The sequence below is a fragment of the Aotus nancymaae genome, unplaced genomic scaffold (genome assembly GCF_030222135.1).
Source record: "Aotus nancymaae isolate 86718 unplaced genomic scaffold, 86718_ANA_hifiasm-v0.15.2.pri h1tg000033l, whole genome shotgun sequence".
In the NCBI taxonomy this organism is placed as follows: domain Eukaryota; kingdom Metazoa; phylum Chordata; class Mammalia; order Primates; family Aotidae; genus Aotus; species Aotus nancymaae.
Window position 1 is genome coordinate 15634677 of NW_026988447.1, and position 62584 is coordinate 15697260.

A 62584-nucleotide genomic window follows, 5' to 3' on the forward strand; every position below is an offset into this window, starting at 1 on the left:
TAATATTTCCTCAAATATTTTGCCAGCCACCCCGAGTGAATCCCAACAGAACTCCAACTAAGAGTTGGCGTGGTGAAGCATGTGATCAGGAGAACTTGAAATGGGTACCAGTACAGTTGCCAGTCCCATGGCAAGAGGTAGCCCTGAAGCAATATGACCCACCTTGGAGGACATGATGAAATCACAGGACTGTTGAGGAGTTGGCCAGGATAGGACTTATAAGGCCAGTGCACAGCCCATACAACAGCCCTGTATGGCTTGTATGGAAGCCTGATGGACATGGAGAATGGCAGTGGATTACTGGGAAATAAATAAGGTGTTCCCCCCAGAGTGTATGCAGCTGTTCCTCCTCCCAGTGTGGAGTAGGAACTCCTCATCGGCAGGGAGTGTTTGCATCATCTCCCTACCGATCGATGAGGGTAGGAGAGGCACTTGGCATATGCCATTTTGCTATCGATTTAGCCAGTGCCTTCTTAAGCATTCCTATTGCCCCAGAGAGTCAAGGCCAATTTGCATTCACCTGGGAAGGAGAATAACGGACCTTTGCCACCTGCCCCAGGGATATTTAACTTCTGAGTCTTTCTCCAGTTTCCAAACTATAGCCCACACTCTGCTTTCTCAATTGGGTTGGTGCAGACAACGTCCAGGGTCTAGGCTTGTCAGTCAATCATTTGAGTGTCATCTTGTTGGATAAGGCAAGTCATTCCATCTGCCATTATGGATAGGCTGCAGTTCTACCCATGTCATACCACACCAAAGCAGCTGCAAACCTTCCTAGGCCTTCTATGGTATGGGCGTTCTTTTATTCCCCATTTGGCCCAACTTCTTAGGTCCCCATACCACTTAGTCAAAAAAGGACCCCACTGGGATGGGTCCACAAGGGAGGATGAGGCCTTTGAATAAGCTAAATTTGCAGTAAAACACAAGGATGGGGGAAGGGATCTTGTGCAGGTACAGCCTTGTGAATTGGACATAGCTGGTTACCCTGAGGGGTTTAGGTGGGGCCTGTGGCAAGGGCAAGGACATGAACATGTGCCTTTAGGATTCTGGTCCCAGTTATGGCAGGGGGCTGAAGGTGGATGATAGTGTCATGGAGCAATGACTCTGCGCTGCATATTGTGCCTTGCAACAGGTGGAGGACATTGCAGAGGGGGTCCCAGTGCTGGTGTATGCCCAGTACCTCATGGCAGGTTGGCTAAAGGATACCTTCCAGAGACAGAGGTCTGAGAACACTCAGATGCAGACTGTGGTCAGATGGCATGTATGCCTCCAACAGAGGAGCACATTGACTGGTAGCCCCTTTTGTGCACGGAGCTCCATTCGGTGCTTGGCCCTGCACCTATGTGAGAGCTGAAGCATGGTCTTTGACAGAGGCTGCTGCCAGACCTCCATGGATTCCCTCCCTCATTCAGGAGGGACAGGGCCCCATTCCTGACATGGCTTTGCACCAGCCTGGGATTGGATGCAACCTGCTATTGCCCTTGCCTCAGGACCTACCCACCAGGGAGCACATCATTATGTGCCTCTGGAAATGGCAAATGAGCCCACGATGGTTCACTTTTCCCACTCCATGGGGGAAGGGCCTGGAACAGGATACATGGGTCGCACCTATTTTGCACCCTATTCCCTCTTGTACTTCTGGGATGGTGAGTCCTGGTCCTTCCTTGTGCAAGGGGACAATTACCCTCTTATTGTAAAACATTGGGTGCCCCTGGTGTCTCGCTCTGCCCTCCCACCACACGTTGCAGAGGGGAGCCAATCCATTGATATTGTAAACCAGGCACCAGGCCATTGCCAAGGGCGGTGCTCTCTCAACAACATGACTTCCTGTGTCTTGTTAAATGGTTATGACTGGACCTTTTTTTATACCCACTAAACATCTCATCTTCTGCCCAAAGATGGTATGCAGCAAACCTCTTCACAGAACAAACAGACTGTTGGGTCTGGTGGAGAGCTGGCCCCTCTCCTCCATAGTGGGACTGCTATGGGCATCCAGGATCAACTCCCAAGCATTTGGAAGGACATATATATATATATGTATAGTTTGTATTGTAGCATGGCATCTGCCTGCAATGCTCCTCCACATACCTGGCCCCAGGGAAATTGCAGAAAAATAGGTGATAAGAACACAAGGGTCATTCAAGGGCATTTTTGGGTGGAGTGTACAGTAAATGCACCTGACAGCAGTGACTTGAGCATACCCTGAGAGTGACCCTGTATGGCAGATGCACCTGAATGTGTGTTCAGAAATTAATTCCTTATCTATGAAAAACATCTGACCACTGATCCCAGCCCATGAAACACTGGCCTTACAGGGGATTCAGGCCCTGAGTTTGGGGTTAAATGAAAATTGCCAGATGGAAGTTGTTAAGGGGAGGGTGCAAAGTGAAAATCCTGTATAAACTGCATGCTTTTTGCAGGTGGATGTGGTTCTTCTGCACAGACCTCCCCAGTGGACTCTCCCTTGTATGTAAGCCCCCAATGAAACTACCTGATTTGTTTGCTGGCCCTGGATGCCTTCTGGCTTCTTAAAACTGGTGCCATTCACATTGAGACCTATACGGATTTGGCACAACAAGACCTAGATTTCTCAGGGTGACCTCAGCCCATCTAGCATAGAAGGAAATGCCACTATAACATAAGAATGGACTCAGTCTCCCCAGGCTGATGTCTTGACTCAGGAGGGAAAGAGTTTAAGTCTCTGTGTCTTCATAAACAGCAAGTGTGGACTGGCTTCAAATTATACTACCTTTTGGGTGAATATCTAGGGTGTCAAAAGAAGAATCGCTTGCTTTGCTTCATTTTGTTTGCCATTCCTTCTGAAATGCCTCTACTCTCACAACATTATATAAGCTCAGAAATAGAACATTTCTTTCTTAAGTTCCTCTCTTCTTTCCCACCTTGATTCCTAACTGATAAGTTTCATAAGGTCTCTGCTTACCCTACACAAGGAGCCACTGCTCTGAGAGCGTCCAGCACTGTCCTGCCTAAATCTCTTCTCATCCATATCCTCATTTATCCTTTGATGCTAATGGAGCAATCAGAATTGGAGAAATATTTTATGTTAAGGATATCTAGTGTGGCATTCACTGATACCAGCAAAACCCAGAAATAACATAAATGTTTCTCATTGGAAGAGTGGGTAATTAATTATGGTGTTTCCATAACATAGAACACTAAGTAAACTTTAAATAAGCATCCGTAATGGCACAGAGAAATGCTAATATAATGTTATGTGGGGAAAAAATCAGATACAAACTGATGAACCAGTTATGTAACTGTATGTATAAATGTGTATGCATGGAGAAATTACTAGAAAAAAATAAGGTTAACAACAGTCAACTTTCAATAGTGAGATTTTGTGGGAGTTGGTTTCTCATTCACACTTTCTGTAGTTTTCCAAATTTTCTACCTGCAACATAGTATTTTATAATTATACAAAAAGCAGCACACTGAGAAGGTGTGTGTATATCAGTCACAGCTTATGATAAGAAAATAAACGTCTCAATAGGTCAGTGGTTCTCAAACTCTAGTTTACATCAGAATCACCTGGAGGGCTTGTTAATCTGGATTGCTTGGTACCATCCCTAGGGTATCTTATTCAGTAAGTCTGGGATCGGGCCCAAGAGGGTGCATTTCTAACAGGTTCTTAGATGATGATGATGATGATGATGATGATGATAATGCTTGTCCAGGACCAGTCTTTGAGAACCACTACTCTAGGTATTTTATGCATAAAAGTTGACTTTTAAGCAATGCAGGAAGAGGATAAAATGTGAGCAAAATTACTGGCGGTGCTACAGGAAGGTAATTTAGGGGCGGTAATTTATGTGCCACTAGTTTTCAGGTTACACCACTATAGCCATGATCCAGAGATTATGAAGTTGGCATATACTAACATCCCAGGGTCAGAAAACTGCAGGAACCCTCTGCTGGCTTCTTAGCTGCCTCTTGACCCTGAAGTTGTGACTGACAGTAGAGTATGGAGTCTGCTGCAAAAATTCATATCCAGTGTAGCCCTTATGTAAGGGTTATTGCCGAGTTTAAAATGAGGAAACTGATACCAGCACAAGAAGATCCAATGCCAATTTATTCAGCTCCCAGGCGAGGTTCTGCGGTCCGACAGGAGGGGCTGGAGAAGTCGCATGGACTCCTCTCAGACGTGGGGGTTTTATAGGGAGTGGAGGCATTTGATTGGTTGTGGGAGAGCAGGGCGTGGGTGGGGGCAAGCTTGCTATTGGCAGGTAGGCAGGGTTTGAATGCTATTGGGTATATTTACAAGACTCGACTGCTATTGGGTAGCTAAGACTCGAATGCTATTGGGTAGATTTACAAGACTTCTTTTGCATTTTGGCTGAGTTCTTTAAGAGAGAGCTAGGTGCAGTTTGAGGGGGGTGGGCATGTCCGAGCTCCTGGAGAGGGAGGGGGGTGTGTCCGAGCTCCCGGAGAGGCGACCAGCCTTGCACCTTATCTCTGCCATATCTCTTTCTGCCAGAGGAAAGAGAGCCTATTCTCTGCCTTCCTGGAATCAAGGAAGCCTAAGAAATAGGAACTCCAGGTTTCCAGCCCCTGAGATAAGAAGAAAAGTATAGGTGCGATTGCTAATGAACCCTGATTGACAAGAAACCATATCTAGTAGAGAGGAAGAGAGACAGAAATAGAGAAAGGGAAGAGAATGGAAAGGAAAGGGAAGAAAAGAAAAATGAGGGAAATGAGAACAGAGCTAAGTGGGAAACAGGAGAGAAAGAGGAAAGAAGTGCATATCACATTTGGGTGAAGAATTCTGTGAAATCATCAGTTTCAGTGGGAACTGACAGGGGTTAGGGCTGTGTGGGAAACAAGCCAATGGTCATATCAGGCTAACAGCACAGAATTCATTCAGTTCTACAGGCAAAAAGGTGCACTAGAATCGGATCCAAAATATGTTAACAGAGAGGTCAACATTAACTTGAACCGGAACAAGACAAACATTCTGACCTGAAATTTGTGACTGGAGTAACCAAGTTTTGTGATTCCTCCTGTTAATTTCCATCCTAGGCCTAAAGCGCTACAGTTTATGTGGGGAGATAAAAAGTGCTCTTAAAACTGTAAAATGCTACACAAATGTAGAGAATCGTCATCTTTCTTTTTTATTTTAAGGTGGCTATCTACCTTAAGAACAGCTACTGAATTATCTGAAAAGCAGGGTCAGGGCTTCTTCCTAAAAGCCTCTGAGAAGCTGAAGAAGGCAAAGGAAGGCAGGGAGGTCTTGGCTTCCCTTGGCCCCCTCCCCATTCTTTCAGCTGTCTCCGTGGAGAGTGTTGCTTTGCTGCACAGTCACCCTCAGTAAGAGCTGTGCCAGACCACAGGCTGATTGGAATTGCTCTGTAACTCTACACTGATGGGCAGTAAACACTGTGACTTTCTCTTTTTTCATCAGATTAGCCATTGAAGTATTGGATCCTCAAAGGGATGAGCAGGAAGCTTCCCATTAGGATTCTCAGGGCAGCTTAGGGCTGAGGAACCATGTTCTGAGAAGCATTGAGGTATGGGAATGCCTGGAAAATCAGGGGAGATACGAAGAACAAAAGAAAAGAGGAAGTCTGGAACATTCTCAAAGAAAGCAAGACAGGAAGTTCTCAAAGCAAAACGATGGAGCAGATGGAACATTTCCTGACGTGATTGAGCAAGGAGACAGACACAGGCTTGGGGAGGACGGCAGTGGGATTCTCAGGTGCATTCCCCCAGGCGTTTCTCCATGGTGCCCATGCCCATATTCTGTTCTCTCAAGCATCTGTGATTCACACTAACCCCCACTTTTGAAGCCAGAGGTGTGCTGAAGCTAACGAGGCCATGGTAATGGCTGAAGAGGACTGTGATGCTCAGAGCCAATCGCCCAGGACTCAGGGCAGTCTGCAGCCTCTCCTGTGGCAGCCTGCACCCGTTTGGTATCATGGAGACGTCAACATCTTACAGCCTTTCTCTGGGCAAGGCAGCACCTCAACCTGCCAGGGACTGCCCAGAAATCCACCCTTCTCCCTTTCACACCCTGCTTTGCTGTCATGATTTGCTTTACTTTGCTTTGTTTACTGAATGGCCCTTGCTGGCCTCCAGCAGCAAAGCAAAGCTGCTCTCCTCCACTCCCCCTGCTCCTCCCACCCCTCACCCCACACAAACAAGGACCGTGTCTGCATGTCTGCCCTCTGCCAAGTCAAGGATGCTGACGAGGCCTTAGGGTCAGCCTTGTCTTATCTCCCCTGCTTTCCCCAGCTGATGGACGAGGCCTAGGTGCCTGCTGGCTTGAGTGGCACATTCTGTTTTTTCTCCAACTCTTGTGCACGGCTGTGGGCTCTGGACTGCCTTTCCTCAAAAGAGAATGATCACAAGTGCAATTGGGTATGAACTTTGGGAAGGAAAAGCAAAAGCAAACTTTTCAGACCTCTGTGTGTCCAACCACCACATTCCTCACTATCCTTCTCCTCAGGGAATACTGGACTGCTCTCCTGCTTTGCTGGATGCCTGGGGATGTCTCAGGTGCACGTGGCAATTGATCATCAACCTGAGAGCTGTCTTCAGGCCATGGGGCTTTACACGAAAGCATCTGTCGCCGCCTAACTTGCAATCCTGACCACTCACTCAAGGCAACGAGTGACTTTTGATGTCCTGAAGAAATGTGCCCTTTCCTGCCAGCCTTTGAAGCAGTCACTCTCCCATCTTGTGTATTGTTTTCACGGCCAGACAGCATTGTTTATCACACATGATTGATCGGATAAAAATATAAGCAAAACATTCTGTTGGCTTTGCCTTGTCCTGTCATCTGGCAGAAACAGATATTTCCTGAAGCAAGTGGGAACCTTTTCTTTCCAGAAGCGGTGATGTTGCTCCCTATCTCACCGGGACACCGGAGGGTTTTCCTGGGCTGGTGTTTTTAGGCAACAGCATTCACAGCGTGTCTTACAGATTTTGAAAAGGCTATGGGGTAATATACCATCTATCTAGACATTTAAGAGGCATTTTAAAATGCCAAATGTCTGTTCTTTGTCTGGTCAGGTGAGCTTCTTTCTATGCTTTATTTCCAGAGGGTTCCTGTGGAAGCCACCAGCACACAGAGAGAAGGGAAAATGTGGTTATTCTGCATCCATTTTACTGCAAGGAGATCGGGGCTGACGTGGCTGGCCAGTTCACAACCTGTCTCTAATGTATTCGCATTGAAGAAACTGATCATGGACAGCTAAGTGAAATGCGATTGCAATATATGATGTGCTCCCAGGAAAAACTGAGGGTAGACGAGAGGGGCTCAAGCAGCAAACAGCTCCAGGGAAATCTAACATCTAGAAAGAACTTTTCTGCTGAAGGAGGCTCTGACTTCTCATTTGCAGTGGGTTAAGCTGTTTCCAGGATGCCATTTTCTGTCTCTGATAATGTGTGTGTGCTGTTATATTATCCCAACATTTGGCAAATGGTTTCCAAGTCCAAACATTTGGTATTATTTTACGCTAGGTGAACGTGGAGCTCCAGGCAGGCTCAGGCTTGAATCAGAAAGCTGGCTATGAGTGTGCTATAATTTGTCTGGATCATTTTATTCCACAGCCAGACTGTCCTTGAAATGCTTAATTCATAAAGAGGAAGAGCTGCTATTTGTTTTAGTAGCCCACAGTCCAGGAGATAAATTGGGACTGAAAAAAGCCATATGTCTCTCTTGCCAAAGACCCGGATCGCCTAGCTTCGTTTCTCCCAGGTTGCCCCAGTTTTGGCCTGATAACCTCAGTCATATAAAAGTTGATAGGCATTGACTAATATCAAGAGATAAAAACTAGCCATAGATATGTAACTAAGGAAAAGTTGTTCTTAAAACTAAGTCTGGTTACTATGGATAACTAGACTAATAGCCTAATTAGAGAACTGAAGCATGTAAATAGGGTACCACCAGGAATAGTATCAATATTTTAATCAGGCATGTAATTAATCAGCAACTATTGATTACATTGAGCCATTATTTTTTTTAAAATGTAAATTGAGTGTTTTCAGCACCATACCAGGTGCTGGGAATACATAAGTGAATAAGACACTAGCCTGTTCTCAAGGAGGCCACAGACCAATTGGAGAATCCTAGAAGTAAATCAACAATCACAGTACACAAAGACAAGGGCCATGATGGAAAGTCCAGGCAACTGGGGGAGTACAAAGAAGGGATCCGAACTCAGTCGTGGGGAGAGGAATGACAGTCAGAGAACACTTCCCAGGCCAGACCATATCTACCGAGTACTGAAGGGTGGGTGACAACAAGTTGGTAGCTAAGCGCCAGGTATCGATCAAAGTCACGACCCACTCTGATGCAAAGAACTAACTGGAAGCAGAAGATGAACACAGGACATGGGGTTTGGTGCTATTGGGATTCAGAATTCAGCAAGAGTCATCGAAAATTTCCAGAGGATTTGATGAGGATCCCAGAGGACTGAAAAGTTTCAACCAGGTAGACAGAAGGGAAGACGGCCCTCTACGTAGGAAACAAAATTTACAGGTATGAGAAATGGGATGCTTAGAGGTCAATACATGTTCATTGAAGGGTACATGGTTCTGTAGGAAAAACAAAATCATCTATGACATGCTTCTACCCCCAAGAGCAAGAGTCATAAACTTTTCCATAACATGTCAGGTAGTAAACATTTTTTTTTCTTTTTTTTTTTTTATTGAATTTTAGGTTTTGGGGTACATGTGAAAAACATGCAAGATTGTTGCATAGGTGCATATGTGGCAATATGATTTGCTGCCTCCCTCCCCTTCACCTATATCTGGCATTTCTCCCCATGCTATCCCTCCCCAACTCCCCACCCCCCCGCTGTCCCCCCTCCCCCCAACAGACCCCCGTGTATAGTGCTCCCCTCCCTGTGTCCATGTATTCTCCTTGTTCAACACCCACCTGTGAGTGAGAACATGTGGTGTTTGATTTTGTGTTCTTGTGTCAGTTTGCTGAGAATGATGGTTTCCAGGTTCATCCATGTCCCTACAAAGGACGTGAACTCCTCGTTTTTAATGGCTGCATAATATTCCATGGTGTATATGTGCCACATTTTTCCTGTCCAGTCTATCATCGATGGGCATTTGGGCTGGTTCCAGGTCTTTGCTATTGTAAACTCTGCTGCAATGAACATTCGTGTGCATGTGTCCTTATAGTAGAACGATTTATAATCCTTTGGATATATGCCCAGTAATGGGATTGCTGGGTCAAATGGAATTTCTATTTCTAGGTCCTTGAGGAATCGCCACACTGTTTTCCACAGTGGTTGAACTAATTTACACTCCCACCAGCAGTGTAAAAGTGTTCCTATTTCTCCACATCCTCTCCAGCATCTGTTTTCTCCAGATTTTTTAATGATCGCCATTCTAACTGGCGTGAGATGGTATCTCAATGTAGTTTTGATTTGCATTTCTCTAATGACCAGTGATGATGAGCATTTTTTCATATGCTTGTTGGCCTCATGTATGTCTTCTTTTGTAAAGTATCTGTTCATATCCTTCGCCCATTTTTGAATGGGCTTGTTTGTTTTTTTCTTGTAAATCTTTTTTAGCTCGTTGTAAATTCTGGATATCAGCCCTTTGTCAGACGGGTAGGCTGCAAAAAATTTTTCCCATTCTGTTGGTTGCCGATTCACTCTATTGACTGTTTCTTTTGCCATGCAGAAGCTGTGGAGTTTGATTAGGTCCCATTTGTCTATTTTGGCTTTTGTTGCCAATGCTTTTGGTGTTTTGGTCATAAAGTCCTTGCCTACGCCTATGTCCTGAATGGTTTTGCCTAGGTTTCCTTCTAGTGTTTTTATGGTGTTACGTCTTATGTTTAAGGCTTTAATCCATCTGGAGTTAATTTTAGTGTAAGGTGTCAGGAAGGGGTTGAGTTTCTGCTTTCTGCATATGGCTAGCCAGTTTTCCCAACACCATTTATTAAACAGGGAATCCTTTTCCCATTGCTTGTTTTTTTCAGGTTTGTCAAAGATTGGGTGGTTGTAGATATGTTGTGTCGCCTCCGACGCCTCTGTTCTGTTCCATTGGTCTATATCTCTGCTTTGGTACCAGTACCATGCTGTTTTGATTACTGTAGCCTTGTAGTAGAGTTTGATGCCCGGTAGTGTGATGCCTCCCACTTTGTTCTTTTTGCTTAGAATTGACTTGGCTATGCGGGCTCTCTTTTGGTTCCATATGAAGTTTAAGGTGGTTTTTTCCAGTTCTGTGAGGAAGGTCATTGGTAGCTTGATGGGGATAGCGTTGAATCTGTAAATTACTTTGGGCAGTATGGCCATTTTCACGATATTAATTCTTCCTAACCATGAACATGGAATGTTTCTCCATCTGTTTGTGTCCTCTCTTATTTCGTTGAGCAGTGGTTTGTAGTTCTCCTAGAAGAGGTCCTTTACGTTCCCTGTTAGTTGTATTCCTAGGTATTTTATTCTCTTTGTAGCAATTGTGAATGGCAGTTCCTTCTTGATTTGGCTCTCTTTAAGTCTGTTATTGGTGTATAGGAATGCTTGTGATTTTTGCACATTGATTTTGTATCCTGAGACTTTGCTGAAGTTGCTTATCAGTTTCAGGAGATTTTGGGCTGAGACGATGGGGTCTTCTAGATATACAATCATGTCATCTGCAAATAGAGACAATTTGACTTCCTCCTTTCCTAATTGAATACCCTTTATTTCTTTTTCTTGCCTGATTGCTCTGGCTAGAACTTCCAGTACTATATTGAATAGGAGTGGTGAGAGAGGGCATCCTTGTCTAGTGCCAGATTTCAAAGGGAATGCTTCCAGTTTTTGCCCATTCAGTATGATATTGGCTGTTGGTTTGTCATAAATAGCTTTTATTATTTTGAGATACGTTCCGTCGATACCTAGTTTATTGAGAGTTTTTAGCATAAAGGGCTGTTGAATTTTGTCGAAGGCCTTCTCCGCATCAATTGAGATAATCATGTGGTTTTTGTTTTTGGTTCTGTTTATGTGGTGAATTACATTTATAGACTTGCGTATATTGAACCATCCTTGCATCCCCAGGATGAATCCTACTTGATCATGGTGGATAAGCTTTTTGATGTGCTGTTGTAATCGGCTTGCCAGTATTTTATTGAAGATATTTGCATCTATGTTCATCATGGATATTGGCCTGAAAAATATGGAACGCTTCACGAATTTGCGTGTCATCCTTGCGCAGGGGCCATGCTAATCTTCTCTGTATCGTTCCAATTTTAGTATATGTGCTGCCGAAGCAAGCACAGTAGTAAACATTTTAGGCTTTGTGGATCATACGGAATCAGTCCACAGGCCATAGTTTGCCAACCTCTGCTCCACAGACTCATACTCTTATTGGGAACACAACATAAAGATACAAAAAATTTATAAAGCCAAATGATCTTGCCTGGAGTCTTGGAAGATCAGTCTAGTAACAAGGCCTGGGTCAGGCTGTGGAGGCCTTTGAACGTCAGACTCAATGTTTGAATGTCAGCTGGTAAGCAGTGCAGTGACTTTGATAGTTTTGAGCACCCTCTTTCTTCACTAAACTAACCAGAACCCCCCCTGGTGCTGCTCACATACCTACACATCCTCTGCAGGTCTGACTTCTCTCCTGGAGGCTCCCTTACTCTCTTCTGCCAGAAAGGAGACCCAGGGACAAACAGTGGCATCATCTATATCCCTGCTGGAGTTGAGGTCACCAAATTCCCCTGATCAGTCCCTCTCTCACAGCTTAGCATCTAGACTTCATGGTCAAGGCCTCTTCCCCGCTCACTTGGTCTGGCAGCAGGTCCGGTTCACACCTTGCATGTGTTCCTTCATGTTTTAGCTCCCAGAGGTAGATGGCAAAATAACCACACCCCTTCTTCTTCCTATACCCATGCCCCCGAAACATGACTCTGAAGTCATGAAGAGGTAGGGTCTGTTTCCCTACTCTTTGGGTCCAGGCTGGCCTTGTGACCTGCTTTGACCACTAGAATATGGTGGTGATAGTTTGCCAGTTCCAAGCCTAGGCTTTAAGAGTCCTTGCCCACATTCACTCTCTTTTGAGACCCCTATCTCTGCTGTGTGAACAGCCTGGGCTAGCCTGCCGGAGGAGAAGCCATGCGGACCAGAGAGGCATAGCCCATTGTCCCAGCCAAGGCCTAAGACATGAGAGAGCCCAGTCAAGATTAGCACAGCCACCCACCCACCCAACACACCAACACAACTGACTGTGGGTGCCTGACAGAGCAAGCTGTGCCCAAACTAAATCAGTGACTTACAGAATCTTGAGCTAAACAAATCGTTGTCTTTTTTAAACTACTAAGTTTAGAGATTTCATAGCAGTATCTAATACACTACCCTTGTCTCACTAAGATCTCAACAATATCTACATTTGAACAGCAATCAGCTAACTGCATTTTATTCTAGAACTTCCTGGACTTCACATATTTGAGGACTCAGAGATTCACCGACTCACCTGTGGTTGCTACGAGTTGCCTACAGAACTAAGAATGAAAAGCAGAACAAGGCTGACTGTACTTCTAACCACAAAGACACTCTCCTTCTCAAATGAAAAGGCTCTAATTAAAAGGCAGGAAAGATCACATATCTCTGGAGTTCACTGTGAAAATTGTTCAAGAAAACCTCAAAGTCGCTTTGCTTCTGACTATTCATACATCGGAAGACTAATTAACTATGACAAGCTGACCAGTGGAAACCATTTTCATAAGGATGGCATGATGATGGATGGGTCCATGCTGTTATAATGTCATTGCTAAAAAAGACGTGATGAGTCCAAGTTCCAATTACTGAGATATACATACAATACAGAGGTCTTTTTCGGGCCACAGAACCCCATTGCAACAGGCTGACGTGTCACCTTTTCTGTATTTAAGAGCCATATTCATGGGCCGGTGACATACTGAGCTCTGCATGCTAGGCCTTCTCTGTGTCTGGCAGCTGGAACGAGACCCAACTACATCTTGTTGCTTCAGGGCCTTGGATACCAAATGAAGCATTCACACAATAGAAACGCCCAACCCAGAGCAATGTTTTCCCATATCCAACTTGGGAAATGTGTGCGTGTGTGTGTGTGTGCGCGCACGCGTGCGTGTGCGTATCATGTGTAATGCTACACATCCAAAGGAAAACTTCATGTCAAGACTAGCCTTACCTCATTACTAAATAAATAACCTTTATGTTTTTGTTGGGATGTCATTGACCAGAGATTGGCCTGAGTTGTGGCTATGTGCTTTAGAGCAGAATTTGGAAAATGAGTCTCAAAACATCTTAAATCTAGGGTCGGCAAAAGTTTTATTAAAGAGCTTCGGACTTGGAGGCCAAGAGGCCATAGCAAGGACATTATGTAGCTATTTATATAACCCTTTAAAACATAACCACTCAAAAATATAAAAACCATTCTTAGCTTACTGGCTGTAAAAAAGTAGGCAGCTGGCTGGATTGGGCCCATGGTCTATAGTTTGCCAACCATTGCCTTAAATAAACAAACTTGTTAGATTTCTCACTAGTGTTATATTTCTGCAGCTAAAGTTCCCTTAGTTACAGAAAATTTCTCTTAGGTAAAGAAAATCTGGTTTCAAGAAGTTTGAGAAATAAATGAACATAAAATAATATACAGTCATATATTACTAAGATATGTAACATATTCCATTAGTATATGTTAAGGTAGTATGATTTTATATTGACATATAACATGTGATTAATATATTACATGTATTAAATTAATATATGAATATACTAATATATATTACTATATAATATATTAGCATATTTATACATTAATATTAATTAATATATTAGCAAATTTATATATTAATATAACATACTATAGTAATAGATTGTATGCAGTAATATATTAATTTTTGTTCTAACTAAAGTCACAAACTGTTTTCTTCACACGAAAGCTAAAGCTCCCCTGTGGTTCCTGATGTTTCTACCAACTCACAGCTCACCTAAATCTCTCTGTTTTATAAAACAAAAAAAAAACCTCCCTTGTTTTACAAAACTGGGAGATTTGTCTAAAAAAATGCAGCAAACACTGATTTCAATACTGGAAGTGGATGGAGGGTTGAATTTTATAGTCTCCTATTTTTGTCATCTGCTGATCCAAATGTCTTTTCTGTAAGAAAGTCGAATATTCTATGACACTAACATTTTGAATTTAAAAATTTTAGTGGGGAATACATTACACATGATTCAAGAATTAAATCCGCATAAAGAAATCTCTTCTAAGAAATCTCGCTCTTCCTCCATTCCATCCACCCTGTACGTGTTTCCAGGGTTTCTTTGTGCAAATACAAGTATCAGTTCCCGTTTGCCCCTTTTACTTTCCTAAAGGCAGCCTGTCTTGCATGCTGTGTTGAAGGTGCCTCTTTTTTCCTTTAACTTAGAATCTGTCCTGGAAATCTTACCAGTACATAGAGATGTGGGGGTGGCTCTAAGAGAATCGAAATTAAGCAGATTTCTGTTATAAGCAGTTTATTGAGATGTTTTAACTCTATGGGGTACAGAATTGAAATAATGCAGTTTTCCAAACTGTCTCTAATTCTGCTGAATCCAATCCCTTTTTCTCACTGAGTAGTGGCTCCCTTAACATTTCAACCTGACTCCAAAACTTGACAATTACTTCCAGCTATTAAAACAGTCATTTTCAGTTTTTAAGAGTGGCTTAAACACTTACTCCACACACTGCTCCATGGGCTGGGTTTGAGTCTCTTGAGCCTCAGCTTGGAGCAGTCTTTGGGTGGCAGGGTAGGGCATCTGTGCTCACATTCTCCCTCTTTCCTTTCAATGTTGGGGTAAGAGCAGGGACAGGGAGGGAGGACTTTCTCTCTCTTTTTTTGCTATGGAGAAGCTGGGCCCTCCTTTGGGGCCAGTCACTAGCTGCTCATCAGGCTCGCTGCCTGTGGATTTCATGGAGACAGGTGGTGGTGGCTCTAGCTCTTATAGGCAGTGGTGGTATCATTAGGAATAAACTGCTGTTATAAGTAGCAGGAAATCCAAACAATCGTGGCTTAAGTAAGAAAGAGGTAATGAGAAGTCTGGGGCTATTCCCATGGCTTCACAACATTGTCACCGACTTAAGCTCTTTCTAGCTTATTGCTCTGTCATCCTAGGGTAGTAACCTCATCCTCATTCTCACAAAATAGCTGCCAGAGCTCCAGCTATCTCATCTAAGTTACAAGAAATAAGAAAATAAGGAAGAGCAAAAAGAGAGAATGGAGGAAAGAATATTGTCCATCACTGGAAAACAAATCTGAGAGATTGCCAGCAGGTCTCCCCTTATTGACCTATTTTACTTGAACAACCTGGGCTACAACTAGACAATGTCATTTTTAGCCAGGAATTTCAGCCAGCAATGCTTTCTCCAACAGAATCGGAGTTCTCTTCATAAAGTAGAAGGTGAGAGCGGCTGTCCAGTAGGCAACACACCATCTTTGCCATATGGTTCCTTGCAAGATTCAGCCACATTTTCCAGTGAACCACCAGCACGCGACCTCATGGAGCTCTGCTAGCCATGCCTTTTGCAAAACTGTAACCATTAAGTTCATCCACCCTCTACCTTGCTCTTGCTCTTCCTCTATTCCCATTAACCCTGTAGATAATTCGGTATGTGTTTCCAGGGTTTCTTTGTGTAAACACAAGTATCCCCACCTCCAGAATCTACTGGTGTGTGTGGTATGTGCAGGATCTACCTTCAGTCCTCCTTGGACACCAGAAACCACAGAGTGTGCCCTTGCCCCCTGTCTGCCTGGCCATCTTGCTATTCCAGCCTGCTTTTTGCTGCCTTTTCCTCCAAGTGCCCCCTACAGTGCCAGGCACCCTGCCCTCCTGGAGGCCAGCAGTTTGCAAACAACTTAATGAAGGGGATAATTGGGGCAGCCTAATCTTTATGAGGGGGCCTATTCAGGAATCACTCTCCTCTCACCAGCACTGCACTTCCCCATTAAGGAACCTGCCTTCCACCCAAGTTCTCATAGATTACCTGAGGGCTGGATAGTCATACTATGACTATAACCAGTCACAGTTGCGGGTGGCTTCCTGAACTTAGATTGTCATTAACTTAGAGCCTTTCATTCTGAGTCTTTGGCTTTAGATGAAACTCTGGGTGACCAGAAAATTCCCCTTGTCTCCTAGACATGACCTATTATACTTCGTGTGGACATTTTCACACCCCTCTGCTCCCCACAAAAGATGCTCCCTCACCTCCCTGGTGGTGCAGTTCTAAGGTTAATGGACTATTCTGACCTTCAAGCCCCATTATTTTTTTCACAAGTATTTATAACGACAGATGCATCAGCTATAAATGTACACCCCAACTACCTCAAATCAGAGGGAAGCTGCGTGGTGAAGCTCAAATCCAGTTAATGGGTTTGAAACAGTTGTTGGGCTTCGAGCCTCATTGCTTCTATCCTTTTAAAAAGCTTTGGGGTAGTAAGTCATACCCGAGGAGATGCTGTAATCCATGTCACAGATAAAATGCCTAGTTTATTTTCTCTTGCATTCTGGACTTTGTTTAATACATAGGAGCTTTGGGAGCTTCGAGAGGGAGCCAGGGTGTATGTGTAAGTGCTAGGTAAAGCTCAGAGGAAAGAAAGGAGAATCTCAAGGAGTCTTTTCATCATCAAAACTCCTGCATCTACAGCTCCCTCTTTCATCCTGTTTGCTATTACCTTCCTCCAACTTCCTTCCTCCAGAGACAGATCATTCCCTTAAGCTCAGACTTTCATTCTTCAACCACCAGAGCACTTTGGGTTGTTTTTATCCTGAATTCCACAAGTGAGCAACATTCGCAGCCTTGCTGGTTGGAGGCCTAGGTTGTATCAGGAGGGACTAATTCTACAAATCATTCTTGGCCAGAGATCTTCACGGAGGCCAAGTCCTTTTGGAGACCACATAAGGAGTTCGGGCAGAGCCCAGACCTGGCTGAACCGCCCCTGTTCCTGGGCCCCGAATCCTGGCCCAGTCCAGCTCAGCCCTGAGGAGGCAGCCTGGAGAAATGTCCTGCTCTCTTCCCTGATCCACTGCAGCCCTGGAGACTCTGGGATTCAACTTGCATCTTGTCTGTGACCCCTCCTAGAATGTAAACTCCATGCATGCAGGGAATTTTGTTTGTGTAATTCCCCACTGTAGCCCCAGTGCCTAGAACAATGCTGTCACACAAATGCACAATAAATATTTGTTAGATGAATGAATGTCAGCCCTAGGCTAGAGCACCCTTAGGACCAGGCCAGTTCTGCAGCTGAACTGGGGGCTTAGACCTGGATTCTGTTCACAAATGGATCAACTGGAGCAAGTTCAGATCTGATGGGTCCCATTCGAGTGTATGCACCAGAGGCATGTCAGAATCCTGCAGAAATCGTAGAGCTGGGTAATGCCCTCGTTACTTTTCATTTCTGCAGCCAGTGGTCTGGGTTGCAGCAGAGACAGTGAAGAGTGAAGGCCATTCCCCTCTATCCTATCATATTCCCCTCTCCGGCACAGCTGGGTCACTGTGCTGTGATTGCCTCTCAGGGCATTACACCAAGTCATCTCAGTGCACAGTTTCTTGTTCCAGACAAATAATGCATCTTCCTTTTAAAAAAGTGAGGATAATTCAACGCACTGATCAGGCTTTCAGATGAGTCAGTTGGGCACAGAAGATAGTTTCACTATTATACACAAAGAAAAAGAAGGTGGGGGAGAAAAGACGAGACTGAAAAGAAAGGCTTATGTGGTTTACAGTTTGAAGTATTTCTTTTCTGAACCCTTAGAACATTTTCCATGTGAGGCTTAATACAGCAAGGGCTAGAGTGGAAAATGTGCTTATCTGAGATCTCGGATGCTGGGCAGCCTAATAAATCCAGGCCTAGGTTAAGATTAACATTGTCTGAGGCCGTAGTGTCTTGGTCTAATCTATAGCCATAGGGGTAACCAAACATCTTTCATGTGGATCACTGCTTAGTTTTTAAAAATCGCACAAGTAGGACCAAAGGAAAACTTAAAGCTGACATCATTGAACTTTATAAGCTGAAAATCACCTGTCTCTGCTGAACGGAGAAAACACAGATTTGCATGAACTACCAAAGCAGCACGCAGAGAAGCCCCGAGTTTTCCTAAACTCATTTTGATTCCCTAAAAAGCTTCTAGAGTTACAGTCCAGGATGGAATCTGGGGAAACTGAGGCATATAATTGTTGATTTAATGGAGGGTAAAATACGTTGGAATTGACTTTCACGATGCTTAAAACCCTGCACTAGCTCCCTGTTGTAAATGGAATGTCTGTTTCTTCGAAATTCGTATGTTGAAACCCTAACCCCCAAGGTGAGGGTATTAGGAGCTGGGGACTTTGGGAGGTGATTAGACTAAGATGAGATCACGAGGGTGAGGCCCTTTGTAATGGAATTAGCACCCCTGTAAGAAGAAGAGGAGACACCAGAGCTGCTTCTCTCTGCCACGTGAGGACACGGTGAGAGGGCAGCTGACTACAAAGCCAGGAAGAGGCTCCTCACCAGAACCTGACCTTGCTGTCACCCTGATCTCTGACTTCCTGCCCTCCAGAACTATAAAAAATAAATGGCTGTTGTTTAAGCCACCCAGACTACGGCATTTTGTTATGGCAGCTCGAGCTGACTAAGACAGTCCCTATTTCATTCCTGCATGCCAGAGGCCTACACTCACCTCCAGGTGCTGAATCTTCTCCCCACTTCATCTCCCCCTCATTTTCTCTGTTCTAGACCACTGACCGGGCATACACCCACCTCAGGGCCTTTGCACTGGCTGCTCCTTCACCTAGAATGCTCTTCTCCAGGTTCCCATGTGGCCCGGCTCTCTCCTTAACATCCCCCTTCTCCGTAAAACCTTGCCTCACTTTATTTAAAATACAAGAGTTACCTCACATTGCCTGGCCTCTCCTCTGCATTTTTCTTTCCAGAGCGTTTTTATCTTTTTCTCACTTAATCTGTTTTATTTTCTGTCTTCTCCCTACCAGACCATAATGTTCATAAGAACACGTATTTTTGTGTTTACTGCTATAATCCTAGCACTTAGAAAAGTCCTCAATACTTTTTTTTAATGGAATGAATGAACCTAATCAATCCTAAACGTACCTACATCTAACATCTAGATTTATCCGTACACTTTGTGTAGTCTCCACTGTGCCTGCAAAGTAATTGTTCTCTTCCACTGAGATCTTGCACATGTTCCACAGGCTTTCCCAAGTGGCTGGTTGAATGGAGCCAGGTGAGAGGCAGGCTAGACTCTCAACAACAGGGCAGGAGGGCACAAGTGGAAGCCAGGCCTGAGCAAGAAAGAGTGTGGGGAAATGAATGGAGATCACTCCAGAGAGGACAGCAGGCATCTCAGGTGGCATCACGCTCCCGGGTATCCTGTGCATCCCATCAGGGGGTGGGCACAGCAGCAAGGAATTCAGATGCCAATCAAATACTCAGGCAAGCCATGGGCTTATTCCCAGAAAATCTGTCCATATTGGACAGGACTCTAGCCTGGGGCTCAAGGGCAGAATTCAGCCCCTAGGGGAGGAAATTGGCCAGAATGATGGATGGTATCAAAGTCTTAGATGTACAGTCCTAGAAAAGTAGAGACAGTGAAAAAATTAAGAGACGCCAAAGTGGTCCATCCCAGGACCTACGATGGAGCATGTCACCTGGGGAAGGGCACCCAGGGATGGGGTGAGGACAGGGGGAGCCCCTTAGCTGGCCCTCTGGTCCATTGGTCTGAGAATGAGAAACGAGAAACTTCCTTTGGTCACGCTTGCTCAGGAAGTAAAATAGGTCTGAGCCTGGGGGTGCAGACACCCCATGGCTTTAACTTAGAGAAGCTGGGAAAGGCAGAGGAAGGGGAAGGAACCAGGGCTGCTGGCACCACTATGGTTGCTCTAACATTATTATCATCTTGTCCCTAAGGGAGGCTTAAGGAATTGCACTTCCGCTCTCAAGAGTTGCTTCCTAAGAGCACTCTTGTCATTTAGCTTTTCTTCTCCATTTCTAGTGCTCTATTCTGTCCGATGGATGAATTTAAATTTACTGTTTTAAATACCATTGCTTTAATGAAAGCTTATCCAGGGTCCAGAGGACTTAACCAGCCCCCTAGAGTCACAGCTAACATTCCATTCAGAGCTCAAGACGGTGGTGGATTAATTAATTCTGCCTTTAAAAAAGAGAAAGAAAAACCCTTGCCTTTCTTTTAGAACCACGATAAACTACTTCTTTATTTTTTGTCGGTTTTATCAACCTTTTTTTTTTAAGAGCTGGGCTCAGCTTTATTGGTTTTTTTCTGTGTCCTTTCAAGTCAAAAGAACTTTTATTAACACTGTTCCTTGCCTGTTAAGCACCCGGGCTTCTGAATAGGATCTCCCTGGAAAGCCCTGAATGATAGATAGCACCCCCAAGCTGTGCTGGATTTGCACTTGGCCGCCTCAGCCAGAGAGCCTGTTCTTGCACATGCCACAGGGCCCCAGAGGCTTCTGTATTGATAAAGGTACAGATGTTCGTAAAGTGAGTGACAAAGGACAGAAGGGAAAACACTTACCAGGGCTTGGCTCCTTTTATATAATTTTGTGCTGTCCAGCTTGGATCTGCTTCCTAATTTGGGGCTGATCAGAAGAACAAACTGCTTTAATCAAATTTATTCCACTGCTTCTCCCGGTGTCCTACTCCAGGGAGCTCATCCAGGGTGGCATCTGCCCGAGGATCTCCAGGCTGCTCACGAATGTGGTCATTGCTTTTCTTAAGTCACCAAAATGCAACAGGACCCGGACATAAGTTCATGGTCAACCCAGGTCCTGGGGACCAGCTAGGCTGCTGCTCCTGCCCCTCCCAGGTGCCTTCACTGCAGCCAGAGCCAAATTCCCCTAGTGCAGGCCTGAGTCCCTCTGAGCTCCCATCCTAGGATGGACTCTGGATTTATTGATTTCTTCTTTGTCTCTGTTCTTCTAGAACTGCATATCTAAGGCCTTGATACCTCCTAGGTGCTGGTCAATTTCCTGACCCAGGAACCAGATTCTGCCCTTACCCCAAAACATGGTGATTCTGGCCTCCCTGAAGCAACAGGGCTCATCACAGCCCTCGCTCTTGGTCCATCTGAAGCAGTCAGGTTTGGGGTACACTTCCCAACTGTGCTTCTGCATCCAGCCCCCTTTCCCTGCCCATAGCAGAAAGAAACACTGAGCTGTGCAGCCTGGCACCCACTGCCTTCTTGGACCTGCCTGGCCACTGGGTCTCCTGGGTTGGCACCTGCTGGGAACAGCTCTTCCTGAAGAGATGTTTCTGCTACTTAGCTTCCCAGGACAGAATCCTTCTCTTTCTTAATTGTTTTCTGAGCAAGCCAGAGCCAATTCCCAACCACCATATCTCTGCTGCAACTCTGCACTGCTTTTCAAGGTAGATTTTATGGTTGTTCACAGCAGAGACTGCTCCCAGCTCTGTTTTCTCTCCTATCCCCCAAAGAGCCAGGCTTGACAAAGTAATTCTGAACAGCTCCCACCAGCAGGAAGAACATCAGCAGTTCAGACACAATACAACAAAAACCACCAGCTTGTTTTCTCACCAGTCACCTTGTAACTAAGTGCTAATGGTGTCTTCTGTTGAATTGATTAGCTCTGTTGGCTGGGTTTCTAATACCCTGGCCGATCTGCAATTATAGAATACCTGCTGCTTTTCTGTCTTCTTATCTAATCATAACATAGCTTCTTAAGGCAAGGTAGGACATTTCTACCCACTCTTCTCCTTGGAATGAAGAAACCAAGGCACTTCACGTAAAAAGCCCATGGCAGTATTAAGCGAATGACCTTCCAAAGTTCACCAGAGCACTTTACCCACAGTCCTCTGTCATCAGGGTACTTTAGTCAATTACACCAACAAGGCCAATTTCCCTGCCCCCCCACAGAGACCCCTCAGAGGATTGTATGACCTCACCATCATGCAGCCAGGGGGACCTGTTCCCTGCCCTTGAAGCTAGCCAGTAACCGATGCAGTGGCCTGGAGTGAAAATTTTGGCAAGTAAGGACAAGCTCATCATATTTCTCAAGGAGTTTGAACTCAGAATATACAAAGGATCCAGGTGCAGTAGCTCACACCAATAATCCCGGTGCTTTGAGAGGCTGAGGCAGGAAGATCACTTGAGGCCAGGAGTTCAAGGCTGCAGTGAGCTATGATCAAGCCACTCCACTCCAGCCTGGGTGACAGAGCAAGACTCTGTCTCTTAAAAAGAAAGAGAGACAGAAAGTAAAGAATATACCAAGGTAGGATCAGTTTTCTTAAGGAGCTATAGAGACTGTGGAAGCAGACAGAGGAACTAAGCACTAAGCCTTCATAAAGCAGAGAGCCACCGCAGGGAAACAGACTGCTGCTGCTGCATCCCCTGATGCACCTGGCAGCCATAGGGTGAACTTCCTGAAAGTGCTCACTGCACATTCTCGGCTCACTGCAACATCTGGCACCCCAGGTTCAAGCGATTCTCCTGCCTCAGCCTCTGAGTACCTGGGATTACAGGGGTGCACCACCACGCCCAGCTAATTTTTGTATTTTTAGTAGAGATGGGGTTCCACCATGTTGGCCAGGCTAGTCTCGAACTCCTGACCCACAGTTAGGTTACAGCTGCTTCCTAGTCATCCTTGAGGCCCTTGGAAGTTTTGGAATTCCTTATTTTCTCATGAATCCTTACTGTCAGCCCTCATTATTAAAGAGAACCACCGTCATCTGAAAGAATCCAGCAAATATTAGCAATCATGGGAACAAAAAATTTGTAATGTCTGAATTTCATTTGCTGATATACATTTTTTTTTTTGAAATGGAGTTTCACTCTTGTTGCCCAGGCTGGAGTGCAGTGGCACAATCTCAGTGCACTGCAAACTCTGCTTCCCCAGGTTCAAGTGATTCTCCTGCCTCAGCTTCCTGAATAACTGGGATTACAGGTGCATGCCGCCACGCCCAGATAATTTTTGCATTTTTAGTAGAGATGGAGTTTCACCATATTGGTCAGGCTGGTCTCAAACTCCTGACCTCAGGTGATCCGCCCACTTCGGCCTCCCAAAGGGCTGGGATTACAGGCGTGAGCCACTGCGCCCAGCCCATTTGCTGATACGCATTCTATTAGAACCATGGAAGAAGTTTGAGAATCATGTCGGGGTTTATACTTTTAAAATGTGCAGGTACAGGTCCTGCCAGCCTTCCCGAATTAAGTCACCATTGAATAGGTTACTCTGGTTAATACATGTGGAAGCAGCTAGTACAATGTCTGGAAGCTAGTTAGGAATCCAGGAAATGTGAAACTTTAATTTAGGTATTGAAACTTATGATTGGCCTATGACAGGAGAAATCTGAGTCAGTGTTTCTGGAGGAAAGATGGTAGAATGGTTCCCCGGGGAGGCACCTGGCCCAGGTGCCTCAGGCCTGTGAGTGTGGGCATAGGCTCCAGGATGCTTTCAGCCACAGGACGGGGCATTGGGCAGGGCCAAGGAGCCAAGTTCCAGGTCTTCTGGCAAGATGTGTCTTTAGTCCCCGTTGGCTCCTCTGATCATCTATTTTCTCTAGGGCAGAACTGAAACAGAAGCAAGGAAGTGGATGAAGGAGACAGAAACAGAGAACATTCAAGAGTCAAGAGGTCTGGAGCCCAGGACAGGACATGGCAGAAAAAAAAAAAAGAGCTAGAAGGGGAATAAGGAATGAATGAAAGAAGAAAAAGCTAAGGCAGATCTGAAGCTCAGTGGGGATAAAAATTCAGACTAGGTTTTAAAGTTGCTTTTGCATCTTTAGTTCAGAACAAGCAAGCAATGAGTGTGAAGGATACCCTAGTCGTAAACACATATGATGGGGCTGAACTCTGGTTCCTAGGGGTTCAGTGGTCTCACTGGGTTAGAGGAGCTCATTGCATAGGCTCCCTGCCTTTAAAGCATATAGCCAGCTACAGGGCCACATTAATCCTGTAGCCTGTAATAAATGCTTCCCTAATACCACATAAACAAGTTCCTACTCTGCCATGTCACACTGTTTTTACAAGTTATCAGGCCTATCTGGTGGTCATAGCCCTCCAGCAGGTCACAGCTGCCAGAAAGTAGCTTGGTTGGGTCCTCTGTCTCCTGCATGCTGTCCCATCATCTCAGTGGCAGCGGGGGTGGGGGGGACGGGTGCAGAATGTTGTAGAGATGAGAGTCTCTGAAACTAAGGCTGCACCAGAACAGTTTCCCAGCCTTCTCTTCATTTTCTGCCACCAGCGCAGGTCTGGATGATTTACACAATCCCTTACAGGAAGGGGAGAGGACAATCAACAGTTCTAGGGCTATTTTGTAAAATGGTATTTTACATGCATTATCTCATTTAATTTTCACAGACCCTGTAAGAGAAGCTTTATTACATCATCACCCCATATGACAGACAAGGAAACTGAGGTGCTGGGAGATCAAGTGGCTGCCTCAAAATCACAGAGCAAGTAAATGCATTCAAAACCCAAGATCATCTGAGGCCAAATCCCAGGCTCTTCCCACGGCACCCCGATGTCCTACAAAATTACCCAAAGCTGCCAAGTTTACAACCTGTGGGTGTCCTGAGTGAGCTCCACTGGCATTCACACGTGTGGCTTACTATTAGATTGTGAGTGTATTTGGTTTATTTCAGATTTTTTCCCCACCCTTCCAATTATTCCACTCTGTTTTTTCTTTCTCTCACGCCCCACGTACAGTCCATCAGGAAATCCTATTGGGGGCAGTCTCAATGATTTATCTAGAAGCTCACTCTCTATTGCTACCACTATGGTCCAAGCAAGCAGCCTCACTCCCCTGAATTCCTGCCATAGGACCTGTGGCCCCAATGCAGCTACAGATGGATTTGAAACCTAAGTCAGACATGCCACACTGTGCTCCCAACCCTGCCACAGCTCCCCTGTCCACGCAGAGTCAAGCGAAGTCTCTGACCTGGTCTACAAGGCCTTGGGTGGTCCGGCTCTGTATCCTCTCTGTTATTTCTGTCTCCCTCGCTCTCTCTACTCCAGCCACATGGGCCTGCTCGGTGCCTCTCAGAACGTTCCCTTTGAGCCTTTGCCCCGAGTGCTCCTCCTCCTGCATATCCACTTGGCCAATTCCTTCACCTCCTCCAGTCTTTGCTCACATGTCACCCTCTCCCCGAGGCCTCCTCTGCCTACCTTTCTTAATACATTTCCAATTCCACTTACCCTGATCCAGTTCTTCTTTCTCACTTATAATCTTGTATCTTACTTATTTACTGTGTTTGTAATGTATGTCTGTCTCCCTCCACTAGAATGAATGCTCCATAAAGAATAGGAATCTTTGTCTGTTTTGGTCACAGGTATATCCCAAGTGCCCCGAACAGAGCCTGATACTTGGTAGGCGTTTGCTAACCATTGGTTGAAGGGATAAAGTGGATACAAAACTGACAGGATCCCAACGTCTTTACGCTTACCTCCTCCTGGGTCTGACTAGGCACAGCTGCAACCCATCATCGCTAATGTTCACCTCTAGGGCAAGATACTGGTACAACGTCGACTCCTCTGCTTCTCTGCTTAGCTACTTCTCTCTGGGAGGAAACTTCCTGTTATGTATGTGTCTCAGTGAGCTATCTCAGCCCTCCAGTTCTGTTATAAATGCAAAGCTTTCGCCCTCACACAAGGGCAGCTCCTAGTTCTCTCCATTCTACAATGAATGAAGACTTGAGGCATCTGAAACTCCAGCCAAGTGAAGACAAAACAATGCAAATCCCAGCGTGCATTAACGAACAGAATCCCCCCTGCGATTCTTTTCATCGTAGTCAGAAATGTCTAATGGCGAACATCATTAGAATAACACAGGCTTGAAAACTGAATATGGGTTAATGTTCATAACAAGAGGAATAATTAGTTTCTCCACAGACATTTACACTTAATTTCTAAAGCTTATTATTTATTATATTTTGTCTTACTTAGGGCCCTTGGTAAATGTTTGCATTTAACAAGTTGTTTGATTCTCACAAGTCTGGTATTTCATACGCGAGAAGTCAAAGCAACACCTTTGATCGAAGTGGAACGCTTTAATTAAATATCCATAAAATTCCCCTCAAGGAAACAATTACACCCAAAAGCGCAGTTAGCATATTTTCTTATTGTTCCTCTCAATTCTTGTCATTGGCCTTGTCTGGTCACTATCCTACTGTAACATATTTATGTGAAGTTCGATGTTGTCTTTTTCACTCTGGTAGGCTAGGGCAGTGATTACCAAGGTCATCATCAAAACCTTGGGAGCTTCCCACGAATAAGGAGTCTCTGGAGACTCTGATCCAATATGCAAATAATGAGGCCTTGGAATCTGCTCCCTGGAAAGGCTTCCTGGGCGTTGCTGGTGGGAACTGGTCCATTAGTGACTTACTCCAGAAGAGACTGAGCAAAGCACTTTGCACACGACAGTATTCACTCCAAAACATGCACTGACTCGGGTAGAAAGAAGCGAGCTTTACTGAGGGTTACGGAGCATTCAGTAGGGAAGCTCCAGGAGAGTAAGAACTTTGCTGGTACTATTCACAATTTTATCATCAGTACTTTGCATGGTACTGAGAACACAGTAGGTGCTAATAAAAATAAGTTGGATAGGCTGGGCAGGGTGGCTCACACCTGTAATCCTAGCACTTTGGGAGGCCAAGGTGGGAAGATCACCTGAGGTAAGGAGTTTGAGAGCAGCCTGGCCAACACGGTGAAACCTTGTCTCTACTAAAAATACAAAAATTAGCTGGGCGTAGTGGCGTATGCCTGTGATCCCAGCTACTCAGGAGGCTGAGGCAGGAGAATCGCTTGAACCCAGGAAGGAGAGGTTGCAATGAGCCGAGATAGCACCACTGCACTCCAGCCTGGGCAACAGAGTGAGAGTTCATCTCAAAAGAAAAAAAAAAATCAGTTGGATAAATGAACCTACTGTATGCCAATCACTTTATATAAAGTAATCATTTAACTTACACCTTACACAATCAAGTAAGGTAGACCCTATCTGACAGATGCACATATTAATAATCTAAGAAGTTAAGTCAGTTGCTCAATTACCCAGGAAGTGTCTGAGAAAAGATTGGAACTTGGGTTTGTTTAGCTTCAAAGCCGTTGCCTATTGCATACCCCGTGGTGGCCAGGAGGGCAGGTCTGAGCGGGTTAGACTGTGCCAGTGATTGCTTCTCCCAGGCCCACCTGCTGAAGTAGCTGAAGACCACACGGCAGGTGTAGTCCACTTACCTCCTCCAAGGCCCATCCTGACCCCATGTCCATCAGAAGGTAGATTCTGGAGTACCTCACACTGCCCTGAGTTCAGATTCTGTTGTACTCAGGACAGCCCCACCCATCCAACATGTTCACAGAGCTGGACAATCCCCATCTCATCTGCTTTCTTCCCACTCCCTGCCAAGAGGGACCTGCCTATAAAATACAACTTCTCCTGAGTCGCTTCTTGGAATTTTCATCTCTAGTTGGACATCCTGACAATTTGCCCTGGCCCTTATTAATTTCCTTCCCGGGCTCTCCAGCCCCTGCCCCTCTCTCCCCACCTCCTCCTGGTCAGATTCTACTCATGTTCAAGACCTTTTTGGGCTTCCTTTGATACATTGTCCCAGACTCCTTATTGGTTTCCTGGTTTCAAAAACTGTTCTGCCCTCCAGACTCCCCAAGTCTGATTTATTAAAGCACAACTTTAAGCCTTGGCACTGCCTTGTTTAAGATCTCTCACTTACAAAGTATTATCCCAGCTCCTTAGCAGGACACACCTGTCCTTCCGTGATCCGGCTCCTGCTTCTCTGGCTTTATTTCTTGCAAGCCATGGTGATTCCACATATCTTTGATGTCCTTGCTCTTTCCTCTGCCTAGGATGACTTCCCTACTGTTGTACAGTTATAACTCAGACACGTCTTCTCAACTTCAGCTCAAGCGTCATTTTCTCCAGAACGCTTTTCCTCCATTCTCATTGGGCTTGACCATCTCTCTTCCAGGCACCCATAGCAACCTTAGCAGGTTATGCTGAAGTCATCTTGTAAGTTCCTCAAGGGAAGAATGAAGTTTAATTCATTGCTAAGCTTAGCATGGTGCCTGTTACATAACTGATATCCAAAAAATGTGTGCAAATCTAATTACATTGAAGTCTAGTGGAAACCCCACCACCACCGGAGAGCTCAGCCCTCCCTCCTACCTGCCTGGCCACCATTCTAGCTTTCTGAAGGCTTCTGACCACTTGCCCACTAGATCAGTACCTCAGGATGTCAAAGCAAATCTGGAGCTGGTACAACTCCTTGCACAAAGAGACACAGACCTTAGGATTTTGCAGCTTCATAGGCAGAGGGTCCTGTCCACTCCCAACCTTTCCTCCATATTAATTCCTGCCCTCAAACCAAGCCCAGCATAACCATGAGCTACATCCTTCACACAGACCAGGGCAGAGGCCACTTCTAACAAAGGTCACACATCTAGCAAAGAAACACCACTTCTCGCAAAGGACCAGGAAGGCAGGGATGGTGGCTCATCGTACTCTCCACATGAATAACTTTAAAATGGATTTTCTCTTGAGTGGAGGCCAGGAGCTTCCTTTTCCTACATGAGCAATAGCACGTTGATATGGTAACTATTGGGTCAGTATGGCCCAATTTTCTTACATCATGAGAACGAGAGCTCCAAGGTACCCGTAAAACCCCAAGCCCCTCAGGCTCCTATCCCTTCTGTGCCAAGGTCCTGATGATGAAGGATGATGGTGATGGAGAGAGTTTCCTTGCTGCTGAGACGTTCACTTTGCTCCAGCAGTAACATCTTAGAGCCATAAAGGCACATTGTATTTTCAAGGCTTGCCTGATCCTATTTCTTTGTAAATTGAATTAAGCTCTTTACTGTGTATTACTGATATTAAAAAAGAATGAATTCACATCTTGCAAACACAGCAGAAAGCAATCGCTCCCATGACAAGGAAGTCATTGGCCAGCATCCACAGAACTCAATTTTAACTTTCGAGCCCAGTCAGCAGGCAAACATGCCGGCGTATGGCAGGGTCAGCCCTAGGCAGCATCGTGAGCGGGGTAATGTGAACTGTCAGCATCCCTCTTTTTCCTTGCCTTCCCCTTTCAATGCCTCTTCAGCCCAAGCTCTTCACTCTCTTATCCTTCCAGGTCTTTCCTAGGAGAAAAGAGCCTGTACAGTGTCCACATGGAGGTGAGGTAGCTAAGAAGCATAACCCAGGCAAAAAAATGACTTGTAAAATGCTAGACAGGAATAATAATAATGCCTTCTCCGTGAATTGCCGCCACACTTTGCAAAGCCTTCTTGTCATAGTGCATGGGAACTATTATTAATGTTTTATCCCCACTCCTTTATACCCCCAGTTTCTCTGCATTTTAGAAGAGGGTCCATGTGGTAAAATATGAAGAAACAAAGGCATAAAGAAATGAAGGTTAAAATCTCACAGCTTCAGGAGAGTAGTGATTTTGGGTACAGCCTAGAGAAGGGTGGGGGTAGCTTTCTGCACTCCTCAAGTTGCCAGAAGACAGTCGCTCCCTATCTGTCTTTTGGCTTTTCTTTGAATATTTTTAATGATTGGGATCAATAAAAGGGTGAAAGGAGCATGGCCTACTTTGGTAATGAAATTTCCATAATCTAAATGTCCATGTTAAGAGAATGATTAAATAGTATGCATCCCCTAAAGGAATAAGGTAGATCTATACGTACTGACATGGAAAATTCCCCCCCAAAAAAGGAAGTGACCAAATAATGTATCTAGTATAGTAGGATCTCATTAACACACACACACACACACACACACACACTCATGTAAACCATGTCTATATGTTACATACGTGATAATACATAAAATAGGTCAGGATGGATTCACCCCAAACTATCAGCAGTGGTCATGGATGGGGAGGGGAATGAGATGATAAGAGTAAGGATTAAAGGGAATTTTCATTGTTTATTCTATATTCTGCTGTATTGTTTGAATCTGGGCTTATAAGGAACATGCATTGATTTTGTAATTTTTTTTTTTTACAAAAGCAAGATATTTCCACACCAGAGGAAATTTAAAAATTGGTCCCCCAGTGTCAGGCATGTATGACAAGCATGCAAATGGCCCCAAAGCTGGTCTTATGACTCCGGCGAGCTGAGCACTTATTTGGGCCTTGAACGCCTCCATTGTGCCTAGAGGACCTGCAGACTTGGAGTCTGGATAGAAAATTCCAGCTAAGCACCAAAAACTTGCTTGTACTATATCTGACTGGAATACCAGACCCTAATTGTTCTTCCTAATAGAATTCGTGCTGAGAATCAAGTAATGAAAATATTTTGCACATCTTGCTGTGGCACCTGGCTAAACACATACACATACACAGTTACCTGACTAATGATCTTGCTTTAAGATTGTTTTTTCAAGGAGCTGGGAGGAGGGTAATTACAGAAATTATACCTTCACTAGGAAAATGCTGTCAGATTTTAATCAAATATGTGCAGAAAATGCCAAATGTGCATTGTGTGTATCTATTTCTTCCTTACATTGAGTGCAAGTGAAAATTCTGGGTGATGACCCTCAAGTGTGTGCCCATCCATCCTGCTGCCCACACCACACCTCCATCTCTAGCTCTCCCCGTGATGGCTTCTCCAGGCTGAGACTCCAGGTGTCTGCTTCTCTGGGATGGGTATTTGGCCTAAGCTATGGCAAGACCAGATCTCCTGTTTCCTGTCTCCTGCCAAGCATGATCAGGTTGATACTTACGATGTCTCTGTTTCCAGCTTTCCTTATAAGAGGAGAGAACACGTAGCTCTCCAGGCTACAATGGGGTCAGGCTGCTCAACCCCAATGTGACGTAGTTTCTAAAAATGTCTATGCTTCCTTCCTGACAACCCAATAGAAGCTATCTATTGTTTCTCCTTGGGGCTCTGGGTAGCCACTGACTGGAAACGTGAGTCTCAGTCTACTGGTAGAGCCTTGCCCAGGGCAGTCAGGAGCCCAACAGTAAGTCTCATTGCAATGAGATACCCAAGGAAGGTGGAGGGAGAGGTTTTCCCTGGCTGCAGGCAATCATAGCCTGAATTAGGAATGAATTATTTATGGAGATTTGACAAACAATGATAGAACCAACTAAAAATTGGTCTGCTTTGTATTATTATTATTATGCAACTGGCAATTCCAAACAATTCCAAAGAAAAAATATCCATCCCTGTCCAGGTGGACAACTGTCAAGTCCCATCCCTTCCCTTTTCAGCAATGCCCAGGAGCCTCATAGTGTAACCAGGTCAAGAATATGAGGTCTGTGCTGGACATGGTGGCTCACACCTGTAATCCCAGCACTTTGGGAGGCCAAGGCAGGTGGATCACTTGAGGTCAGGAGTTCAAGACCAGCCTGGCCAACATGGTGAAACCCCATCTCTATTAAAAATACAAAAATTAGCTGGGTGTGGTGGCACATGCCTGTAGTCCCAGCTATTCAGGAGGCTGAAGCAGGAGAATCACTTGAACTTGGGAGGTTAAGGTTACAGTGATCCAAGATCATGCCACTACACTCCAACCTGGGCAACAGAGCAAGATTCCAACGCAAAAAACAAGCAAACAAAAAGAAAGTGAGGTCTGAAGTTAGATACCCTGGTTGGAATCCTAAGCCTATCACTTATGAACTCTTTGAATCTGACAAATTACTTAACATCTCTGAGCCTCAGTGTCCTCTACCATCAAATGTTAATAAAATATCTCACGGGGTCATTGTGAAGACATAATAAGAAAAACTACGTAAACAAATTTAGTAAGCTGTTAAGTAATATAAAATGTTATATAATTTGTAGTTAAAATTAGGTTTGAACTTGAGGCTTCCCAAATATGGCCAACATTTTCACTCTTCTGTGCTTTTAGGCATGTTGTACCCTCTTTATGTAGTTCTTGCCCCCTCCCTAACTGTTACGCTCTCGTTCCTCTTTATATCTACAGTCTGTATTGTCTAGACCTCCCCAGCCTGCCATTTCAAAATAAGGCCACACTTTCTTCTAAATCCAAATTGAGTTAACCAAAGCCCCTACCTCACCACGTAGCGTATAAGATCTGTCTTTTCCTGGATTTTCCCTCTGAGAGATCCCAAAGGATCACCTTCACTAACTCATGATTCAGGTCCCCTTGCCACTTACCTACTGTCACCCTCCAGGAGCTCAGATACCCTCCAGCCTAGACTCTGCCACCATAGGCCATGGTCAGCCCGCAGGCCCTATAGTCAAGTGAAGTGCTGCTGAGGGCGTTGCTGGAGCACAGGTGACCCACACATATGTTGCTTCCTTCAACCTGCATCTGCAAGGGGGCAGTGTTTCCAGCAAAATGGCCTGGGCTCCAGGTGCACAGCTCTGAGCATTTCCTCTTCCAGGTGCCATTCACTATCATTCACCACTATCATGGCTGTTTTGCTTCTCCAAATGGGTGTTCTTTATAGCTAGACTTCGGAAAAAAAAACCTTCTTGCCCACTGTTAGGGGCTGAATTGTGTCCACTCCCAAAATTCGCAGGTGAAGTCCCAGCCCTCAGTAGATCTGAATGTGACCATATTTGGAGATACGGTCTTTAAAGACGTAATTAACACCAAATGAGGTCATTGGGCTGGGCCCTCAGCCAATACATCTGGTGTTCCTTTAAAAAGAGGGAGTTTGGACACAGAAAGATACAGAGGAGCGACTATGAGAAGAGGCAGAGAGAAGACGGTCACCTACAGGCCAAGGAGAGAGCCCCGGAACAGAGCCTTCCTTCACAGCCCCAGAAGAAACCAACCCTGCCAACGCTTTGATCTCAGGCTCTAGTCTTCAGAAACGTGAGAAAACAAATTCCTGCTCTTTAAACCACCCAATCTGTGGTATTTTGTTACAACAGCCTTATCAAACTAACACAACCACTCGGTGGGGGAGAAAGAAGGACTCCATGAATCAGGCAAGCTTGGGGCCTGAGCTGTCTTCCGGTCCACTGCTTCCCCATCTGGGTGTCCACAGTGCTCACCGAGGTCACCCCAGGCTGCAGCTCTGCATTCGATTCCCCCCCACACTCATAGTCTTTGCTCCTCCTTTTTAACAGCAGGTCTTCCCTGCAGCCACAGGAATTTGAAGCAGGACCGAAGTGCAGCAGATTGGAGGGTGGAGTGGCGGTTTATTAGCAAGGCAGTGGAAGTGTTCACGATCTCCCCCTCCAATGACTGTTGAACCTTCATCCAAGTCTGACCCCCATGCATGAGCTGCTCAGGCAAATGCCAACAACCTTAGAGACAAACAGACCAGCGAGGAGAGGAGAGCTGTGCAAAGACTGGAGATTGTGTGCTGCCAGCCTGTTTCTAAAACTGGGATAGAAGAATGGTGAGTATCCTTGAGGCAGACAGAGAGAAAGAAGCTCTTCTACGAATGCTGTTATAAGGGAAGAGGCATCTGCAACTTGCCTTTCCAACCCACCCAGACTTGTATTTTCCAACTGGCCTGAAACCTACACAGGTAACTGGCCAAGAGAAAAAGGAATCATTTGGGTCTGGTGCTTCTTCCATGTTTTTTTTCCTTAAAAGAAACATAAAACTGAATGTCTGAAATGATTTTGGATTCACACCCACCGTCTATGGAACAGCTTGAAGCTGACTAGTTTAGCTCGTTGAAACACTCAGATCCGCTCAGACACTGCCCACACACAAGAGCCTGGCACTAGCCAGGCTCCAAGAGATCTGATTCTTGAAAACAGCTCCTTTTGCTTTCCCTCCTCCTGTCAGTTCGGGCTGCTCCTTGCCATCTTTTTCTGGATCTTGAGGGCAGTTCCTTCTATCCCTGTCCAAGCCCCTCACTCCCAGCTTCCAGGGTATGCCAGAATTGACCACTCTGCCCCCCTAGGCTGGTCCACATCGCCTCCCTCCTATTCTCCCTCCTCCCCTGGATTAAACTTTTATTTCCACACATCTGAACAGGCTGTTGCACAGGCTTCCTTCTCACTCACTTGCTTCCCACCAGCTCTTGTTCTGCTTCCTCTTCTCTCTCCCATAACCAGTTCACTCAGACAGAATGGACCTTATGTAACACGCCTCCCTGTCATTCCCTGTGAAGGTGGCTTCCAAGCCCTGGTTGAAGCACAGACATCTGCATTTCCGCTTGCAGAAGCAAACACCATGCCAGGCTCCCTGGCACCTCTCCAGGGCTGTGAGATCAGAAGAGGCACACGCTGGAAGAAGCACTATCCTGCTTACAACCCACAGTCCCTGCCTGGGCTACCTGGTCAAAGATTACACGAGCAATTGTCACGTAATTGTCCTTTAATCTCTTCCCAGAGATTTCAACTGGCTCCAAATTGTTTTGGCTAGTAAAAACTGAGGAGACTTGCAGGAAACTCCAGATGCCTTCAAACACTTGGGGGGATTGTGCAGCCTGAAGGCAGATAAAACTTAACTCAAATAAACATAAGGTAATGTGCATTGGCAAAAGTAATCTAAGATGTGAGTGTACATCTGTGCACTTCAAATTTGCAGCTGCCTCTGAGGAAGGAGATCTGGGAATAGCTGGTAATGGATGAAGTGGGCCGAGCAGCCAAGTCTGTCCTGGAGTAACTACTCCTTGACAAGGAAAATCGGATCTCATTTTGTACAAACTCCATCTGTGGCCCAAAGTGGACTGTGTGGCTTGGTTCTGCTACAGATCCCACAGTGTCACTCTGCTTTCAGGTGTGGGAAGATAGCAAGAAGTGGTTTCCAGGTACTAGCCTCTGAGGCTGGGCAGCTGTGCGGTGTTCCTGATGGGGTACGTTGAAGTACGTGTCTGTGTTTGTTCGTTTTTACCATTGACTGCCAAGCCCTGGAAGGTGCTGAGTTATCTGCACCCACGGACTAACCCCTAGCACCATGTTTAGACGAAGGGACGGCTTCCAAATTCCAGCACCCCCGATTTCAGACAGCTCTCTACTTTATTACATAAAAGTGACTGTAAAGCGGTGTTTTGCTGTGCTATAGAGGGAGTTTAGTTCTTGGACTAGGAAAATATATATACACATCCATATACACACATAATAAATATATACATATATTGTGTGTCTGCACACAAACACACACATACATCTACTAATTGTGATTTCTGTGGGTATGACTCTGCCTGGTCCAAGAAACCCAGTAGACAGGCACTTCAGAGGCACCATTTTTGCAGGGCAGGAAGAGACCAGCACAGGCCTGCCAATCATGCCTTGTCCCAGCAAACCTCTCTTCTCCAAACCTCTGAGAGATAGGGACAGAAGGCCACCAACCCCACATCTTCAGCCTCCTCAGAAAGGTGCTGATACCTGGAAATAGGAGGGGGAGCCATGGCACTTCCCTCTTGCTGCAGCAACAAGAGCTGAATAGAGTCTCAAATCAGCTTGGCTACCTCCCTTCTCCCACAGCGACCATGCACAGGAAAGGTGAGATAGCGCTGAGGGAGGCTGTGGGTTGGCAGGGGAGGTGGGATCTAGAATATTCTTCCTTCTAAAAAGTGGCAAAGGAGTTCCAGCACCTGGCAGTCCAAAGGCCCCTCGTGGCATAGAGGAGCAAGGAAGACATGGCCACAACCCCAGCTCCAGGAACTGGGCAGGTCCATTTGCCCCACCCATCGCTCATGGCTCTATGTCATCATTATCCAGCTGACCATACAAAAGTCCCTGGTACGTGGGAGCAGTTCGCAAGGTCAATTCATAATGTGCAGAGCTTCCAGGTGTGTGAGAGTCAGTCACTGAGAGCTTTGGGCTTCTTCATCAGTCCCCAAGAATGGAAGCCATTACTTTTCTTCCTCAGTTAACACAAGTGCTGCCTGGGGGCTGTGTCCTCAGCCCTGCTGGTAAGCAAAAAGCCTTCTCAATTTCTCTGGTACCCTGATGCCACTGAAACAAGCATACCACCCCATTTGAGGACTTTAGGAGTCTTTTATTTTTAATAATATGGGGAATGGATTCAACTTGTTTATGAGTCAAATATTTTTCTTCTGCTCCATACAAAACACTACACTAAGCAGTGTAGAAGACAGTATAGATTTAGCAGCCAACTGGAAAAGAGAAACTGTACACAATTTGCAATGTCCATAACGGCAACAAAGCAAATAAAATACTCTGAAGAGCAATTTGTCTTGGGACTAATGAAACAAAAATTTAATTGTTAAATTCTAACAAAGAGGACACCAAGCAATGTCATAAATGAGGAACTGATCAGTTCTCAGGTTTTGCTGTGCACATAGATCACTGGAGAATCTGGTTCTAAAGTTCTAAAATGGGGCTTGAGATTTTGCTGCCTTTTGTTTTTGAGATGGAGTTTCACTCTTGTTGCCTAGGCTGGAGTGCAGTGGTGCAGTCTCACTGCAACCTCTGCCTCCCAAGTTCAGATGATTCTCCTGCCTCAGCTTCCCAAGGAGCTGGGATTACAGGTGCCTCACCGTGGTCAGCTATTTTTTTTCCGTATTTTTAGTAGAGATGGGGATTCACCATGTTGACCAGGCTAATCTCGAACTCCCAACCTCAGGTGATCCACCTGCCTTGGCCTCTGAAAGTGCTGGGATTACAGGCATGAGCCACTGTGCCCAGCCAATTTTGCATGATTCTCAAGCTCCTTGGTGTTGGTGATGCTGAGATGCTACTGGTCATCAGACCACACTTGAGTAGCAAGGCTGTAGACCACGTGATATTTCACTGGGCTGTCTTATACAAATTCTCAGTACTGGCCAGTGGTATAATTATACTGGGCAGGCTGGGCAAGGTAGCTTACACCTATAATCCCAGCACTTTCAGAGGCTGAGTTAGGAGGATTGCTTGAGGCCAGAAGTTCGAGACCAGCCTGGGCAACACAGGGAGACTCCATCTCTACAAAATAAAAATAAAAATTAGCTGGGTGTGATGGTCCCTGCCTGTAGTCCTAGCTACTTGGAGGCTGAGATGAGAGGATCAATTGAGCCCAGGAGTTCAAGGCTGCAGTGAGCTACGATCAAGCCACTGCACTCCATCCTGGATGACAGAGCAAGACTCTGTCTCTGAATAATAATAATACGGGGGCATTGGTACTCAACTCCAGCAATGCATTGGAGGCTGCTATGATGCCTGGGTAGCCAGCTCTCTACCAACCTGGTTGAACCCAGGAGAAGGTTCAGAATATTTGGAAGAATGGCTGAGTAAGTTTTAAAATTCTTCCTAAATATCATTTTTCCTAGTCTAACTTCTTTATTCTTAGGTGTCTATGAACTCAAGATGGTCCTCCCCAACAAATACCCGGAGGGCTGCCAAAGCACCCTGGGAATATAGGCCAGAGGCAGACATCAATCTCCCAGGAAGCTGAGGGGCCTGGAAGAGATCAGACTCAATTCAGAATGAGAAGGATGCGAGTAGGATAAGGAGGGAAGAAAGGACTTTCCAGGGGAAGAGAAGAGCTTGTCTAAAGCCACAAATGCAGGAAGAAAACCGTAGAGTGCTCAGAAGACACCGTTTGCATGGAACACACCTGGGCCCCCTGCCCCCACTGATATGTGTGGCTTGCTCCCTCACTTCCTCTCCTCTTCCAGTTCTCTGCTCAAATGTCCCCTCCCTGGACCACCCCATCTAAAACAGCTTCCTCCTGCCCCTGCCAGGACTCACTAGTCCCTTACCCTGCTTCACCACAATTATCACTACCAGAGCTCCGATCAGGTAGTTGAAGAAAATAAAATGATAAGTGGAGGACACAGCAAGAGCAAAACCCTGGGGCAGGAACACACTGCCGGAGCGCAATCCATGAGGGCAAGGGTGTACAAAAATGCCATCAGAGAAGACACCCAGGACCATAAGGCAGGACTTTGGATTCTGCGTGAATTAGCTCTTGCTGCGTTGCAATGACAGATGTTCACTGGCACACAGCAGCAGCATCTCATGCGCATCATCAGCTCAGCCCAGACAGGCCTCCTCCACATGTTTCATTCTGGGGCTCAAGCTGCAAAAGGCACGGGCAACTGCTCTTGTTCTTCTCTTTTTTTTTTTGAGACAGAGTATTGCTCTTGTTGCCCAGGCTGGAGTGCAATGATGCAGTGTTGGCTCACTTCAACCTCCACCTCCAGGGTTCAAGCGATTCTCCTGCCTCAGCCTCCTGAGTAGCGGGGATTACAGGCATGTGCCACTACGCCGGTAATTTTTTTTTATTTTTTATTTTTGTATTTTTAGTAGAGACAGGGTTTCTCCATGTTGGTCAGGCTGGTCTCGAACTCCCGACCCCAGGTGATCCACCCACCTCGGCCTCCCAAAGTGCTGGGATTACAGGCGTGAGCCATCGCACCCAGCCTAACTCCTCTTGTCCTTGTCCTGGCAGTGGCAGACAGGAAGAGGGTAAATTCAACTGCACAGGCTCATGACAGGCACCTGCTGGAGTCAGGGCCACTGCCATCCCAGGGACAAAGCACATCACGTGACTCACTCAAAGTCGAGGGGCAGAAAATACACCAGGGCCATGGTGAGGCTGTGGTAGAGTTATCGAATATCATGAAAATCGGGACAAGAATTCATTCTATCACAGGGTGATGTGATGAGGGAGTCATTGAGTGTGGGAGGAGGGCATTGAGCAGAGCAGTGGCATGAGAGCATATGCATTTTTTTGGCATCCTCTCTGGCTGTTACATGAACAAAAAGACCATTCCAGGGGGCCACAGTGGAGGCAGAGAGACCCTGCTGGAATACATCCAATGATAAGCACTGAACACAGGCTCACTGAGGTCTTGCTGTGTGCCAAGAGGATGTTGATCTTGCCTTAGACACTTTGCATGAAACTAGGAGGGGCACCAGGAACCACAGCCTTGAGGAAAGGGATGGCATGTTCAGTTTTTATTCCCACGGTACTCCTAGCCCTAGCACTGACTGACTAGATAGGAGACTGAATAAGAAAGCAGGGGGCCTAGCCGGGCGTGGTGGCTCATGCCTGAAATCACAGTACTTTGGGAGGCTGAGGTGGGTGGATAACCTGAGGTCGGGAGTTCGAGACCAGGCTGACCAACACGGAGAAACCCCCGTCTCTACTAAAAATACAAAAATAGCTGGGTGTGATGGCACATGCCTGTAATCCCAGCTACTCAGGAGGCTGAGGCAGGAGAATCACTGCAACCTGGGAGGCGGAGGTTGCAGTGAGCAGAGATCTTGCCATCGCACTCCAGCCTGGGTAAAAAGAGCGAAACTCCATCTCAAAAAAAGAAAAGAAAAAAGAAAGCAGGAGGCCCTTGCTCCAGTGATGAGGTGGCTGATAAAGGCTGCTGTGGACATCATGCGATTGGAAATAGCCCCGAGGTCCGGATGGGAACAGAAAGACCACTGACAGTACTCATGGGTGTGCATGCTCAGAACGAAGGCTGAAAACAAGGAGGACGATGTGTGCCTCCTTTTCGCAGTAAAAATAAGACAGCAGGATGGTGAGTCAAAAGAAGCCGGCTGGCTTCACACCCTCCAGAAAGATATGAAAGGGCTTCCCATCTCACCCCATCCCACTTCAACCCTGCGTATGTCACGGCTCAGATCTCCCGATAGAGATGGCAAAGTGAAATGCTCTGAGAAAGCAGCCTTTTGGAAAGCAGACCGTTTTTATAAAAGGAACACGCTGTAATAAGGAATTTGTATCGTGGAGAAATAAACAAGTTCTCTGTGAGAGGCTGGTGACAAGCAGAAGCTGTAGCAAATGTCAAGACGGAGAGATTCCTGAACTGGGCAGGGCTGAGCATACCGGGTTGCTACCTTAGGCTTTTCTGGATCCTGGATAGCAAAATCAAGCTTGTCAGCAGCCAGGTGGCGTTGATGACATAGCCTCTTTGCAGCACCACAGAGACTTACAAAAGAAGGACAGCATTTTAGGGTCCAAAAGGAAAGCCATGTTTTTCAAATTTTCAAATTAACCTCGACATCAAAAAAATAAGCACTCACAATCAAAATGGAAACTGAAGCCACTCAGTGTGTCAGATCAAGTCACAGAACTTCTTTCAATTTCAGCTTTTTTCATCTTAAGGTTGGGGTGTTTGGACCAAACTACCTTTTAACGTTTCTTTTACTTCTGATATTCTATGATCTATTAAAGGGCACCTTGTAAGAAACTCCAAAGAATGTCAAAAACAAAAACAAGAAACTGAGGGCATGCATGGAATGCACAAAGGAATGAAACAAAAATGATATAAGAGACAGTGCCATTAATGCTTTCCTTGCCCTTTACCAAGGAGGAGGCATGTCATTGAAATGGACGGGTTGGAGCATTCATAAAATCATAGTAAATGCACAGAATGTTCTAGTCTTCGCTGACAAAACAGATATCAATAAATCACCCAGACAGGATGTGATCCACCTAGGAATTTCAAATGAATTCACAGCAGAACTGCAGAGCTGTCGACTGTGATGTGGGACCAGTTGTTGCAACAGCTGCAGTGCTGCAGGACAGTCGGGTTACCAATGTTAGCCTCAGCCTGTGCTTCCAGAGGGGACCCTGGGAAACCGCCAACTGTTAGTTTCTCCCTTCCATACCAGCCAGGCTGCTGAAATAAAGTACAGAATGTATCTTTAAATAAAGTACAAAATTGCAGAAAGCTTGAATCAACACACTCATGGAGGCAAAGGCAAGACAGGTTCTACACGGAGGAATCAGGTCTGATTTCCAAAGCTCCTTGGGGGTACACAGGGTCAGGGGAGTGAGTCATTTTGCAGACTTTGGAAATGTCTTTGACAAGTGCCTACACTAAAGCCCGATGATAGGTGAGTAAAGAATGAATGGATCACCACAGGAGTCACAGACTATTCAAAATGGACAAAGAATTGAATTTCAAACAAGGAAAACCGGGTAATAAAAAAGAGTCATTTCTTTGTAAAAGGTTAGAGTTCTCAGAGGTCAAGAAGTGCCAATCTTGGTGAATAATTTTACTAAGAGGTTTCAAGAACTAGGTGCGCAGTGAAACTTTCAATGTGGTAGATGACCCCGAGACATTCTAAGCAAAATGTCAAGTCAATAGGAGAGAGACTTTTCGAGGCTAAACAGAAAGTGGTACAGAAATTTCCATTTCAGGGCAAGTTCAAGTTAAAACACTTTAGGAATAAGCAGTTGTAGAACAGTCGCCTAGAAACGACCTATAAAGCCAGGAGAAGACCCTGGGAGTTATTTGCTTTCCTGAGAACATTAAGCCTAACGCAGGACAGTAGCATACAAAACAGTAAAACGCCAGGCACTCCATAAATATTTGTTAAATGAATGAACTGCTGAGCCATCAGAAAGACACGAAATAGAAAATATGTCCCAAACTTGAACAAAACTATTTGTAACAGGATTTTAAAATGGAATTCTTCATGCCTCCCCTTCGGCTGAAACACAAAAACAATAGATGTTACATTCCAAAGTGAGACCATTATTTTTTATGGGACTTGTAAAAAGGAGATGGTTGACAATCTCAGAAAGATACATACTGAATGATTCCATAAAATAACAATTATAGAGGTGGAGAACAGATCAGGGATTGCCAGGTGAGGGATGAGAGGAGAAGGGAGTACGCTATAAAGCGGTAGCGTGAAGACCTTGTGGTGATGGTACAGTTATGTATCTTGAATGTGATGGTGTTTACATAAAACTACGCATGTGAAATAATTGCACAGATTTGCAAACCACACACAACTGAGTACCTGTATAGCTTGTGGAACCTGAATAAGCACTGTGGATTGCACCAACGTCACTTTTCTGTTTCTGATATTGCTCTACAGTTATGCAAGATGTTAACACTGGAGGTGAAAGTTGCATGGGATGTCCCTCTATGTTTCCTTGCAATGCAGTTCCTTATAAGTCCAAAATTATGTTAAAATAAAACATTTTTTTTAAAAAGAGGTGGGGATGAAAAACCAGTTTCAACCGTGAGCTGATCACCCACCTCTAGCCCATATAAGAGATTAGAGAAGTCGAGAAAAGAGAAAGTGGAGGTTGAGAGAACATTTTTAGAGAATGCTCCAGGTTTATGATGGTTCTGATCCTGTCCTTGGAGTGAAGACTAGAGTGCTGATGCCTCTGGTTAAAATTGGTGAAGAGCCTTCAATAGGAACACTCTGAAAGCGTGGTCTGTGTCCCCTGCAGTTGAGTGACACATTAAACTATGCCTAACCCCTAGCTGAGAAATTTCAAGAGCAAGAGTTGGGCTGGTCAGCTGCCGTCACACAAGCCAAGGAGAAGGGGCTGTGTTGGGGGCCTGCCCTCACAGGGTCTGCCAGTGTGAAAAATAGACTGTTGTTTTCCGTAAGCCAGATGTGGACCATAGTCTTATCCAAGAGGGCTGCCTGGAGAGATGAAGAGAGAGCAGCAGAGACAAGACAGAAATAATGTCAAATGCCAGGAGGCAGGGAAAGAGTGCACAATGAGCTGGAGAAGAGTGTCCCGCCCACGTTAGTGGACTGCAGGTGAGAGGAAGGTCTCTGGTAATGGGAATGTCCTAAAACCCCACAGGATACAGATAAGAATGAGTCAGCTTTAAACACTTCCCAAGCCCAGAGAGGGCAATACCAAGCTTACAATAGTACAAGGCAAGATAAAACTTTTCTGGCCAATGTTATCTTTTCTCCCTTCCCGTGATCCACTGAATAGGGGCCAGAAATCACAGTTAATGAGACGGAGGAGGGAGACGGGAAGCACAAGGTGAAGAAAGGTGAGGGTGTATTCCCTCTCCCGGCTGCCAGCCTCCACCCGCAACAGATCATGATCAGGAAAGGAACGGGAAACAATATTGAACCAAGTCCAAAGTATTATCTGTTACACAAGACTGGATTTTTAAATTATTGATTGGAGAACGCTCTGACTAGAAAATCCTGCCTGAGTTTTTATCCAGACTCAAGAGAAGAACCAGGCCCATGAAGCAGATTTAAAGGGACAGTGGGAGGCAAAACGTTGGTTCATAGTTATACGCCATAGTGCTGCTTGTTCAGTGTGATTGTTGCATAGCGTGTGTACCGAGGACTGCAGGCATTCCTATTTCATCAGGAAAGATATCACAGAACTGGAGGGGGAAATGAAAAAACCATAGCATGGGGGGAGGGAGGTTTGGCATACATGAAGAGATTTTAAAAGATTATGATGTCAACATAAAGGCAAAGGTTGAAATGGAAATTTTATTGAAATCAGTACAATCATAAATGATACGAATAAAGTCAATAAGAATCTTTGCCAAACGCCAGAATACAGTAACAGGAGGGCATCACTCAAGGTAAGAGAAAGAGCCAGCAAGGACAAATATCCTTAGGGAAGACGTTGCTTCTCAAGAAATGATATCGGTTAAACACGCAAATGGATACCTTTAAATTTAAATTCAGTAGAATCTGAAAAAGAAATTTATTTCATACAGTACTTTCAGAGAGAAGGAAGAATCCAAAATTATATAAACAAGATGAAACGTACTGAAATGCAACTGAAGTGTCCGTACTATACTGATATTTAATGTATTTTAATAATAAACATTATTTTAAAAATATGTATTCTATGCAACAATTTTATGGAGCAAGAGGTATCTATGCGTTATAACCACACCAACAAGGTTCACATTAATAACTTGAAGTATCAGTATCTACCATATTGATAAGAAAATTTATTTCATGAATAAATAAAACCACCAATAGAATGTCACTAACATTGTTCCTTTCATCGATGTGACCCAGATTTTTACCCAATCTGAACAGTCTACAGATGACTTTTTTTAAAAATACTTTAAGTACTACATGTACAGAACATGCAGGTTTATTAAATAGGTGTACACGTGCCATGGTGGTTTGCTGCACCCATCAACCTATCATCTACATTAGGTATTTCTCCTAATGCTATCCCTCCCCTAGCCCCCACCCCTCAACAGGCCCCAGTGCATGATGTTCTCCTCCCTGTGTTCATGTGTTCTCATTGTTCAACTCCCACTTATGAGTGAGAACATGCAGTGTTTGGTTTTCTGTTCCTGTGTGTGTTTGCTGAGAATGATGGTTTCCAGCTTCATCCATGTCCCTGCAAAGAACATGAACTCATCCTTTTTATGGCGGCATAGTACTCCATGGTGCATATGTGCCACATTTTCTTTATCCAGTCTATCATTGATGGACATTTGGATTGGTTCCAAGTCTTTGCTATTGTGAGCAGTGCTGCAATAAACATATGTGTGCATGTGTTTTTATAGTAGAATGACTTAAGGTTTGGGATCAGTGGTTCTCCACCAGAGCGCACGTTGCATAATTCTGCCCCAAGGTCCTGGTGGGTGCATCCTCTTTGCCTAGAATGCTTGTTTCCAACCCTGTGCATCCATCATGTCTCTGTTCGAATGTCACCTGCTCAGAGGACCCTCCCCTTTTTCAACTTATTTACAATTGCTACCATTACCCATCACCACCTGAAATTCTATTATTTATTTTTTGTTTATTTAGTGTCTGTTTCCTTGCTGGAACAAAAGTGCCAGGAGAGCAGCAGCCTCGCCTTTTCACCACGATCCCCAGGGCAGTGACTGGCACCTAGTGGGCTGTGGCAAAGGCTGCCAGTTTTCCACCTAACGTCCATGCTCCCTTTCTTCCTTAGTAATGGAGTCCCTATATTGACAGGGACGAATTTTTTGTATTTTTGGTAGAGACAGGGTTTCACCACATTGGCCAGTCTGTTCTTAAACTCCTAACCTCAGGTGGTCCACCTGTCTCAGCCTCTCAAAGTGCTGGGATTACAAGTATGAGCCATGGCACCTGGCCATGTTTTTTATTTTAAGCTCTTAAAAACTTTTGTTAAAAAAATCATACATTGCTATGTTCCTCACTCCACATCTCTGATTAAGCAGTTCTGGAGGTGGGAACTGGATGATTGTGGTTACCAAATTAGTTTGTAAACCACTAGCTGGATGACCCTTCCATTAGGCTAGATCTACACAGAGGAGAATCAGTAAGAGTTCTGGAATCTTGGTGCAGTCACTTACCTGCTAGCTGTGTGACCTGAGGCCACTTGCCTCTCACTAAGCCTGTTTTACCGTCAGTAAATCAGGCCAATGTTCTAAGTAGATGCTTCATAAATATTTATTGATGTTGTTATATGAGCTCCAGGGCAAATGAGGATGTTATAAGAAAATGCCATGGTTTTCCCCACATGAAAAAGAGGCTGTCGGGCCGGGCGCGGTGGCTCACGCCTGTAATCCCAGCACTTCACGAGGTCAAGAGATCGAGACCATCCTGGTCAACATAGTGAAACCCCGTCTCTACTAAAAATACAAAAAATTAGCTGGGCATGGTGGCGCGTGCCTGTAATCCCAGCTACTCAGGAGGCTGAGGCAGGAGAATTGCCTGAACCCAGGAGGCGGAGGTTGCGGTGAGCCGAGATCGTGCCATTGCACTCCAGCCTGGGTAACAAGAGCGAAACTCCGTCCCCCCCGCCCCAAAAAAAAAAAGAAAAGTAAAGTAAAAGAGGCTGTCTTTGAGACAATGCTGGGAAAACCGCATGGGGAATCTAGTATATCATGACAATTCTCCTACTCCAATGCTTGAAGGAAAAGAAGGTGAGTCATATATTCAGAACTCTTTTACATGCAAGCTACAGAGACCCATTGGGACTAGCTAAGTTAGGTTGGGATATTTTGCTAAGAATTAGGGGCAAATGAAACAGGGCTTGAACATCCTCAGCCTCTCTCCATCTCTGTTTCCTATCCATACGTCCTCTTTGTTTCTGCTTCATTCTTCCCTTCCTCTCTGTAATCTTTTATCCTCTGCTTTTCTGGTTCATAGAACAATATGGCTACGGAGAACTTATAAATTTACACCATCTGCGAGGAGACTCAGTCATCTATATTTCAGGTTTCAGGGAAAAGACCCTGATTGGCTCAGTTCAGGAATATGACCCCCCCACACACCATGATGCCTCATATCCTATTGTATGGGTGGGGGAGTGAGTCACACTGTGGGAAGTGGCCGGTCCTAACAACAACATAGATGGAGACAGGAGCAATGCTGTGAACCGGAGCATGAGCATGACAGAAATACAGGAAGTTCATTATAAGAACTGAAGTCAAGTTTAGTTTGCGTAAGCAGAGAACCTGAGCCAGAATCAATGAAGAAGTAAGGATGAGGAGATGCCAACTCTTCAAAACGCTGGCCCACCTCAATTGGTTCCATCAAACTGGGGGCTTATCACTGGGGGTAATTGAGAGATTGACCTGAATTAAGGCATCCTGGATGCTGCAGACAATTGAAGGAAAGGTGACTGGTGAATAGAGGGCTTGCAGTGCTCTAATGTTTGGTTCGATAAATATTCAACCATAGCTTCCCTCAAACACCAAATGCCTGTAATGGACTGAATATAAGAAAAAAGGATGTTTCAGATCAGCCACTTTTAGCCTTTCTTATCTTTGGAAATAAAGAGACTATTTATAGATTGTTCATCCTCTTCTGCAAGGGCTGCTTTGAAGTCGATGTGCAGGCAGTCTCTGCACCCCTCCTCTAATGCAGCTCCCACGGGGCAGGTGTTCTTCCCCACTGGGCTCCAGAACCCTGGCCCTTCCCCTGGACCCATCAGGCCCAGGACTAGTAAGAGCACACCTGTCACTAGTCTCTGAGTCCTCACTGTTTTTTGCTGGTTTCCCTAAGGTCTGCCCATACCTCCACAAGTCTCTTCCTTTGAGAAGGAAAAAGATGATGTGTATATTGTCCCTAGGCTATCAACGGATGAGTGGCTTTCTTGCTTTTCATTTCATTGATGGTTTACTTTATGTGTTCATCAGTGATATCTGGCCTGCATCACAATTCTGCGTCTCAAGGGAAGGTTCCTTGGTGACAGTGCTCTGATGCCTGTACCAGGGTCTGGAGCTTTTTCAGTGGCCAAGAGCATCATCACCCATGAGTTCTCAGGGCCACATGGAAATAGCTGTTGCAGAAAAGACCTTCTGTAAAGGTGGCTTAATCTCTTTTTAAATAGACCCCTCCAGGACTTTTTATTTTAACACTGATATAAGCTTATAAGATCTAAATAGCCTAATTAAAATCAGGAGTAAGTCTCCCTGTGACATCCCCTCCCGGGGGAATACAATAGGAAACACTTGTGAAGTTAATGCCATTGACTCTAAGAGATGTTAGAGGCCTTAAATGCAGGCAAAAGGAGGAGGGAGTCCTGTCTGGCCTTGCTTTTGTTGAAACATCTATTGATTCTCTTGCAGCTCAGGAATATGCTTGGTTTTGAGGTTGCAGGCACCAGGACTCCCTCTCTGGCTCTAACTCTTAGCACTTGCAAGTCCTGAGAAAATTTCATAATTTCTCTGGGTTTCTGCTTCCTCTTCTGCAAAATAGGATTAGTGTGAGGATCAAATGAGATATCATGTGAAGACCTGACACTGGGCCCACCACAAAGTAGCATCTCAGATAAATCACATCTGTAGTTGTTGTGAATACAGTTGAAACAGCACAATACATCAGACATTCAGAAGATCTTAAAGATCTTCTGCATCTCTTTGTTTCTTAAAATTTTATCTTGCATGTTAACAATGCCCGTGAGTCCTTGTCTCAGAGGGAAGTTGCATTAGCATCTACAGCTGAGTTTGTCTGATTATGGTGTTCACAGCTCTGACATCTGTTAGGCTTGTAAGACTGTGGAATCTGGGGTCCCACCACAGGTCTCAAGAATGTGGGGTCCAGGACTCTGCCATTTAACAAGCACTGTGGGTATCACATGTGAAAGTTTGAGGACTTTTACTCTATATGCAATGGTTTTTTTAATTAATTGGTGATTTTTTTTTTTCTAAAGGCAGAATCGGAGAAGGGAGCCCATGGTGCTTTTAGCTGGTGAGGATTCTCTTATGATAGCTGGAGGAGGTCCCCGGCCCTAGACCCTGGCTGCGGGTTGGAGTGCTAACCATCCTCACATTCCCAAGAAAAGAGACTCTCCTCCTTAGAAAATATGTCCAAACAGCCAGGAGCCCAACCCAGATCTGTCTGTACTGTCAACATTTCATAACATTTTAGAAATTTTCGAATTCAATAATTCATTCATCTTAGCATATTTTGAGCTTTATACTACATTGGCAAGTTCTTATCAATAAGAGAAGCAAAGCTGAGGACTGAGTAAAAGTGAGTCCCCCTCCAAGTGATCAATCTAACAATTTTAAGTGCATAACAGGTTACAAAGTACCCCTGACTGTTTCTTATCGAAAGCCAAAGTGCCAGGAGACCTCCTGACTTACGTTTGGGTGCCAGTCAGGAAGCACAAACTTTTTGGTATTTTGTGGAGCTCCTTTTCCTTCTTTCCGTCCTTATTTGTTCTTAATTTCCATTTATCAAAAAATGCTGTGTGCACCGTGGTCTAAATATTAGGAAGCAAATGCTGTCTGAGGCCATTTCAAACTAGCACGCCCATGCGTACCCAGCTTCTGTGCATCTCCTCGGCCTTGATCCCTGTTTGCTGATCTCTTGCTTCTAAGTAATGAGGAACAAGCAGCATTCTCTTTCAGTTCTCGGTTTAACTGTCCTTGTCAAACTGATTGAATCACACTCAATATAAGACGGTCTTTGTGATCAGTCACCAGGAATTAAGGGCCCTATTTTTTTTAAAGGATCTAATCTACAATTAACATAAATAAAAATAAAAACATTTTATTTACTTACCGACAGTCCTGTTGCTATTTGCCAAGGTAGCTCTGCAAATAATCTTTATGTTATTTCCTAATGGCTAAGAATAACATTGTGAGGGAAGATGAGGATTATCTTGGGGCTTCTAGGATGCAGAACAGCATGAAGAGTACCCCAAGTTGGTCCTTGAGCTATATTATTCTACTGGTTCATAAAGCCTTTTCTGGGGGTGACTCCAGAATGATAGTTTCTTAATCAGCTCTCCTTTGTAACCTCTAAAAAAGAAAAACTGAATGTGGTTAGGTCATAGAAGAGCCATGCCTACATCTAGTGATGAGCTTTGCAACACAGCTGATTATGCCAGAGTTTCCCATCTCACAAGAGCCTGTGAGAAGGAAGTAGATCCATTTATCTCAGGAATTTGTTCTCACCACATGTATTTATCTGATGACAAAAGGGACCAGGAGAGAAGGATGGATAACTCATTCATTATTTAATGAATCATTCATCCAATAAATATCCACTCTATTGGGGGAGCACCCATTCTAAGACAGGCTCTGCGCAAGGCACAGGGGTTAGAGTAATGGACAAGGTACATTTCAGCCCTCAAGAAGCTCACAGCCTAAGGGGGAGATGGGTTAACTATCACCGTGAAGTGTGAGCAGAGAGTGATCAAGATGCAATAGGAGTGAAGGAAGGAAACACCCAACTAGGCCTGAGGCAGCTCAGAGGATCAGCCAAATACTGAACACAGAACTCCAGACTCAGTTCCACGGCAGGTCAGTAGGGTTACTTTGTAGTCAATGGAGAGCATCCTTAGCATGGTCATTTGAGTGGCCGGGGAAGAAAGAGTTGCCTGTTGCTCTGTAAGCCCTACCTCTTTGCTCAACTTGATGGAAAATTACAGCTTACTTGGTGGAGATCATTTCTCCCTGACATGGGAAATCATGTTTCTGTGAATCACTCCACACCCCACAGCCACTATTTTTCATCGCATATGAGCTATTATTTCCAGCTGGGTGTTGACAAGACAAAACTGTTCCCTAATGCTTAAGTAATAGAGTGGAAAATAGTTGACAAAATATGAAAAGGTTGATTTTGATTATACATATGATCTCTTCTTTTAAGAACAAAATGTACTTCAGCAAGCATGAATCATTCCTTACAGGGCTGTGAAGTGATTTATGTATATTTAGATGGTTATTTAATTGGTTAGTTTTAAAATAATAACTTTATTGGTTTTTTGCATGCATATAATAAAACCTCAAGATATATACCAAAAAATCAACGCATTACTCAAATCCCACTACCAACTAGTGTTAATATATCATGGTCACCAATTCAGACATCTTTCTGTCTATAATTGAGTGAAGGAATGGATGAATGGACAAAAATAATTTTATAAGAATGTCATGTTATATTTTTCTTAAAAACAAAAATACTGAACTTAGTTTTACATGATCTTAATAGGAGACAAAAGAAACTAAAATGAAAACAAAGGAAATGCTAAAAATCGTGGAACTAATTCATATTAATTCAGTGAATCTACACACACAAAATCTCAATTAAATATTGACTATTAGTATCCCCATTTTACAGATGAGGAGACTGAGGCACAAAAAAAAGATTAGTTAAGTAATGTGCCAAATTACAGAGCTAGAAAAGTGGCAAAGCCAGGATTCAAATTTAGGCAGTTTGGCTTCATAGTCTGTGGCCTTGAAGGCTTTCAAGAATGTTCATGGGTGCTATATTCCCTGAGCACTATTACATTTGCAAGTGCTTTCCACGTTGCCTTTACACAGGATGAAAATTTGACCAAATAAAAATATTCCAGGTGATGGTTCTTTTCCTGTGTTAGCTATTTCCATAGTGTTCTCTGGCATTGGGAGGTGATAGGGAGAAATCTGCAGCCCCCTTAATGTTTTTCTCCTTTTGTTTTTTCTGTTGGATGGCCAAAGAATTCTTTATCTTAGAGACTGATTAGCTTAATCACGGTATGACACAATGTTGTTCATTCTGCATCAATTTTCCCTAGGATACAGTTTGATCTTTCAAGTATGTATTAGTCTGTTCTTGCAATACTATAAGGAACTACTGAGACTAGACTATAAAGAAAAGAGGTTTAATTGGCTCACAGTTCTGCAGGGTGTACAGGAAGCATGGCTAGGGAGACCTCAGGAAACTTATAATCATGGCAGAAGGCAAAGGGAAAGCAGGCACATCCTACAGGGCCAGAGCAGGAGAAAGACAGAGAGGGGGCAGGTGCTACACACTTTGAAACAACCAAATCTCGTGAGAACTCTATCACTTCTCACAAGAACAGCATTAAGGGGATGGTGCTAAACCATTAGAAATCTCCTCTGTGATCCAATCACCTCCTATCAGGCCCCACCTCCAGCACTGGAGATTACATTTCAACATGAGATTTGGGTGGGGACACAGATTTGAACCTTGTCAAAGTGCTAATTCAGTTCTGCCATCACTTCAGGAAAATTCCTGTATTCGGTTTTTCAATATTTTCCTGTTTTATTTATTGGGTTCTTATCAGGAATATCAAATATTCTTACATTGAATTATCTTTTGAGTGTCTTAATTAGTAGCTAATTCTTTTTTCCTCTGTATTTGCTGTGGTCTCAAGTGGTATAATTAGTATGATTTTTAGTTATATCTACTATCTCTTTCTATTTCTAAGTTACTCAGAATTTTATTTTGTTCCTATAGTTCTTCGATATCCTGTTCCATCTCACTTTGTTGTTTTATTATCTTATTCTGATCTTTCATTTCATTTAACTTGTGTTCTTATTAAGTTCTTATATAGCATAATGTACTTACAAGGAATCTTCTTGCCGTTTTAGTTTTAGGTTCCTCCCAGACAGGACTTTTCATATATGTTTAACATACATTCTTTTCTTAGAATGTTTTATTGAGATTGTGTGATTTATTTTCATTTTATGCCTAATGTGGACAATTCTGAGTGATTGTGTATTGCTTCAATGGAATACAGTGCGGGTGAATTTTCCTTGTCATCCCCCTGCCTTATATAGACTATCTTCCCCACTCTGACCCAATAAAGGGTTGGGTCTTATTTCCAGTCCCCTTCTCTGTATCCTGAAAAGGTGGGGATAAGCAAGAATAGCTCAGCCAGGCCTGAGTAGTCTTTGCTTAGAGCCCAGTTCCACTCCTTTTTGAGATGAAGCTAACTTTTTACTCATGCCCCCACTCAATCTAGCCAAGAGTCCAGTCCACTCCTCTGGATCTCAGCTTGTTCCTGCAGCTCAACATACTGACCTGGTAGTCCTTCCTGCCTCCAACAAGCTTGACTCCCCAGGGTCAAGCAGTGAGAGTTCTTTTCTCAAGGACTTTCCTGGAATTTTCCCAGAATTGTTTACTTACTCCTTCAATCTGTTTCTCTTGAAGCTGGAGAGCATTGGTGAGAGTCATCAGGGTTCCATTAACTGGCCATCCTTCCTCTAAAGGGCTTGGCTTTGGGAAAAGGGAAGAGAGGGGGCTGTGAGGTTAGGAGCCAACAACATCTTCTATTTCTTTTTTGCGGCTGCTCCTTCTTGACACTTATGGCATAAAGCTGTTCCTCCTTCAATCAATTAATCTCTTACTCAGCCAAGTTACTTTCCGAGCATTTTATTAGATGGTAGGGAAAAAGAGATTCTATGATTAATACTACATTTTGTCATCCTTCTTGGGATTTTGAAAGGGAAGAAATTTTCTGCCCAGCTTACTTTATTTCTTAAAAAGTGAGGTAAAATTAACATAGTAGTCATCATTTTGACCATTTTCAAGTGTCTATCTGGCAGCATTTAGTACATTCACATTGTCGTGTGGCCATCACCTCTATCTAGTTCCAAAGAGTTTTCATCAACTGAGAGAAAGCCCTGCACCCACTGAGCAGTCATTCCCCACTCCCCGCCTCCCCACCAATCTGCTTTCTGCTTTTATTGATTTGACTATCCTGGCTGCTTCATACAAATGGAACTATGCAATATGTGACCTTTTTTTTGTCTGGCTTCTTCTGTTTAGCATAATGTTTTCAAGGTCATCAATACTGTAGCATATCTCAGAACTTCATTTCTTCTGTGGCCCAACAATAAAAACTAATTCTATGAATATAATACATTTTGCTCATTTAGACTTTCATTGATGAACATTTGTATTGTTTTCATCTTTTGGCTGTTTTGGACAGTGCTGCTATAAACATGTGTGTACAACTTTTTGTTTGAATACTTGTTTTCAATTCTTTTGGATATATACCCAGGAGTGGAATTACTGGGTGTAAAAATTGCATGCGGTAATTCTCTGTGTAACTTTTTAGAAACTATCAAGTATTCTTCCATGGCATCGGCACCATTTTCCGTTTCTACCAAGGGCTCCAATTTCTCTACGTCTTTGTCAGCACTTGTTATTTTCCTTTATTATTATTACTACATTATCCAGTTCACTTTTTAATGATTTTGTTTTTAATATTATTAGACTAACATCCTGGCAAGGATTTGTCAAACCTTGTCCAGTATTTACCTCAGTATTTCCCATATTGGTAGCTTGCTTAGCCTGAGCAAAGCCATTTCTCATGCTTTACACAGACATTTGTTGACTAAATCACTAAATATTTATTGAGTGCCTACTGCATGCCAGATTCTGACTAGACACTGGGGATAAAGGAGTGAGGGATGCAGGGTCACCTTCAAGTTGCTCATTAGAGAACAGAAGAGACAGGCATTTATTAGTTTCCTGTCACTGCCATAACAGATTACCACAAACCTAGTGGCTTAAAACAACACAAATGTATTGCCTTAAAGTCCTCTAGGTTAGAAGTCCAACATAGGCCTCATGGGGCTAAAAATCAGCATGTCGGCGGGGCTGTTTTCCTTTCCAGACACCTTGGGAAAGAATCCGTTTCCTTGGCTTTTCCAGCTTCCAGGGGTTGCCTACTTCCTTTGACCCATGGGCCCTTTCTTCACCTGCAAAGTCAGCATTGAAGCTCCTTTCCATTGTCACAACCCTTTCCCTTACCACAGCTAAGGAAAGTTCTCCCCTTTCAGGACTCCTGTGATTAGGTTGAGACTATTTGAAAAATCCAGCATCATTTCCCCTTCTCATGTATAGTAATGTATACTGAGATGTTTCAGAATATTCTATTACAGTGTCCAGCAATTAGGGACTAGGGTGTGTACATCTTTGTGGGGCATTATTCTGCCTACCATAGACATGTAAACAAATAATAGCAATAAAAAAAGGCCAACATTGATTAAGAGATTACTGTGTGCCTGATACCCCTCTAAGAGTTTTACATGGATTAACTCATTTAGGTCCCTACAATATTTCTATGAAATAGAATTTCTGTGAAATAGAACTGATTACTACTTGGATTCACAGCTGAGAAGGACGCTGAAGTACAACTAAGTAAAATGACTTGTCTAAGGCCCCACAACTGGTCAATAGCAGAGCAAGAATTTTAACCCGGCAATCTAGCTCTAGAGCCTGTGCAATCGAAATGAGGTCCTCTACCTAATATGATTGGGAACCCTTGCCCTACAATGTGGAGTCTTTCCTAATCAGGCTCCCGCCGTAGGTCCTGGCTGGCCCTCCTGCTCCCTCAGGTGTGGCTGTGCACCAGTGAGGGAGGTGGTTCCACGAGCTACACTCCAGGGTCAAGTTAGGCTTGGGGCTCCCACCAAGGACAGCCAGCAGCCCTTAACATTTTGTGAGTTCTGACATGTTTGTTGTCTTCATGTCTAGCCATCGATTGAGAAAATATATAATGGCAAAAAGGCACAGTAAATATTGACATTCATTTATTAATGTATCTCTTATTGATCAGTGTATTCATACTTTTAAAATAAGACAAGTCTGCAATCTCTTATCCACAATCTTGAACTTCACAAAGCACTGAAAACAGGATTTTTTTGGTAAGTTTGTCACAAATTAATTTTTTGGGACAAAACCTGACCTGAACTAACATGAAGCTATTTATAGTCTTTCTTTATCCCATTAGTAGTGAGCATTCCCATATTTAACTGCAGAACTTTTCATGTGTTGGATTATAGGGTACTGCTCAGACTCCACTGGGAATATTATTAATATATGGTGCATATATATTTATGTATCCTACTACCTTTCTAAAACCTGAACTATCTGACTTCCAAAACACATTTGGTCCCCAAGGTTTGAAATAAATACTTGTGGACCTGTAGGAGGTACATGTGTAAGACATGTTATTTGTTTAGTCTATAATCAGTGCTTAGTGTACACACGAATGCACTGATACCTTGCAACAAGCTCCCTCATGGGCACAACAAGCTTCCTGGCCTACTTTGCAGTTTTACCTAGGATCTTTTGTCCTAATTTAAAATGCCTGACTACCTAATCCAGAAACTGCCTCAACTCCTAAAGGCTAGCTTCCCTCTGTTTAAAATAAATACTGTATGACTCCAGTGCATTTAAAGGAAACATTTCCATATAAGAAGAAGCCACCATGCTGCAACTACAGAATAACACAAATTGGCTTATAATCACCATGTGGAATTATACAGAAGAGTGGATCCCTGCGGATTGTTTATTACAGCATGGCTTAAACAGCGACAGAGCTAAACTCTCTGGTGTGGAAGGCTCTGATCCCATGAAACTCTAATCCTATGGAGCATGGCAGAGAGAAGGAGCACTGGCTTGAGGAACATGGATTCTGGTTTCTAATTCTGCCTCTGCCATCGCATGCTGGGTAATGGTTCAGGGATCGCTTTGCCATTCTGGGCCTCTATTTCTTCACTTATGAAAGGAAAGGAAATGGGTTTGATTAAGTCTGCAATGCTAGATCCTGCGATTCTACGGAGCACCCTTTGGAGGGCAGATATGCATGCAGGAACACAAATTCTAACAGCATTCCAGACCCACATTTTTAACACAAGTCAGCTGCCTGTAGAATGAAGTGTATGTTTTACATAGATAAAGTTTAAAATTTGTACCAACTAATACAACATGTTCATTTATATGCCTGTTATAGCTCATAAATAACCAAAGGAATCAACAGTTTATCAAATGTTTATCTGAGGCCAGTGAGTGGACAACTCCTTTTTGCTTTTTCTAGGACTGTTCTTGAGAAGTCATCAAGGGTCAGAGTTGTTCCCAGTGATGAGCTTATTAATTCAGTACTTACTATGCATTGAACACTGTGCTTGGGAGAGGAGAAGGAGCAGAGGTTTTGCATTTATTGGCTTAGGGTACTAAGTAGCTATGTAGATATTACAGAATAATAGTAGCTGCTATCCCTCTAGGTCTGATAATGATGGAAGGAGTTGTTGATTGGCATGTTAGTTGATTTCCACCACTTTTTGATGTATCACCAATAATTAAGGTATAATACTGATGGCAAGGTGCAGGGGATTATTCTGGAATCGGGTTTTGTTTGTTTTGAAATCAGAATACTGATTTTAAACTGACCATCTGACTAGAAAAGCATCTCATTATAATTGTCTCTACCTAAAGCAAGGGGCTTTACTCAGGGCTTTCAGCAGTAACCATCAGACCCAATTGGTCATGCAAGCTCAGGGCCTCTCAGCAAGCTGGGGGCGGCTGGGTTGTGGCCTCCTTGGCACTCTCTGCGCCCTGCCTAGAATGAGCAGACAACATCAGCTGCCCCTGAACATGATTCATGGCCACCACTTGGGCCCTCTGCACCCCTCCACAGCTGCAGAGGGACAATCGGGCACTGGTTTCAGCCACATCTGGTCAATAGGCCTCCCTATGAAATTTGCCCATTCAGAGAAACAGATGGCAGGTGAGATGGGCTGAGTTTTTGAGCCACATGACTCTCTCGGCTCTCTGAACCTTATGATGACTGGCAAATGGGGACCTGGACATGTGCTGGGGAATAAGAGTCTACTGAGCAGAAGAGCTGCCTGCCACGGCCCTCGCTGGGAGCCCTGGCTGCTGCCTCACCTACTCTCATCTTTCCCACATTCTGATTTCTCAGGTAGATGGACAGTACAGCTGGCTCCTGGTACCAGCCCTTTCTCGCTAAAAATCCATTCCTGGGTCCTGTGCTAGAATTACCCATGAAGGTCAGGGACCAAGTGGATTTGAGAAATTGGCACTGGATACATCTGAAGCTTGCTGGTATGTTTGTTGAGAAACACTTTCAGTCCTCGCTCCTAGGACCTGGTTCCTTTCTGCTCCCTGGGGACCAGGCAGAGGCGCAGCTCTCTGGTCTAGGCTGTAAAAGCTCCACTGTAGGCCTGGTTAATCCTCTAACTGTTACTATCACCCAAGACTGTTAACTTCTCTCGCTCTTCTTTTTTTCCTTGTTTCTGGCCCCTTCCTCCCTCAGACACTCAAGATTCTCTTTTCGTTCTCTTCATTTTCTACCCCAAGGGTGAGGCATTCGCTGGAGGATTCAATCATTTCCTGAGAGGTTTGGGTGACTTGAGATGTTCTTCTTCTGAGGAAGATTTACATTAGAAAAGAGATCCAGGAAGAAAGGCACTGCCTACCGCTGAGGAATAAACCAAAACCAGTGACATTTCAGGCTCCAGAGATGGGCCAGAGAGAAATCACTTTTCGACTGGAGCTGCCATCTCTTAAATCAAACCACAGAGACAGGGCCTCCTTCTCTACAAATAAGCCTGTACTGGTTCATCTGCAAAGTGGGCTTGAAAAACCAGGAATGAAGCCCAGGCTCTTTCTGCTCTGAGGCTGAACTGGATTGCAGTGGCTGGCGGAAGACTTGAAGGGCTGGTGTCCTTGTGGACCTTTGCCTCCTCTTCTTTCCCAGACATTCTCCTCCACCGGTTCCCTCTGATAGGAGTGTGGGAGCGCGTATGCCTTCTGCCATGGCTACTGCGAACCTGGATCCTTGCTCATGCTGGGCTGCAGTGGAGACAGGGAGTGACACAGGATGCTATGGGGATGCTGCACAGGAGGAAGAAAGGCGATGGAAATGGTGATCAATAAACCCCATCCATTCCCTACCCTTGCCCACTGGGCCCAGATGTTGAACTAAGTGGGTAATCAGAGATAAACACAAAAGGGTGGGTGGGGGGATCTACTGAGCTGCTTTTAAAGCTGAATCTGGCTCCTCCCCTTCCTCCCATGTAACAGAGACCCCTCTGGGTGACCTGCTTTGACTGGAGAGGCAGCCATCTGCAATCCAGGGAGGCAGTGTGGCCACGTGGAACTCTCTTAACACTGCCGCATGCAGAGCAAGGAGGAGGACCAGGGGCCATCTGCCTTATCCTCCAGAAACCCACTTGCTGTGTCTGTACCCAGCTTGTTACAGAAACGGCAGGTCATTTTCCTCACCCAGCATCCCACAGGGGCTGGAGCTGGAGGAAGAGCTGAGGGGAAGGGGCAGGCAGTGCCCTCCCACGGGCTGTCAGGAGCAGAGGGCAGACTTCCTCGGGGTGTTTTTGATAGTTTGTTTTCTACGAGTCTTCCCCTCTATCAGTCATTCTCTTTGTTAAAGGGAGTTATTTTCTGGGCTGGATTTATTGGCTATATCTAGAATCTATTTTCTCCAAAGGTGTTGTGGCAGATTCCCACTCTTACATTCTATCCTGGGGTGTAAAGAGATCTGAAACGGACAAGGAAATGGAAGAAATTTAAAACCCAACAGAAAACTAAGCAGAATTATACAGGACAGCCAGGTTCTCTCTGAGTCAGATCATTCCTGCTACTGGTGCAGCTCCTTGGCAGAAGGAAGTATTTCTCAAATCCATTCCCCTCACAATTCTGCAAAAAAACTAATGAGCGAGGCTCTCTTATGGGTTAAAAAGGTTTTGGTTTTTTTTTTAATCTTCCCCATTTCCTTAGTGTAACAGGTTCAGCCCATTTATGGGAAATCCCAGCCATGTGTATATCCAAGAAGCAAATTCTAGATTTCAGTGATCCCACCCATTTATGCAGTAATCCCTTTTATGTTTGGCCCTGGAGATAAGATGTGATGGTGGATTGGATATGACGGATTTTTGTTCGGTCACCCCCATCGAATTGTGAACATCCCAAAAGTAGCTAAAACAAAAACCTCCAAATCTGTCTGTTTCTCTCCATTTTTACTGACACCACCTACACCAGAGCCAGTATTATCTTTTATTCAGGTTACTATATGGCCTCCTGTTGTACATTAGTTAGTACATAGGAATCTTTCCATGGATTTCCAAGGCATCTAAAATGAAATCTGAGCTCCCTGACCTGGCTCTTGTTCGGGCCTTTGTTTTTTTCCTATCCTCCTCTCATGTCACTAGTTGTGTTCCAGTTTCATGGAAGATAATATTTCCACAGACTGGGAGGGGTAGAATGGTTTAGGGACGATTCAAGCATATTACTTTTATTATGCACCTTATTTCTATTGTAATAGATAATGAAAAAATTATACAACTCACCATAATGTAGAATCAGTGGGAGCCCTGAGCTTGTTTACCTACAACTAGATGGTCCCATCTGGGGGTGATGAGACACAGTGACAGATCATCAGGCATTAGATCCTCATAAGGAACGTGCAACCTAGATCCCTCACATGTGCAATTCACAACAGGGTTCACGCTCCTATGAAAATCTAATGCCACCACCGGTCTGACAGGAGGCAGAGTTCAGGCAGTACTGTGAGCGATCAGGAGTGGCTATAAATACAGATAAAGCTTCACTCGTTTGCCTGCTGCTCACCTACTGCTGTGCAGCCCGGTTCCTAACAGACCATGGACCAGTACTAGTCCATGGGGTTGGGGACCCTTTCCCTATTGCAGTGTTTTTTTTCTCTCTCTTTTTTCTCAAATATCCTCTAATAGAATTTTGAAAAATGAATGTATCCCTTATCTTAATTCACTTTGTGTGGCTATAACAGAATACTCTCAACTGAGTGATTTCTAAAGAACAGAAATGTATTCTCTCACAGCTCTGGAGGCTGAGAAGCCCATGATCAAGGTGCCAGCTTATGATAAACAGAAGGATGAACGTTGTCTCCTCACATGGCAGAAGAGTGAAAGAGAGCAAACCCCTCTGAAAAGCTTTTTTTATAGCAGCAATAATCTATGAAGTCAGAACCCTCATGACCTAAAACATCCCTGAAAAGGCTAGACCTCCCAGCACTGCTGCCTTGAGGAGTAAGTTTCCAACGCATGAGCTGGGGGGAGACACATTCAGATCATAACACCCTTTCAACACATCATAACTTCATATTTAAATTCTTCATTTGTAAGTTTAAGTATTTGCAAGGGATGTTATCTTTTGCATTATTATTTTAAATGCTGGCTTAAAAAAAATCACATCACCCTTACATTTGTCTAATTGAACTAAAATACTATTTTGGTATCCATCTTTTTTTTTTTATTTAAAGCAGCAATTTTATTTTATTTTTATTTTTTTATTTTTTTTATTGCATTTTAGGTTTTGGGGTACATGTGAAAAACATTCAAGATTGTTGCATAGGTGCATACGTGGCAGTGTGATTTGCTGCCTTCCTCCCCTTCACCTATATGTGGCATTTCTCCCCATGCTATCTCTCCCCAACTCCCCACCCCCTGCTGTCCCTCCCGACTCCCCCCAACAGACCCCAGTGTATAGTGCTCCCCTCCCTGTGTCCATGTGTTCCCATTGTTCAACACCCATCTATGAGTGAGAACATGCGGTGTTTGATTTTCTGTTCTTGTGTCAGTTTGCTGAGAATGATGGTTTCCAGGTTCATCCATGTCCCTACAAAGGACGCGAACTCATCGTTTTTGATGGCTGCATAATATTCCATGGTATATATGTGCCACATTTTTCCTGTCCAGTCTATCATTGATGGGCATTTGGGTTGGTTCCAGGTCTTTGCTATTGTGAACAGTGCTGCAATGAACATTAGTGTGCATGTGTCCTTATAGTAGAATGATTTATAATCCTTTGGATATATGCCCAGTAATGGGATTGCTGGGTCAAATGGAATTTCTATTTCTAGGTCCTTGAGGAATCGCCACACTGTTTTCCACAATGGTTGAACTAATTTACACTCCCACCAACAGTGTAAAAGTGTTCCTATTTCTCCACATCCTCTCCAGCATCTGTTGTCTCCAGATTTTTTAATGATCGCCATTCTAACTGGCATGAGATGGTATCTCAATGTAGTTTTGATTTGCATTCCTCTAATGACCAGTGATGATGAGCATTTTTTCATATGCGTGTTGGCCTCATGTATGTCTTCTTTTGTAAAGTATCTGTTCATATTCTTCACCCATTTTTGAATGGGCTTGTTTGTTTTTTTCTTGTAAATCTATTTTAGTTCGTTGTAAATTCTGGATATCAGCCCTTTGTCAGATGGGTAGGCTGCAAAAATTTTTTCCCATTCTGTTGGTTGCCGATTCACTCTATTGACTGTTTCTTTCACCATGCAGAAGCTATGGAGTTTGATTAGGTCCTATTTGTCTATTTTGGCTTTTGTTTCCAGTGCTTTTGGTGTTTTGGTCATGAAGTCCTTGCCTACACCTATGTCCTGAATGGTTTTGCCTAGGTTTTCTTCTAGGGTTTTTATGGTGTTAGGTCTTATGTTTAAGTCTTTATTCCATCTGGAGTTAATTTTAGTGTGAAGTGTCAGGAAGGGGTCCAGTTTCTGCTTTCTGCATATGGCTAGCCAGTTTTCCCAACACCACTAATTAAACAGGGAATTCTTTCCCCATTGCTTGTTTTTATCAGGTTTGTCAAAGATCAATGGTTGTAGATATGTTGTGTTGCCTCCAACACCTCTGTTCTGTTCCATTGGTCTATATCTGTTTTGGTACCAATACCATGCTGTTTTGATTACTGTAGACTTGTAGTATAGTTTGATGTCCGATAGTGTGATGCCTCCCGCTTTGTTCTTTTTGCTTAGAATTGACTTGGCTATGCGGGCTCTCTTTTGGTTCCATATGAAGTTTAAGGTGGTTTTTTCCAGTTCTGTGAAGAAGGTCATTGGCAGCTTGATGGGAATAGTGTTGAATATGTAAATTACTTTGGGCAGTATGGCCATTTTCACAATATTGATTCTTCCTAACCATGAACATGGAATGTTTCTCCATCTGTTTGTGTCCTCTCTTATTTCGTTGAGCAGTGATTTGTAGTTCTCCTAGAAGAGGTCCTTTACGTTCCTTGTTAGTTGTATTCCTAGGTATTTTATTCTCTTTGTAGCAATTGTGAATGGCAGTTCGTTCTTGATTTGGCTCTCTTTAAGTCTGTTATTGGTGTATAGGAATGCTTGTGATTTTTGCACATTGATTTTGTATCCTGAGACTTTGCTGAAGTTGCTTATCAGTTTCAGGAGATTTTGGGCTGAGACAATGGGGTCTTCTAGATATACAATCATGTCGTCTGCAGATAGAGACAATTTGACTTCCTCCTTTCCTAATTGAATACCCTTTATTTCTTTTTCTTGCCTGATTGCTCTGGCTAGAACTTCCAGTACTATATTGAATAGGAGTGGTGAGAGAGGGCATCCTTGTCTAGTGCCAGATTTCAAAGGGAATGCTTCCAGTTTTTGCCCATTCAGTATGATATTGGCTGTCGGTTTGTTGTAAATAGCTTTTATTATTTTGAGATACGTTCCATCGATACCTAGTTTATTGAGGGTTTTTAGCATAAAGGGCTGTTGAATTTTGTCGAAGGCCTTCTCTGCATCAATTGAGATAATCATGTGGTTTTTGTCTTTGGTTCTGTTTATGTGGTGAATTACATTTATAGACCTTCGTATATTGAACCGGCCTTGCATCCCTGGGATGAATCCTACTTGATCATGGTGGATAAGCTTTCTGATGTGCTGTTGTAATCAGCTTGCCAGTATTTTATTGAAGATTTTTGCATCTATGTTCATCATGAATATTGGCCTGTAGTTTTCTTTTCTTGTTGAGTCTCTGCCAGGTTTTGGTATCAGGATGATGTTGGTCTCATAAAATGATTTGGGAAGGATTCCCTCTTTTTGGATTATTTGGAATAGTTTCAGAAGGAATGGTACCAGCTCCTCTTTGTATGTCTGGTAGAATTCGGCTGTGAACCCATCTGGACCTGGGCTTTTTATGGGTGGTAGGCTCTTAATTGCTGCCTCGACTTCAGTCTTTGTTATTGGTCTATTCAGGGTTTCGACTTCTTCCTGGTTTAGGCTTGGGAGGAGG

The 62584-nt window shown here is 44.2% G+C and overlaps 1 non-coding gene across 1 annotated transcript; it reads right to left on the bottom strand.

Annotated features, from left to right (window-relative positions):
• Positions 1-11127: 11127 nt before the first annotated feature.
• On the bottom strand, positions 11128-11234 carry LOC135277908 (U6 spliceosomal RNA). Its single transcript, XR_010345470.1, has one exon. It is a non-coding gene; the product is annotated as a U6 spliceosomal RNA (small nuclear RNA).
• Between the last annotated feature and the right edge of the window lie 51350 nt (positions 11235-62584).